General features: G+C 38.7%; 1 protein-coding gene and 2 long non-coding RNA genes across 3 annotated transcripts; 1 reads left to right on the forward strand and 2 right to left on the reverse strand.

Moving 5' to 3' along the window:
* Positions 1 to 19,538: 19,538 nt before the first annotated feature.
* LOC126596181 (uncharacterized) lies at positions 19,539 to 31,506 on the forward strand. The gene is made up of 2 exons (XR_007613894.1): positions 19,539 to 19,626; positions 31,318 to 31,506. It is a non-coding gene; the product is annotated as an uncharacterized LOC126596181 (long non-coding RNA).
* On the reverse strand, positions 30,434 to 31,185 carry LOC126596180 (uncharacterized). The gene is made up of 3 exons (XR_007613893.1): positions 31,038 to 31,185; positions 30,800 to 30,861; positions 30,434 to 30,737 (listed from the first exon to the last, which is right to left on the reverse strand). It is a non-coding gene; the product is annotated as an uncharacterized LOC126596180 (long non-coding RNA).
* Positions 31,507 to 38,029: 6,523 nt separating the features above from the next.
* LOC126596179 (uncharacterized) lies at positions 38,030 to 45,261 on the reverse strand. Its single transcript, XM_050262697.1, has 15 exons — positions 44,940 to 45,261; positions 44,104 to 44,183; positions 43,780 to 43,897; positions 43,456 to 43,634; positions 43,065 to 43,147; positions 42,789 to 42,973; positions 41,721 to 41,782; positions 41,397 to 41,505; positions 41,184 to 41,303; positions 40,981 to 41,100; positions 40,748 to 40,868; positions 40,476 to 40,632; positions 39,795 to 39,867; positions 39,253 to 39,380; positions 38,030 to 38,512 (listed from the first exon to the last, which is right to left on the reverse strand). The coding sequence occupies exons 1-15, from the start codon at positions 45,172 to 45,174 to the stop codon at positions 38,390 to 38,392; spliced, it is 1,893 nt and encodes a 630-aa protein (XP_050118654.1). The 5' UTR covers positions 45,175 to 45,261; the 3' UTR covers positions 38,030 to 38,389.
* Between the last annotated feature and the right edge of the window lie 26,828 nt (positions 45,262 to 72,089).

Raw genomic sequence — 72,089 nt, forward strand, 5'->3', positions numbered from 1 at the left:
TGAATGGGTGAAAATCACCTGAAGTTTTGATGGATATCGTCGGAAAACTCCATCGGTTCGAAGCCGGGTTGCTATGGGTGTACGAGTCAGATGTGTTGGGTGCTCCACACCTCCCTCCTTTCCCCTCATTTCCTTCTCTCTGGTTGGTCACCTTCACTCTTTCTCTTCTTTCCCTTTGCCGAAGTTTTCTCATTTCTTCTCTGATTGGGCAGCCAACACCCTTTCTTCTTTTTTCCTTCTCCCTCCGTTTCTTTTTCTCCTTCTCTAATTTCTTTCCAAAGATAATCTTAAAATAATATAATGGTACGCATGAAAATATATAAAATAATAAATGGTAATATCAATAGTCCAATCAGCTTCTGCTTGCGCCTACACGGTCGTATTATCAAGTACTTCAGGAATACGCTAAAGGAATAATTCATACACTTCACTATAGGTTCATCAACGAAAGTCAATACCCTTGCCTATAAGGGCATTTTCATAAAATCACGCTTTTAAAATTTGTAAAAACATAAAATTAGTGACGGGTCGTCACAATCTACCCTCCTTAAAAAAAATTTTGTCCCCGAAATTTGAAATCACTAGTTATACATAAAATGCTCTGAAAGATCGTAATGTACACATAAAGAAGAAATCAAACGAGAGTGCTTGCATAAAAGAGAATGCCATTTTGTCGCGAACGGAGTGCAATGATTCATCTTTTACCTCTAAGCTCAAACTTTCCTTCTTTTTCAGTACCATGCCAAAATATAATATTTTATTAAAACATAGGGTCCAAAAATAGAGGTATAAAACATAACATCAGAATATGCATGTAGTGAAGTAAAGTTAAAATAGTTGCACTAAAATAAAAAACGAGCATAAAATATTTTTCACAAACGAGCTCGTAGCGTAACGTACTTCGAAAATAAGTATGTATTATCTTTGGGTCGAGCCCAAACAAAAGAAATAACTAATTAAATAAGTAAATACAAATACTAACGTAGAATGGCCTACTTGCTTACTTGCTTAATGAATCTAACGAATAAGTTATTGATATTACGGTCTGTAGCCCGCAATAACGACAACTCATTGTTGTCTCGATAAGCAAGTAACAATTCCTGAGGGTGCAATATTACCATCTTGCCCCTCATTGGGAAATACACATACGATTGTGCTCATTCACTACCTTCTTAGGCAACATCGTTAATAACATAAAATTTTCTACATCACAAATTCAATCATTCAAATATTTGTTCGCAATACTCTTCTGTAAATCACAAGCTGCGCATACAATATTTATATTATAGCTCAAATGATATCATACTCTTAATCAGGAATGTAACCGTAGTTACCCATAACTCTAACAAAAGTAAACGTCTACCAAATACACACTATGCATAAGGTCTCTATATGTCAACTCCAATGGTGACATAGCTAACCCAAAATTGTAACCGTGGTTACAAGCAACTAAAATAGAGATAATGGTATGTTGCAACCATGCTAATGGTGGAACAAACAAGATGCAATTCGTCCACTAAGGTTTGAGTAACTTGTTTCAGGCTAATCATTAGTCTAGGGGTAGAAATATGATACTAACAACATCTAATACTCATAATCTTCATAAAGACTTCCAAAGGCTTGGAAGTGAAACATGTAGCATGATGAAATATAAATACACCAAGTTGATAATCTTCTCGGGTTTCTGTTTGCCTAAACTTGTATAGAAGTCTAGAAGTAGCTTTCTCATAATGCCATTATCCTCTGGACGCAATTAGAAAAACTGTAGTTGTCCAGGAAGTTTGAACTCCATATCCTCAAAATCCTCTCAATGTCAAAAGCGAGGTGTATCTAGAATGAGGATTCTCTTCAAACACATCAAAGGAAGCCTCGATTTCATTCCTTTCTTACCTCTACATTTGATCATGTCACAACGAGAACTTCTTGATCATATCACATGGAGAAGTTAACAGCGTCCCACTTCTATCTTAGTTGTCTTCACAAGTGTTTTGTTGTTGAAATTCCAATGCCTATTTTCAGGAATGAAATCATCGCCAATACTTAAAGCCTTGAAGCTGGAAGAATACGGCTTCCCACTTAAATAAAGATACCACCAATTGAAACACTACATAAGCATAACCTTGGTTCGGCATCAAGATTATTGACTTTCATATTCACTACCCGTACAAAATACCTCGTACTGAGAGCGTATAATGATACTTCCCAACTCCAGTCATATACAAAAGTGATTTTCCATTCGAACTATTCTTGATGAGTTAAAAGTAACTCCATAACGATACTCGAATTCTCTAACTACAATAGGATAGGACAAGATGAAAATGATCAAGGATAGCTATGTCCTTTTACTGCCGCCATGAAAACTTAACTCATTCCAAGAGTAAATGTATTTAGGAAATTCTAAGGTTGATAAGGATTTTAGACCCGTTCTCCATAGAGAAATGTCATTTGATTTAAAGGCAAAGATGGTAAATGTCGACTCTAAGTCATAAATGAGATGGCTCATTCTAAACAATTCTACACATTGGAAATATAGATGATAATCCGTTATGCTGCTTCTGCACAACTGAAACATCATCATGAATCTCCCAGAAGATCAACATCATCGAAGAATGTAAAGCAATGGTGAACTGAGACAATAATTTGATTACCAGAAACTTTATTCATATCCAACTTTTCAAAACAAGCTAACTTTTCTCAGCCGAAAAGTGAAGAAGGATATTGTAGTCGAGAATTCACTGACAAATTGTCGATAAAATTGACAAGACCAAGAATATCTCGAATTCACAACCCTTTTGTGAGAATGTCAACTTTCTTCCGTTACAAGCTTTTTGGAGAAAAATAATCTCATCCTTTGAGATCGCATATCTCAAGAAGAGTATCAATTTAATCCAAGTTTAAAATCGAGGAATCTGGTATATAGCTAATTAACAAAGTTTAAAGAATTTGGCCTCGCTATCGATGTAGATAAGAAAATCACCGATAATATCACTACGAATTCGTCAGACCATGGAGGCAAACTCGGATTTATAAAGGTCAGTCAACTAGACCATCAGTTTGAAGTAGGGTTTAAATGGGTTCTAATCGCCACCCGATCAAGTTGCCAAAGTCTAGGCACAATCCTAGGTTTCAGTCTTTCACCTTAGCAAAAGGTTTGAAGTTCCCTAAGTAAATGTTTGTTTGGTAATTCCCTACTCGATACGCTTTAGTAACTAAATTCTTCCAAATGGTAGAAATTACTCGAAATGACGCAAGGAGACTGGTGAATATGAGAAAGTAGATTGATGATAATATCTCAGGTAAGGCTTTGGAATATGACGCCTGAATGTACATCCTCAAAACGTACCATAATATTTTCTTTCACCACGCCACGTGCTAAAAGGTCTTTACAGCTTTCTCAATACTCAGATCACTTCAACAGTGAGAAATTAACTCGTACTTCGATTCTTCTATGTACCCGTGGAAGTGATCCAGAAGGTGGCTAGCCGAAGAGATTTTGTTTACCTAGATAGGTGATAAGGTAGAAACAACTATGAGTTTACTGTCCTAATACAAAGCTTGCTCCAAATTTTCCAAAATTTTGCTTCTTCGGCTTCAACAGTCGCTGTTAATCAACCTATTAGTCGTGCCGCTAATTGACGCATATATGATAATTTTAATATTGTTCGCTACCCTAAAACTGTAAATCGGCGTTCTGGCACAAGGGTATCACTTCTAGATACTAGCATGTCTCTGGTATCAAAAATCATACCGCCTGAATACTGGTTGACAGTTCATGGATATCGGACAATATTGTCAATTAGTAGCGCCACTATAGGCTAATTACAGACTAAAGCCTGCTCGAGTGATGGTTTTTGGACAACTAATAAGGAATTGGTCATCTGATAGGGTTCCATAATTCTAGGGGGAAAAATACTCACTATCTCAAAAATTTTGCACCACTCATCAGTCTAACAAGTCACACTTTGGTGCCTATACTCATCGAAATGACGAGTACATCACCAAAAGAAATTCGAAAACTAGTATTGGTTAGGATTCCCAAAGCCAGAAAGAAGAATTTACTAATAATTTACTTTAGAACGGCTTAAACGGAAGTCGATCTTTCTCTTGAAAATCTGAAATAATAACTAGTGCGATTAGGAAGGCTAGTACTATAAGGAATCAAAAGTGATTGTTTCCCAGATGTTTCTTTTGTCGAGTGCCACCACTTTAGCACCAAGTTCTCTCTTAGGACAATTTTGGAATCTTGACTAAGTAAGCTTCGTAGAAATCCTACTAAATCGTATACTAATGGGTACTGCCAAGGAATCAAAATCAGTTATGGTTTCCATTCTCAAAAAGATTGATAATGATGGCTAAAAAATAATGATGGAATTGATTTATAACTCCCTGGTTATACACTGACATCGATAAATTAACCATGCTTTAAGACCATTAACTAGTCTCAAATCTCCATCTTCCTTGGTAGGAAAGTTATTCGCTTTAAGTCTAAAAATGTTCGCCAGAGTGACCTTCTAAAATATCGACAAGACGGCAAAACAGCCTAAAACTTAGGAAAAACTAACACATTTTTTGTAATCGACGAGGTGGCAAGTTTCGAAGATTAGAATCAAGAACATAAAATGATTTCATCATGCGTATGATGGATGCAATATTGTCCAACTTATGCTTTGATACCAAATTGCCACATTCCGACCTAGACCCTTACCACAACCAGGGCTCGACTCCGCCGTAGCATGATATTGTCCGCTTTGGGCCTCGACCACACCCTCACGGTTTTGTTTCTGGGAACTCACATGAGAACTTCCCAGTGGGTCACCCATCCTGGGAATCCTCTCTCGCGAACTCGCTTAACTTCGGAGTTCCGATGGAACCTGAAGCTAGTAAGTTCCCAAAAGGCCTCGTGCTAAGTAGAGATAGGAATATACATATAAGGCTTAGAGGACCCACTCCCCTGGGCGATGTGGGATGTTACAATCCACCCTCCTTAGAGGCCCGATGTCCTCGTCAGCACACTTCTAGCCAGGGATTGGCTCTCATACCAAACTGACATACCCCGACCCGGAATATCCACTAGGACTCCAAATCAAGCTGTGTTGGCCGACACATGGAATGTGACAAAGCCATAAAGTGTGATGAGGTGGAAAAATGTGAATAAATTTGAACCTAAGACTGCCTAAATACCAGAATGTGCTGGTGAGCAAGAATGAACCCACTTCACATGTGACGTTAGAGCATAAGTAAGTACAGTGGAATGGATAAGGATTATACACTCAGAAGTAACCACATATCCTGAGATTTGCCAAGAATCCTTGTCGATATGAACTTTTAGCAAATTAAACCTAGAGGGGCGCAAAACAGAAAGTGTGAGTGGGCAAAAACAAAGCTTTTCAAAAACCATTTCAATTATTAAATGTAGTAACCCATCGCCGTAAAACCTGTATAATTTCCCAGAAAATAGAATATATACATATATCGAAACCATACTCGAATTAGCAAAATCCACATATATGCCATGTCAAATATCTCAGCATCAATGAAGGTAATATGTCGGCCGGATCCATCTATTGTGGCCTGTACGGCTGAATCCATAGCTCATAAAGTATACTTGCACATGAGTCAGAACCACCTATAGTGGTTTGTACGATAAAACTGGGTGTAAATAAATACGCTCAAGTCTTACGATCACGTGAAGACTGTGCGAATAATCGCGGGTCACCTATGAGTCGGAACCACCTATAGTGGTATGTACGACAGGCTTGTGCACCTAACTTAGATCCAAGGTGAGCGTGCGATGCGGAGGTTAACATCACGTGAAGGCCTGTGCCCTGGCCACGGGGGGAGCACTAACACCGAGGTGTAGGTTTATGAGCTTTCAATGCATCTCAACATACTCATCAACTCACATTAACAATCTATAACTCACCTGGTACTTACCTGAGCATCCATAGCGTCATATCACAATATGCATACTATACTAACTCATAATCTAAGTATAAATCATAAGGCATGGCATTTCAAAACATAATTCCATTTAAACGCATTTTCTGGGAAAAATACCAAGCATACATATATATACTGAAAACAAAAGCCCACTCACCTGGAGTTCAAGCTACAACTCCCTAGCACAACCATCGAGACATCACGAACAATCGGCGACTAGAACAATTATCAAATCATGTCTCAGAAATCTTATCGATAGAATATGTAACTTAAATAACACACATCACTATGTAGTTCGATTTGGAAGATCCGCATAACGGATTTCTGATCCCTTACTTCCAAAGATTCACATTATACTTCTAGAACAACATCCTAAAGTTCCATTACGATCCAACGGTCGGATCTCCGCCAACTGCCAAAACCAAGTGGCGGTTAACATTTTATTTTGTGAACTTACAAATCCAATTTGAGAAGATCCATATCGGATTCCTGATCTGTAAGTACCTATGCTCCTTAAATATTATGTACTATAATGTATTAAAGTTTGGTGACGATCCAACGGTCGGATCGTCGATTCACATCTTTACCAAGTAACGTATCTTAATGAATTTAGGTCCAAACGATCAACCTACGTTATACAATTACCAAAACTGAACTCAAGACATCTAATTTAGCCTAAGAATAACATCGTTGGTCCCCTAGTCACATGCCACCACACGCTCTGCCGTGTGTGGAGGTCGGCCGTCCCGACTCTCCAGAAAATCCAACTATTTCCAAAAATTACCAAAATTTACAGGAATGAAACCTTCATACCTATGACCATGGCCAAATAGGCCGGGAAGAGCTTCAATTTCATTAAAAGTTGCTCCGACGCCTCCACCACTGCCTGGGCTTTGTTCCTGGGTTCTAGGGGAGTGCTCTAGTGGTGGTAATTGGAGGAGATGGTTTCACAATTGATAAATCATGAGCAAGGTTCCCCGCGGCACCCACGGGTGTTCTTCATGAAATCTCCACCATTTCGGGTCAATTTTGGCTAGAATTGGATGTTAAGACATGGTGATGAGGTTTAGTGGTGGTGAATGGGTGAAAATCACCTTAAAATTTGATGGATATCGTTGGAAAACTCCACCGGTTCGAAACCGGGTTGCTGTGGGTGTATGGGTCAAATGGGTTGGGTGCTCCATGCCTCCCTCATTTCCCCTCCTTTCCTTCTCTCTGGTTGGTCACCTTCACTCTCTCTTTTTCTTCCCCTGGCCGAAGCTCTCTCCTTTCTTCTCTGATTGGGCAGCCAACACCTTTCTTCTTTTTCCCTTCTCCCTCAGTTTGTTCTTCTCCTTCTCTCATTTCTTACCAAAGATAATCTTAAAATAATATAATGGTACTTATGAAAATATATAAAATAATAAATGGTAATATCAATACTCCAATCTGCTTTTGCTTGTGCCTACATGACCGTATTATCGATTACTTTTGGAATACACTAAAGGAATCATTCATACATCTCACTATACGTTGATCAACGAAAGTCAATACCCTCGCCTCTAAGACCATTTTCGTAAAATCACGTTTTTAAAATTTGTAAAAACAAAAAATTAGGGACGGGTCGTCACATTGGAGAAAAAATTGAATTTTTGGTGAATTATTTAGTGTCAGGTATGTACTGCATAATTTTTGCCATTTTTGCAGCACATCCCATTTCTAATTTTCTTTTAATACACTTGTAAAATCTCAAAAATTATGAAATTTTGGGAAATAACAGCTTTGTATGTTTACTTTTATGGAAATTTTCATGCATATCTGATTGACATAGAATATTTAGTAATTTTTTAATCTCAGGGAGGTACTGGAGAGTTTGTACAGTTTCTGCAGCACATCTCTTTTCGAATTCGTTTTTTACTCACATGTAGAAATTATAAAAATCATGAATTTTTTTGAAACAGTAGTCATATATGTCTAGTGCATACCTAAAAATTTTCATGACAATCTAAAGAGAATTTAGTTTTTTAGTGAATTTGCAAACTAAAGAATACTGCTGAATTTTGGTACTTCAAAACTAGTTTTGTATGTAATATTGTTTCACTAATTTGTGCACATCCAATGGTATCAATTGTTTGACATGTTTATTTGCTCCAATATGTCCTGATGTCTATGCAAATTCTCAATTCTAATAACTTTTATTAGTCAACACTGATTAAATTTTGGTTGAAAAAGTATATTGGTTTAATTTGCTCAAACTAATGTTTTGTTTGGTCATCAATTCTGATTACGATGATCATTATCATTTAAGACAAAAATTGGAAAGCGATATCAGTTTACTAATTGATCATTTTAGTCCCTATCTAATAATTCAATAATCATGTTTTCTCTTTTAAGAACTGTATTGTTCAATGTTAATAACAACATACTCTTGTATTTGATTTAATCTTTTGAGAATCATTAAATATCTAACAAAACGGATTATTTACTACTGTTCTAAATGATTATTTTTGAAAAATCAGAATTTTGATTTATACGATGACCAAGGATTAAAATATCGGCCATGCAGATAATATCGGGCCTCCAATTTACTGATATTTCGGGGGATATATCGTTATCGTTTTAGGTATCGGGAAAAAATCAACAAAAATGACAGATATAGGCATTGAGACACATAATTTTGGTCTAAAACTTTCATAGATGTTATGTACATTATCAATGAATGTATTGAACAAATAAAACTCAAAATTTACTAATAATAAGATATACATATGATGAAATATAAATGGTATGTAATGTGCGTTAACGAAAAGTTTTCTAATAAAATGTTTATTAGAATGAATAAACCATGCATAAATCCATAGTTTATTTAAACATTAGATTACAATTTAGATAAGTGTCCAACTACATAAATGAAGAGCTCCTATGAGGTTCAAACAATGAGGAACAACCATCTAGATTCATACAATAGTCATACCAAGTCATGTAACCCGAGCAGTTTGTAAGCCATGTTTGAACATGTTGCACATATGTCTCTCTTGAGCTCCCTATTGTCCTCCCATACATGGGATAGTTAGGATTAACCCAACTAGTAGGTCCATAGTCTGTTTCATCATCTTGAGCTCCATAACTAGTTCCACTATAATCAAACATGACATACCCATAGCCGTCATAAGATTCATTTGAGTTAGTACTAGGTATAGTTCCTATGCTCATAGATCCAAAACTGATCACCATGTCATCTTCAGATGGATTGATTGGTTGGCTTCTTTTCCCTGAGTATTGCTTCCCAATTACGCCAATGCCTAGTCCAGCTTCTCTTCATCCATGATCCTCATCTTGGGTGGCATGAGTAAAATCAGCCTCGATAGTAAATGGGCTATATTGTCTTCACACATATCTAATCACTGCCCACATACCGAATCACACATATTTAATTACTGCCCACATACCTCCAAAAAAATCTTTTGGGTTTCAATTTGCTTCAAAACTTTTGAATTTTTTTGGGTTTTGTTATAGGCATCGGGAAATATCGAGAATATCGGCAAAATATTGAAGATATCGCACTTATCGGGGATATATCATCGATATAGGGGAAGATATGGCCTTACCCCCCAGTATCGGTATCGACAGTTGAAAATATCGATATATCGGTGTATCGACCGATATTTCAATCCTTGACGGTGACTACTTTTGTCCCAAAGGGAATTTCAGGAAATCATTCACCAGCTATAAATTAGTATTATCGCAAATCATAAAGTACTTGCAACATATTTTCATCTAGCCAAAGTTGTTGAAACTACATGTATTTTGTGTATTTTATGGTTAGCAATGCAAGTATTTTCTTCACATGATTTATTTCTGCCCAAAGGTGTAACAATCATGCAATTTACAATTGGTTCGACCTTCCACAACTTGATTACATCCATGGTGTATTTTGCAGAATCAAGAACAAAATAGGTAAATGTGCCTATCTTTTGCCTTAATGTTCTCTGGATTCTAAATTGATTAAGTTATTATTGAAAAAATGATATTATTGAGATATCTAAATTAAGTGTTATTTTAATCGACTTTGTTTTATAATTAAAATAAAAAATTGATTTTGGATTCTCTTATAGGGTTTCAATTTAATTTGTGACCTAATTTGTCACATCCTGACCTGGGCTCCACCACATCTCGGGCTCGACTTTGTCGTAGCACGATATTGTCCGCTTTGGGCCACGACCACGTCATCACGGTTTTGTTTACGGGAACTCACGTGAGCAGAACTTCCAGTGGGTCACCCATCTTGGGAATGCTCTGGCCCATTTCTCGCTTAACTTCGGAGTTCCTACGAAACCCAAAGCCAAAAGGCCTCATGCTATATGGAGGTGGGCATGTACATATAAGGCATAGAGGATCCACTCCCCCAGGCGATGTGGGATCAAACAATCCACCCCTTAGGGGCCCAACGTCCTGGTCGGCACACTTCTAGCCAGGGATTGGCTCTGATACCAAATTGTCACATCCCGACCCGGGCTCGACTCCGCCGTAGCACGATATTATCCGCTTTGGGCCCCGACCATGCCCTTATGGTTTTGTTTCTGGGAACTCACGCGAGTAGAACTTCCCCGTGGGTCACCCATCCTAGGAATGCTCTGGCCCCTTTCTTGCATTCCTACAAAACCCGAAACTAGTGAGCTCCCAAAAGGCCTCGTGCTATATGGAGGTGGGCATATACATACAAGGCATAGAGGATCCACTCCCCTGGGCGATGTGGGATCTAACATAATTTTTTTTTTAATATTCACATATGTGTGTGACAACCCGTCACGAATGTATATATTATTTTATCCTCAAAAGCATTGAAGTTGCTATTTTGCCCTTGGACGTTGAGTTATGTTGTGTGAAGTGAACTTAGGTTGTGGTCCAATTTATTTTCTTCCTTAGCTTTTGGAACCAATTAGAACTTAGGCTTTATTTTTTTTTTTCTTTTGTTTGGTTGGTAGCCAAATCTGGACCACACACACACTCACCCTCCCGTTGACTCTCTCTCTCTTCCCTCTCGGATTCTCTTCCATTTTCCGTACAATTGTGCGGTCACTCTTTCAAACCAGCTTTCCATTCATGGATCGAGTTTGTGGATACCATTATCACATTCCTAGTAACCTTACGAACTCTACTATACCTTGGGTTGGAATTGAGAACCTCAAAAACTCTAGAACCAGAGAGCTCCGATGAAGTGCATTGTTCATCCATCGTGATCGCGGACTTTTCGTTGAGTTTTAGGGTGCTAGGGAGCTTTAGAACTTCTTCACAAAGCTTAGAGAGGAGTTTTGGAAGGTTTTAGACGTCAGAACACTTGAGTTCGTCGAGTTGCAGAGGTGCCCAAACTATCGAGATTTTTCAGGCGAGATTCCATTGGTTTTAGGTCCAAAAAGTGGTAAGATGTGTTATTTTCGTCCTAAACTTCAAATTGGTACAAATTTTATGAATTTTGGCTGAGAAATGGATGAGTTATTAAGTTTTGAAATTTTCCAGAATCCGGCGATAGCAGTGGTGGATGGCGCCAGACTCGGACAAGCCAGAGAAGAAGGAGAAGAATATTCCATCAATTTTGACGGAATATGGTAACGGTGTCAGGTAAAAATAATGGTATATTCTAATATTTAATAGAATATTCCCTAACGCCGTTAAGGAATCCATCAGTGTGCCAGGCACGTGCCTGCACGTGGGCGGTGCTTGTGGCCGTGCCTTAGCTGGCGCGTGAGGGTGCGTGGGACATTGAAAAATTATTCTAAAAATAAAGGGATGTTTGTGGGGTTGTGTAGGTCACGTTGGTATATTCAAACACCCCAATTGAGCAATGTATGAGAAGTTATTACCTAGTTTTGGTTATGTGCTTAAAAATAATATTAATATAGTTGTTTCGCATATAGGTGAGACCTATCCTGAGGACAAGCGCAGTCAAGCAAGGCTCGGGGGTTACGACCCTTCCACATATCAGTGAGTGGGCTTTTGGTTTTCAGTATATATATATATACACACACACACACGCACACACACACACTTGGTATTTTTCCCAGAAAACTTAATTAAATGGTTTGATATTTTAAAATGCCATGTCAAATGCTCTCTATGTTTAATTGTGCATTAGTATGGTTATATATATTATTGCTCGATGCTGCGGACGCTCAGGTAAGTTTCAGGTGAGTGTATTGATGGTAGTGATGGTAGTGAGCATAATAGTGCTGAGATATATTTCAAGCTTATTATCCTGCACCCCGGTGTTAGTGCTCCGCCCTAGGACAGGGCCTAGCCTTCATGTGATCGTTCAGCTCCTGCACCACACGCTTACCTTGGATCCAAGGCAAGTGCCAGCCTGTTGTACAAACCACTTTAGGTGGTTTTGACTCGTAGGTGACTTGCAATACTTAACACAACCTTTATGTGACTGTAGCACTTGAGCGTATTTATTTACACCCAGCCTATCGTACAGACCACTTTAAGTGGTTCCGATTTGTGTGCAGAGAACTAGTTGATGAGTTATAGATCCAACCGTACAGGTCATGTTAGGTGACTCCGGCTGGCATACCATTTCATATTGGTTTATTTCACCTAGCTTACTTATTTCTTGCTGAGATTTGACATGGTATATTTGTGGAATTGATATTTCGAATTTGGTTTTGAGATATAAACATGTATGCTATTTTCTGGGAATTATACAGGTTTTACGGCGAGAGGTTACTACTTTGATAAGTGAAATGGTTTTGAAAAGCTTTGTTTTTGCCCACTCACACTTTCTATTTTGCGCCCCTCCAGGTTTTAGGTAGGAGTGCTCGTTGGTGGCTCATGAGAAATTGACGGTGGTTCTGACAGATCATCACAAATGTAGGACCATCTTTGGTATTGTATAGTTAACATTTTTCCTACTGGACTACATCTAGGATACCTACGCTCTGGTTATGTGAAGTCACACTTATTCTCGTCTTTCTTCTTATCTTATCTAGTGTTTTAGTCAGTTGGGTTTACTAATTCGCATTTCTTTATATCATTATTCTTCCGTACTGCGCACATGGTTACGTCATGTGTGTCATAGCGAATACTAAATAAAATTAAAAAAAAAATCGTGATCATTATTTTATTTTATTTTATTTATGAAACTTTTATTGTGAACCTTGAAGTTTTGAGGAGTGTTTCCCAAGTGGGAGAAATAATATATTATGGGCTTCACACTCATTAATTTTGCATATATTATGGGCTTCACATTCATTAATTTTGCATCCATTTAAAGTCATGTTGAGGGAAGATAAGATGTAAATCATCATACTTGTTTATATTTTATTTGTTATATGCAACTAACCTTGCAGGAAATTTTAGTTTAAATCACAATCGTTATTTATCAATATTGAACTGATAAATACAATACGACCATATTCATATTCATGAATACATTCTACTCAAAAGTGCTCTACTTATTAATTCTTGCTTGTTGTTCAAGAAATTGAACTTGTGATTTAAATGTTATGATGGATAATTAATCTGCTAAAAATGTTTTCTTATTCAGTACAACTATAAATCAATGTATAGTGAAACATGAAATTGATAAGATTACATATACTTCATCTGCTCAAAAGTGTTGAAGCTATATACGTTTGCCCTTGTATTTTATGTTTGGCTATGCAAACTTAATATAATTAGTTTCTGTCCAAAGATGATTATGGAATTATATGCGTTTGATGCAATAAGAAAATATTCAGTTAAAGTTTTCTATTTCTATCAATTGTTAGATGAACAAAACTGACCAAGTAATTTTGTATAGTTTTTCAGTCACAAGAATCACTTCCTTACAGATATCTAGAATAAAGATGTTGAGCTCATAAATTTTATGTCTAGATCCCATGACTAATGTTTTGCTAGTGGGAGTAATAATTTGTTTATATATTTTATCTCTGCTAATCAGTGGGAATAAGAGATTACCTTTTGTGTTAAAACTTGAAGTGTTAGTGCCTGATATTTTAAGAGTAAATTTTGTTTAAGTTTTGTTCATAAGTTTTAGGGGTTTGCTATCTACACACCCCAAATTACTTCTCACACACCCTTTGTTAATTTCTATCCGTTGATCTTCTTCAATTCATCCGATCTGACGGCCGAAAATTAGAAAGGTGTGTGAGAAGTAAAATGGGGTGTGTGGATATCACACCCCCAAGTTTTAATCAGAGGTCCTGATTTTGTAAATAGTATGTCGTATTTTACTTGTTCTCTTATTATATTCTAAATTGACAGAAAAGTTGGATGTTGTTACCAATGTTGTTGAGTTCTTTTGTGAACTACATTTGTACTGAAATATATCTTCATATTTTCAGTTCAACTATTGTGAGCTAATGTTTTGACTATTAGCTCTTAATATCATGACTTTGTTAGTAACATAGTGCTTTTAGTTAAGTGTGCATGTAATCATGGAGTGCAAAGAATTGTCCAATAAGTGCCTTCTTTTTTGTGGTTCTGCACTTGATTCAAAAGTGACAAGTTACTAGGAAAGATTGATTGCAAACTCATGAAGACTCAGTGATCACCACGAGTTCTTATCAAGACATAACATTGACATTCAAGTGGGAGAATGTAAAGTTCTGTGAATGGCAATGTGTGACAATTGGTTTACTTGAGGAACAAATCACTTGATTATTCTGTGATGTTCAATTTGAGTAAATTAAGAGTCCTAGTTAGGTAAGAATTGTGGAGTTTTAAATCATTGCAGCTAATCTAGGAGAATCATCTAGAGGTTCAAATACAATGATATTCCATCATGATAGGACTCAATCAAGGTGATAGGGTTAACCTTCTTAGCTATTAATAGGCCGGCTAATAAGGAACTCCAATGGTATATAAATACTAGGTTAAGTCCCTATTTCCATTATTGAATTCCTCATAATACTAAAACCTAGTCATATAGTAGAAGGATATTTTGGAGTATTGGAAGGAGAAGACAACCTATAGTTCATCAATGGCTTCATCTTCATAACCATGTCTTCCGAATTCTATAGATAAGTTCAATATAATTAGTTCATAACTTCGTATCTACTTTATATTGATTTGATTTATTTGTGATCCTAATGTCTTGTTGTTGTGTTTTCAGAATATGTATTATAGGTGCAACATAACCAAGTGTACCAAGAGTTCTGGTTTGTGTTGCATCCTTATTTCCTGCTAAAATCGTAGCAAGACCGAAGTCTCCCACATGTGCAACTATGTCCTTGTCAAGAAAGATATTCATAGGCTCCAAATCACAGTGCACTACAGGCTCTGATTGACCTTGATGGATATATCCCCAAGCTGATGCAATGTCGACCAACACGCTAACTCTTTGAAAAAGATTGAGACAATAACTGTGAGAGTAGAACCACTCCTAAAGACTACCATTAGACATGTATTGCAGCACCGAAACTAATACCTCCAGACCCGAGCACATAATTATCACCTTGAGAAGATTTCAATGTCGAATTGCCCGCCATTCTTTTCATTCTACAATGAAACTTTTCGAGGCACCTTCTATTTGCATACTTTGAACTTTGATAGTAATGGTTGTCCCATGGGAAAGATTCCCCTTGTACACAGAGCCAAAACTTGCGACTCACAGAAAGCTGCTTTCCCAACGGAGTTCATGATACGATACCATTCTATGTCCTGTAGCCAATTACAATTCTTCTAAACTTTGAAGACTTGCATTGATGAGTTCAATTACCAAATTTTTGTGGAAATGGATCCTATGAACAAGTTGTTTGACAAATTTAGAGAGTTTATGCTCTGAAAAGATCCTATGATGCTCGGAATGTCTCCAGAAATTCAGTTCCAAAACAAATTGACTAGTATTGGTGAGTTCAATTTGTTGGAATTTAGGAAAACTCTTTGAAGGTGTCTGATGTTTCCTATGCAACTTGGCATCAATCCACCAACTGTACATTGTTTGCCAGTGATATCACATAGCTCATCTGGAATGAAACCTTCAATGCAGTTGTTATCGAGTTGCTATTGAATAACCGACTCTTCATTCCAGCTGGTTGTCTTGAAGTGCAAGCATCCTCGAGGGATTGAGTTTAGGGGGCAAGAATTAGACCCGGCAATTTCTGACACGACACGAAAACGACATGAAAATAACGGGTTTCGGGTCAACACGATAACTAATCAGGTCATTATCGGGTGACCCATTAAGAATCCATTATTAACGGGTATACACGCGGGTAACACGTGGGTAACCCGTTTTAACCCATTAAGAAAAAAATTATTTTGATAATTTTAAAGTTTAATTACTAAAAGATTTATTATAAAATACAATAGCCATATTAATATATACAATATATTCTATATTAAATATATAGTTTTGTATTATTATTCTACATAAGTTAAAAAAAAAAAAAAAGTTTTAGCCATTATTTATTTTTATTTTGAGAGTTCCTTATTATCATTACTAGGATAAATTTTATTTAACATGTTGTTGTCCAAAATTAAAATAAACTAGTATAATATTTGTATAGGCAAGAGCTAAGAAGACATACATATAAGTATGGAAAATGTGCAAGAATATATAAACACTTGTGATTCATCATTATTCCTCCACGAGTAGATAATTGTTACACTTGTTGCAGTCATATTTAGAATAGGAATGTGATTGTGTAAATCTTAGGGAATCTGGGAATGTATCTTATATTCCTATTAGGATTAGATTACCTATTAAATGTTGTAATCCTAAAGGAAAAGGTTTTACCCTTCCTACTACTATAAATAAAGGCACAATGGGATGAATCAAACACACCTCACAATTAAATCAATCTCTCTTCTCTCTAATAGTGGCTAGCTCTCTCTCTCTAAACCCTAGATCATTCAATCAAATAAGCCTACATCACCCTGATGCCCTTGGACGCAGCCCTTGTAGGGCTTGCTGCTCCATAACCACGGGCCTGCAACCTTAGTTTTTGGTCCACATCCCATAAGCCTAGTTTGCTGGGCCCCCTGTGTCACGGCTTGCATCATCAGCAGCTAGCCTATGGGCTGGGCTTAGCTTCCCGTGCCCACGACCCAAGTCCCAGCCTTCACTAGGCCTTGTCGCGTGCTCGCCCACAAGTCAGCTTCTGCTGGGCTTGTTTCCATGCCCCCCTCAGGGTCTAATTTTGAAGCCCAGCTTGCGACTGGGGTTTCCTCCCTTCACCATGGCCTGCAGACCACCCCAAGGTTTTTCTTGGGCCTCGCCTTATGCTTAAGGCACCCGCACCCGTGCCCTTACCCACGACACCAAGCCCAAAATTATTTTAGGGCTATGTTTTTCGATCCAATAATATTATTTTAATATTATTTAGCTTCTACAATCGACTCCGTATGGCCCGATTTATTAAATTAATTAAAAGTGACCTGCAGTCAATTAATCTAATAATGAATCCAAAATTATTGACCTGAAGATCACTTTTGGACATTAACGATTCAATAATTTATTTTTATACTTTAAACCGTCACATACTTTCGTAGTAACAAAGCTCTCACACTTGAGTTCCCGAAAAACCTCAAATCCACTACACTTAGTTAGTATATTGCATTATGTATTTCTTGCAGAAACCTCTCATTATGAACTAATTGTTCAGAAAACTAAATTGAACTTGTAGTTTCAAATTTAGTGCCTTTGAAACCCAAAGTTTTCATTCAAAACATACCATATGAAACCCGTAGTTTTCATGCATAAATTAAACCAATACATGTCTATAGAACCTATATGTTTTACGATATATGTCTATGGCTTACCATATGACTAATCACATTTTCTCCCTCTGCTTTAGGGACATGTCGAACTTGAACAAGCTCGATTTCTCCACTCTAGAAGTCTCTGGAAGAAACTATCTGAAGTGGGTTTAAGACGTGAAGCTCCATCTCACTGCAAAGGGTATTAGAGCCACCGTCGAGGCACCTATCGCCGACAAACCTATTGACGAAGCTTAGAAGGCTACTGCAATGATCTTCATCCAAAGACACATTCATGATGCACTACAGACTGAGTATCTCGCTGAGGAGGACCCACGCACCCTCTGGCTTGCTCTGGCCGACTGTTTCGATCACCAAAACGACATATACTTGCCTGAAGCAAGACACGACTGGTAGCATCTTCGCTTCCAGGACTTTAAGTCCATGAATGAATACAACTCTGAAGTTTGTAAAATCCATTCTCTGTTGAAATTCTACAAAGTGGAACTAACCGAATCAGATCTTCTAGAGAAGACCTATTCGACCTTCGATGCCACCAATATTTTCCTGCAGCAACAATATAGGGCACAGAAATTCACCAAGTTTTCGGATTTGATCTCTGTTTTACTTCTCGCTAAGAAGCAGAACCAGCTTTTGATGAAGAATCATCAAGCTTAACCCACTAGCTCAAAAGCCGCGCCTGAAGCGCATGCGACTTATTCTAGCAGCCATAAACGACGAAAGACCCGTCGTGGCCATGGCAATGGGTTGCAAGCCCAAAAACGGGCCCAAGGTCAACAGAGTGCCGTACCTAAGGGAAGAAATGTGACCCAGCAGCGTCTACCACTCGCCCCTAAGGTCCCCAACTTCAAGAACAAGGGCAAAGCTCTCGTTCAGGCTGCTTCTACTCAACTGGAAATGTGTTATCGTTGTGGCTCAAGGGATCATTGGTCACGCGTATGCCGAGCTTCCCCTGAGGTTATAGCCAAGTATCATTCTCGTCGTGAGTCTAACTTTGCACATATGGATCATCTGAAAGATGCAACTACATCAATGGAGATATCGGATTTTCAAGAGGCGTCAATGATAGGAGCATATTTATGCGACTGAGTTAGCTTGTTCTCATGCATTTATGTTGTTATTCCTTAGTAGTTTTAGTGTTTAAAGTCATTTTTGTGCAATTTCAGGTTCTAAGGACAAAGTATGCAAAAATGTGCATTTTGGAGCCTTTTGGAGGAATTTTGGGCTTGGAATAAATATCACATGCTTGGAACTAAAGGAATGGACGAAATTGAAGATCTAAAGATGAGGATTCCTACTTGAAGTAGGAAAGTTAAGCCAAGGTTTCCTATTTTGGTGTGATCTTTCCTAAATCCTAAATGTCCCTAAGTTCGAGCAACATTGAAGGTTTCCTATGCATTTTAGGACACAAATTAAGGGTTCCTTGTACCATAACAAACCTTTGCCGTGCACTCCATCCATGTTTAATTCTTGCATCAATCATCACTTCACTTTCACCTTTGAATCATTTCAACACCACTCCATTTTACACATGCTTTGCATCATTACTTCACTTTCACCTTTGAATCATTTCAACACCGCTCCATTTTACCCATGCTTTGCATCATTACTTCACTTTCACCTTTGAATCATTTCACTTTCACCTTTGAATCATTTCAACACCACTCCATTGTACCCATCCTTTGCATCATTACTTCACTTTCACCTTTGAATCATTTCAACACACACTCCATTTTACCCATGCTTTGCCTTGCACTTCCTCTATAAAAGGAAGTGTGTGTAACATAAATTGAGTTCATACTTGGTTAGATCATTCACTCTCATTTCAACACAGCCTTTATCCAAACACATCCATTCATCTTCACATCCATTCCTCCATACAAACAAACCTTTAAACACTCACCAACACCTTGTGCCGTAGCAAAGGAAGGGAAGGAAAGTGCTTGGACGTGCTTGCTGTCCAACTTGGATCGTTGGAGCGTTTAGGTGTTTTCTTTCTTTTGTTTCTAATGTTTAAATTCATTTCCTTTCATTTTGTTGTAAATATGAGTGGCTAAAGCCTTCTTGGCTAGGGGTGATTTAAAAGCCATGATTATGTGTGCAATATAATATGATAAATTCCAGTTATGAACTCTTGAATCATGAATGCAATTGGCTTAACTATTTGATTGATAACTTATTTGTATTTGTTAATTAAGGGTCGACACTTAATTGGCATGTATAAATCCGTTGCTAGAATAGAAGGAAGTTTCACATAATTGTTACAAACTTATATTCACATGTAGTGAAGGTATCTTATAAATGATCGCGTTAAGTTCAATTCTTAGTATGAGTGACATGATGTCATAGTTGCAAGTGCTTTGTCAATGCTTATGATTTTCATTAAACGTAATGATCTTTGATTGTATCTCTATTATGATGTCATGTAGGGAACCTTAGAAGAATGTTTTGGGTTGTCGAATGATGTCATCCAATCCAATAAAACAAGGAAAATCTGAGAGTTAACTAGTGATGTCACGGTTAATTTGGAGCATTATCGTTCATAATTCAATGAAGTAGTAACTGGAAATCGAGTTATTTGCATACATGTCATGTGTGGAGAAAAAGCCTCTAGCTATCCCATCCATCATCTTATTTCTCACATTCGTTTTACAATCTGTCTAGTTTTTCATACTTGTTTGTTTGTTTCAACTTCATCCAAATCAAAACCCCCCCCCCTTTTTAGTTTCTTGTTTCAAAGTGTTTCAAATCTGTTTTAGTTTGTGTTTTTAAGTGTTTTGATTTAAGTAAAAGTCAATTTTCGTCCAAAGTCATTCCTAGTGTCTAGTTTAAGTTTATTTGGTTGTTTTAAGCTATTTTGAGTATTTTAAGTTGGCTTTGAGTCTTGTGAGTCTTGTTAAGTGTTTTTAAGTTTAGTTTTATGTTTTTGAGTCAGTTTAGAGGTTATTAGCAAGCCCTCCTAATCCCCGGTCCAGAACGATCCCTACTTATACTTGTACTACAATTGTCAAAAGAGGGTTAAATTTGTGTGTTAAGATAATTTTCGCACCAAATTTTTGGCGCCGTTGCCGGGGATTAGCAACTTTGCTAATCCCTTATTATTTCTTTTTGTTTATTTTCATGTATTTTTGTTCCTAGTTGCTGATTTTACTTGTTTTTGTTGTTTTAGGTGGTTTATGACTCAAAGTTCTCAACCTGTTCATAAGCACATCTTTGAATTTGACGACGATTTTGAACGAACTTTGTGATGAGCAAGGAATCAACTACATCCCCAACCATCTCAACCTGCACCAGATATTGAAGAAGACAAAGTAGAAGAGCAAGAGAAGGCCACGGCAAGGATTTTTGAAGAAGTCCAAGATATGGTAGTGGACAATCGAACAATCAATGAGCTTTCCACTTCGGGATTAGACAATGCTTTGCCTTTATGCATTCAATATCCAAGGGTAGCCCAAAACAAGACCGACGAGTTCGAATTAAAGTTCAGTTTATTGCATCATATTCCTAAGTTCCATGGGTTATCCATGGAAGATCCTAATAAACATTTGAAGGAGTTCGAGGTTGTTTGTTCGAGCATGACCCCTGTGAATGTTGATGGGAGCATTCTGAAAATGAAGGCTTTTCCCTTTTCTCTCTTGGAAAAGGATAAAGATTGGTTGTATGAGCTAGCCCCCGGAACTGTCACATCATGGGAGAGTATGAAACGGGCATTTTTGGAGAAGTTTTTCTCAACTTCTCGAGTCATTCTATACACAAAAAGATTAGTGGCATTCAGCAAAACCAAGGTGAATCATTTCCCACTTACTATGAGTGTTTTAAAACCCTTGTTGCTTCATGTCCACAGCACCAGATGAAGAAGGAGCTTTTTCTTCAATATTTCTACGAAAGGCTTTTATCAATTGAACGCCAAATGTTAGACGCCTCAGCGGGAGGAGCTTTGGTAGACAAAACACCCATGGCTGCCAAGACCTTAATTGCTAATCGAGCATTGAATGCTCAACAATATGAAGGCGTTGGTCAAAGAGACAACCCACGGCAGCAACAAGTTAATGAGGTAAGTGATATTTCCGAACTTCAAAATCAAATGGCTAATCTTACTACTCTTCTTTCACAGGTGGTTGAAAAACCAAAAGAACAAAGTATAACTGCTTGTGGCATGTGCTCAATGAATGGACATCTCACGAATAAGTGCCCTCAATTGATCGAGAACGGAGGGTAGGAATCTGCCAATGCAATAGGTTTTGGGAGTCAAAACCAACCAAGGAATGATCCGTTCTCGAATACATACAATCCAGGTTGGAGAGATCATCCAAATTTCAAATGAAGGGAGCCCCAACAAACCCAACAACAAAGTTCATTCAGACAACAACCTCCAGGATTCTATCAAAAGCCGTATGCACCCTTACAACCCCAAACACAACCTGCCCAAAATAACTCAGGCTCGTCTTTTGATAATGCTCAAGTTATTCAGTTACTAACTACGTTGGCGAAGGGTCAGGAAAATCAACCCAAAGATATGTACAATTACGCCAAGGAAGTGCAAAATCAAGCTCGAGAGGTGACTGAATTGAAGAGACAGATGGGACAAATGGTTGTGTTCATAGGGCAATTTAGTAGAGAGCCAGGTAAGTTACCTAGTTCGACGGATGTGAATCTAAAGGGAGGCTTCGAATCTGCCAAAGCCATCACCTTGCGAAGTGGACAAGAAGTTGGATCTGATCCCAGCCCATCTAAATCCAATCAAAAGAAGGACGAAAAGATGCAATCTGAGGAGAAAGAACAAGGCATGCCCTCAGAAAAGATTGAACAATCGTTGCCGCAGCCACCTACACACCCTAATTCGACCACCAAAGGTAAGTTGGGTTCAAATTCCATGACTTCTAATTCCATTCCAACCAATGCACTCTTTCCTCATAGGTTTATGCAATCAAAGAAGGATGAGAGTGACAAAGGATCCTTGACACATTTAGAAAGGTACAAGTCAACAGTCCACTTCTAGATGCAATTAAACAAGTCCCCAAGTATGATAAGTTCCTGAAGGAGCTGTGCACTACAAGGAAAAGGGCTTTAAACAAAGAGGTGGTAAGGGTAAATGAGAATGTCTCAGCTGTGTTGCAACGAAAACTACCTCCTAAGTGCAAAGATCCAGGTAGTTTTACAATTCCTTGTGTTATAGGAAATACTCGCTTTGAATCTGCCATGTTAGATCTAGGTGCATCAATAAATGTGATGCCTTATTCAATATATGCATCTATGAACTTGGGAGAATTAAAAAATGATGGAGTGATCATTCAACTGGCCAATAGATCTAATGCGTATCCAAAAGGTGTTTTGGAGGATGTTTTAGTGCAGGTGAATCACCTAGTCTTTCCGGCGGACTTCTATGTGCTTGCAATGGAAGACTCGAACCATTCCTCTTAATTACCAATATTACTTGGCCGACCATTCATGAAGACTGCCCGTACAAAGATAGATGTATTCAAGGGAACATTGACCATGGAATTTGATGGGGAAGTTATTGATTTCAATATTTCTGATGCTATAAGATATCCTCATGATGGTCACTCTTGTTTCTCTATTGATGTGATTGACTCTTAGGCGCAGGAATTCCTTGATGATTTGAATGAGGATGCACTTGAAAAGACTCTCACGCAAAGCATTGGACTAAAAAATGAAGGGTTAGCACTTAGGCATGCACACTGCAACAACAAGGAACATCTTGCCGTGCCTATTCAAGAAGAATTGGTGGAGATGGTTGCTGCCCTAGAGTCATATCCAAGGCATATTGGTAAGTCTCCTAACCTAATTTCAATTCCCATTTCGACTAACAAGTTCCTTCCTTCTGTAATCCAGCCCCCTTCCCTAGAGCTTAAACCATTGCCTAGCCATTTGAAATATGTGTTTTTGTGAGAGCAAGAGATGCTACCTATCATAATCTCTTCTTCACTCACTGCACAAGAGGCGGACAAGTTGGTGAGGGTGCTTCGGGAATACAGAACTGCCATTGGGTGGACATTGGCCGATATCAAGGGAATTAGCCCTACCACTTGTATGCATCGAATACTCTTGGAAGAAGGAGCCAAACCATCTAGAGAAGCACAACGCCAGCTCAATCCACCCATGATAGACGTTGTGAAGAAGGAAATCATCAAGCTACTAGATTGTGGAGTGATTTACCCAATTTCTAATAGCCATTGGGTCTCGCCGGTCCAAGTTGTTCCTAAGAAGTCCGAAGTCACTGTGGTAAAAAATGAAGATAATGAGCTTGTGCCCACCCGAATCCAAACCGGATGGAGAGTTTGTATTGACTATCGGAATCTCAACGCTACGACAAGAAAAGATCATTTCCCACTGCCCTTTATTGATCAAATGCTGGAAAGGTTAGCCGGTCATTCATTTTATTGTTTTCTTGATGGCTATTCGGATTATAATCAGATTGTGATAGCTCCCGATGACCAGGAAAAGACTAACTTCACATGTCCCTTTGGTACCTTTGCTTACCGACGCATGCCATTTGGGCTATGCAACGCACCAGCCACATTCCAAAGGTGTATGGTAAGTATTTCTCAGAATGTGGAAAAGATCATTGAAGTGTTTATGGATGACTTTAGTGTCTTTGGTGACTCATTTGATGCATGCTTGAATAATCTTACTCTGATCTTACAACGATGCATCGAAACTAATCTTGTCTTGAATTGGGAAAAGTGTCATTTTATGGTAAAACAAGGTATAGTTTTGGGGCATATCATATCAGAAAAAGGGATTAAGGTTGATAAATCTAAAATAGATCTTGTACGTCACTTACCCTCTCCCACTTCGGTGAGGGAGGTTCGTTCTTTTCTTGGCCATGCAGGATTTTATAGGAGATTCATCAAGGATTTCTCAAAAATCGCCCAACCCCTTTGCCGTTTACTCCAAAAGGAAGTAGCCTTCGAGTTCAACAAGGAGTGTGAGACCGCTTTCAAAACCCTCAAGGACATGTTGACGTCGGCCCCCATCATCATGCCACCAGATTGGAGCCTTCCATTTGAGCTAATGTGTGATGCATCTGATTATGCCATTGGTGCTGTTTTAGGCCAAAGGAGGAACAAACATCCCCACGTCATCCACTACGCTTCCCGGACACTAAATGATGCTCAATTAAATTATTCTACCACTGAGAAAAAACTTCTTGCAGTTGTATTTGCTTTAGATAAATTTCGTTCATACTTACTTAGCACTAAAGTGATTGTATATTCTGACCATGCAGCGTTGAAGTACCTCATCACCAAGAAGGAGGCCAAACTAAAGCTGATTCGTTGGATGCTCCTACTTCAAGAGTTCAACATTGAAATAAGAGACAAAAAGGGGAGTGAAAACATGGTGGCTGACCACCTCAGCCGTTTGGTGCACGAGGATGACTCTTTACCCATTCTAGAGACCTTCCCTGACGAGCAATTGCTATCCCTAGAGGTAAGTGAGCCCTGGTATGCTGATTTAGTCAATTATTTGGTCACAAAACAAGTTCGTAGCACTCTAGATAAATACAAGCATGATAAACTCATAAATGATGCACGATTTTATGTGTGGGATGATCCATATTTGTGGAAGTATTGTCCTGACCAGATTATTCGTAGATGTGTGCACAATTCCGAGTTTAATTCAATTCTTGCATTTTGCCATAGTTGTGCATGTGGGGGTCATTTTGGCACCCAAAGGACAGCCCTTAAGGTTTTAGAAAGTGGTTTCTATTGGCCTACTTTGTTTAAGGATGCCGCAAACCCCCATCTTTAATGTGGAGATCTTTGATGTATGGGGTATGGATTTCATGAGACCCTTTCCGCCCTCATATGGTTTTACTTATATTTTGCTAGCCGTTGATTATGCGTCGAAATGGGTGGAAGCCAAAGCCACCCATACTAACGATTCTAGAGTGGTGGCAGATTTTATCAAGGCTAACATCTTTTCCAGATTTGGCATGCTGAGGGTGTTCATAAGCAATGGAGGCTCCCACTTTTGCAATCGCACCATTGAGGCGCTGTTTAAAAAGTACAATGTGAAGCATCGGGTTTCCACACCATACCACCCTCAAACAAGTGGCCAAGCTGAAGTCTCGAATAGAGAAATCAAGCAAATCTTGGAGAAGACTATTGGGCCAAACCGGAAGGATTAGAGCTTGCGTTTAGATGATGCACTGTGGGCATATCGCACTGCCTACAAAACACCTCTAGGGATGTCTCCATTTTGACTAATCTACGGCAAGCCGTGTCACCTACCTATGGAACTAGAGCACAAAGCACACTGGGTTGTGAAAACATTCAATTTGGACTTAGATGCTGCTGGAATGAATATGAAGCTCTAACTGAATGAACTTGAGGAGATACGGAATGAAGCCTATGAGAATGCACAAATTTACAAGGAGAAAACAAAGGCATTTCATGACAAAATGATTCGGGGAAAAACATTCTCAATTGGACAGAAAGTGCGCTACTATTCAATTCATGTCTACAATTGTTCCCTGGTAAGTTACGGTTTAAGTGGATTGGGACATTTGTTGTCACTAATGTTTTTCCCCATGGTGCAGTCCAAGTTAAAAGCTTAAGGAACGGCGACGAATTCAAAGTGAACGGGCATTGCCTGAAGCTATACTATGAGAGTGATGTGGGGCAGATTGTGGAAGAAATCCCACTCAGTGTCGTGGGCCCTATCCAAGCATAGAAGGAAGTTTCGTCGGGCTGCAAGACATTAAAGCAAGTGCTTCTTGGGAGGCAACCCATGTTTTGTGTTCCTAAAAACCTTCCCTTTTCTGCAATTTTATTTTGCCATGATTGTCATTTTTTGTTTGTTGCTTGTTTAATTGTTTTTGTTGTGGGTTTATTTTTGAAACATTGACAGATATGCAAGGGATTTTACATTAAAATTTGTTGAAAATGAACAAGAGGCAGAAAAATACAAGAGGGAGCCTTCACAAAGGCTGCTTAGGAGAAGTCTTAGTAGTCGGCGGAGCATTATCACTCGGCGGAGCAGAAAGAGGAGGTATTGGAGGTTGATCATTTAGAGCTTCACTACGTGGTACAGCCTCAGAAGACGAAGGCAAATGTTGTTGGAACAAACCCATAAACCTCTGATGATCAAGTAAAATCTGACCATCAGATTCCTGCATCTGGTCAATCTTCCTCTTCATGTTTGTAGCATAGTTATGTGCAAGCTTGTGCAACTGTTTATTCTCATGCTTGAGCCCTCTAATCTCCTGTTTGAGACTCATCACTTCAGCCGCCAATGATTCAACTTGACGGGTTCGAGCAAATAGACGTTGGGCTATATTAGACACAGAACCCGCACACTGCACACTGAAAGCCAGAGAATCCTTAATAGCCAACTCATCAAAGTAGTCTGCTATCTTTGGGAGTGACAAGGTTCTGGGCCACCACCGCAGCGGTCATATCATTCTTCATCACCGAATCCCTAACGGTAAGAGGACCAGTAGGGGATATGAAAGATGGGCGCCATATGTTGTCTGGATAAGGCATGGATGCCTCTTCAACAAGGTTCAAATCAAAACGACGATCGGAGGGGCCAGACATTTTCAAAGGTGTTGAAGAAAAAAAAGGTCGGACAAATCGAGATCTCAGAAGTGCAATGAAGGGAGTTTCTATGGGCAGAAATTCAAGTGTGCTTAGAAACGAACTGCTTATGCTCTATAAAAATCAACACTTGACGGGATTTCAGAGATCGAATAGGCGAGCTCAGAAATCGAAGAGGCCAATTCAAAAATCGAAGAGGCGCTAACTTTCTCAAAAGCTGGGCTTGCTCAGAAACCACGGGCCATCCTCTATTCCATATTTGTCCGCACTTGTCACATACAACCTCTGCACTTGACGGAGCTCAGAAATCGAAGAGGCAAGCTCAGAAATCGGAGAGGCATTTGCTTTTCCAAACATGTCAGCATCTGTCACATGCACACTCAGCTTGCGGAAATCATGGGCATTTTGTCGAAGCGTCGATTTCAGATATCGAAGAGGCATTTGCTTTTCCAGACGTGTTAGCATCTGTCACATGCACACTCAGCCTTGCGAAAATTACGGGCAATTTGTCGAAGATTTCTGGTGACGTAGAAAGCACGTGAAGATTACTATTCAATCATCCAACGGTTGCAGACAAGAGTGAAAGAATAGTACCGGTTATTAATTCATATAAATGTCGACCTTCACCCCCCATTGCAAGGCAGACATACATAACCCTTCTTCATCTCCGAGAATGCCTTCCCAACAAAGCCTCTCGAGTCACTCAGTGTTCCTTATTCCCTGGGATACCTCTGCAAACAACCCATCAAAAGCAAAAGTATTTCATATCATAAAGGTTGAAAGCAAGAGTATCTTATATCATGTTTTCTCCCTGTCTTTCTCCTTGTCGTTTTTTTCATTTGCGGGATAAGGAGAAAGAGAGCAATCAGCCAGCACTTGGTATCAATCTTCCGATCTAGAACCGACTGCCTGGAACCCCTTCCTGATTGCTTACCTAGCTTTGCTCTCGAGTACTCATCTTCAACATCTTATGCTTCCTCTTCGTCTACCACTTCTGCCTGGGGAACAGATAAGGGAAGTGAAAATGATACCTCGAAGCATGTGGAGACAATGTGCTAATTTATCCTCAACTAGGGACAAGGAGAAAGAAAGCAAATGGTCGGCACTTGGAAAGATTGAAGAAAGAAATAGACCCATCACCTCTACCTCGTGCCTGCTTGTCGTGCAGAAGAAACAAGCAGAGAAGAATGCATATTGCACAACCAAGGAACTCTGATATTCCTCACTCAGAATTCCAAACCAGTTCAAGATCAAAGATGTGGAAAGTCAACAAGATCATCTATCTCCAAAACCAGATTTGCGTTCTTAAACTCTACTTTGTCTAGTTTTTACTTTGCTATACTTGTCATGTTTATTCTTTGTTTGTTTGTTTGCTTGTTTTTGTGTGAGTTTATGCTTGAAACATTGAGGACAATGTTTGATTTAAGTGTGGGGGGGTAACCAAATTGATTTGCATGAAATTCATAGGAGTTTATCACCCATTACTTCAAGTGTTGTTCCTTGCTGTTTTTAAGTGTTTTTAAGTTGTTTTGGAGTGTTTTAGTGTGTTTTGACATAAAAATCCAAAAATCTCATAAAAATTTGAAAAATTGTTTTGAAAAACCCAAAAAGAGTTGTTTTTGTGTGTTTATTTGTGTCTTAGGGTACCTTCCAACACAATGATGAGGATTTGGTTTTTAATTACATGACTGTTAAAGAGAGTTATAAACATGGATGAAAATTTGATTTACTCTTTGGTGTATGCTTGGTTGTGGTTATAATTTATGAATTCACATGCAATCATAAAGGAAAAATCAGTTTTTGTAACATGCTAGAAGGAAGGAACTCAAATGAACGCTACAACCTTGTGAGACTTGAGCCTAAACGTTTATTTGGAGAGTTAATAATCTGTGCATCATTGTTTTCCAAAGTCGTTGCATGATCTCATTATTCTTTGCTTGGTTGCTACTTAGAAGGCGTTTCATCATTTAGTTCCAAATGCTAGAACTCATGCCTATTTCATTCAAAGCATGCTATTGATTTGCATAACACATATTCAAGATGAAGTTGTGTAGTGACCACCAAAGCCAAATTGACGTGCCCCTATTTCATTATGTGTTTAAGTTTAACCTCGTTGAGCCTCGTTGAGCCTTGTTAAGCCTATGTTCTTTGTTAATCCACACTATCCTTACCTAGCCTAGTTTTAGGACCATCCATACCCTTGTTCTTGAAGCATAGTAAAGCATAACTTAAAATGAACTCCTTTTTTATCAATGTATTACAGAAAGCAAGTGTGGGGGAAGTGATTCTTGTGTGTGTGTGTGTGTACCAAAGTCCTTAATAAGGCATGGGTAGAAAAGAAAAAAAAACGAGTGAAAAGAAAAAAGTTTGTTAAAAAAGGGTCTAAAACATTGAATTCGGCCCTAAGTGTTGCATGAATCTTCCCTTTGTATTTAAAAGTTGATTCTGCATTCTAAAGTAAATTCCAAGTGTCTATTTCATTGCTTTGCTTGCTATCGCTTTAAGAACGTTTGTTATTGCTATCCTTTCTTTATTAGCCATTACCCCCAAACCCTGTTACAACCCTTGACTTCAATCTTGAGTGTTGTGTGTTTCAATTTGTGGAGTTCGAAATTGGTATGAGCATATGGTGTCACTGGTTCTTGCATCTAAGTAGTAGCATTTCATTCATGAGAACATATCTAAACATGCTTATTAACTCCAGAAATTGCTTTCTTTGTTATAACATATGTGAGTACTAGTCTTCCATGTTTACATCAATCTGCTTACATATAACTAGTGTAGGGTGTGTAGTCAGAAAACGTGTGTGAAAATAGAGAGTATCTTGTAAGGAATGGAGCAAATTCTCTAAGGCATGTTACTACATTCAAAATATCGTTTTAATTGGTTAATTGCGAACTAGTAAGTGGTAACTGTAATTAAGTATGTGCTCAAGTATGAAGATGACTAAAAGTTGTGGGAATGATGATTTTTAACATGTCAAGTGCATTGGAAATACCTGAGGCAAATGTTGGAAGGTTAAGTTGTGTTCTGTTTGTTTTGATTCGTTTGTTTCTTTTGTTTTGCTCGAGGACTAGCAAAAGCTAAGTGTGGGGGAATTTGATAGGAGCATATTTATGCGACTGAGTTAGCTTGTTCTCATGCATTTATGTTGTTATTCCTTAGTAGTTTTAGTGTTTAAAGTCATTTTTGTGCAATTTCAGGTTCTAAGGACAAAGTATGCAAAAATGTGCATTTTGGAGCCTTTTGGAGCAATTTTGGGCTTGGAATAAATATCACATGCTTGGAACTAAAGGAATGGATGAAATTGAAGACCTAAAGATGAGGATTCCTACTTGAAGTAGGAAAGTTAAGCCAAGGTTTCCTATTTTGGTTTGATCTTTCCTAAATCCTAAATGTCCCTAAGTTCCAGCAACATTGAAGGTTTCCTATGCATTTTAGGACACAAATTAAGGGTTCCTTGTACCATAACAAACATTTGCCGTGCACTCCATCCATGTTTAATTCTTGCATCAATCATCACTTCACTTTCACCTTTGAATCATTTCATCACCACTCCATTTTACACATGCTTTGCATCATTACTTCACTTTCACCTTTAAATCATTTCAACACCACTCCATTTTACCCATGCTTTGCATCATTACTTCACTTTCACCTTTGAATCATTTCACTTTCACCTTTGAATCATTTCAACACCACTCCATTTTACCCATGCTTTGCATCATTACTTCACTTTTACCCATGCTTTGCATCTTTACTTCACTTTCACCTTTGAATCATTTCAACACCACTCCATTTTACCCATGCTTTGCACCATTACTTCACTTTCACCTTTGAATCATTTCAACACCACTCCATTTTACCCATGCTTTGCCTTGCACTTCCTCTATAAAAGGAAGTGTGTGTAACATAAATTGAGTTCATACTTGGTTAGATCATTCACTCCCATTTCAACACAACCTTCATCCAAACACATCCATTCATCTTCACATCCATTCCTCCATACAAACAAACCTTCAAACACTCACCAACACCTTGTGCCGTAGCAAAGGAAGGGAAGGAAAGTGCTTGGACGTGCTTGTTGTCCAACTTGGATCGTTTGAGCGTTTAGGTGTTTTCTTTCTTTTGTTTCTAATGTTTAAATTCATTTCCTTTCGTTTTGTTGTAAATATGAGTGGCTAAACCCCTCTTGGCTAGGGGTGATTTCAAAGCCATGATTATGTGTGCAATATAATTTGATAAATTCCAGTTATGAACTCTTGAATCGTGAATGCAATTGGCTTAACTATTTGATTGATAACTTATTTGTATTTGTTAATTAAGGGTCGACACTTAATTGGCATGCATAAATTTGTTGCTAGAATATAAGGAAGTTTCACATAATCATTACAAACTTATATTCACATGTAGTGAAGGTCGCTTATAAATGATCGCGTTAAGTTCAATTCCTAGCATGAGTGACATGATGTCATAGTTGCAAGTGCTTTGTCAATGCTTATGATTTTCATTAAACGTAATGATCTTTGATTGTATCTCTATTATGATGTCATGTAAGGAACTTTAGAAGAATGTTTTGGGTTGTCGAATGATGTCATCCAATCCAATAAAACAAGGAAAATCTGAGAGTTAACTAGTGATGTCACGGTTAATTTGGAGCATTGTCGTTCATAATTCAATGAAGTAGTAACTGGAAATCGAGTTATTTGCATACATGTCATGTGTGGAGAAAAAGCCTCTAGCTATCCCATCCATCATCTTGTTTCTCACATTCATTTTACAATCCGTCTAGTTTTTCATACTTGTTTGTTTGTTTCAACTTCATCCAAATCAAACCCCCCCCCCCATTTTAGTTTCTTGTTTCAAAGTGTTTCAAATCTGTTTTAGTTTGTGTTTTTAAGTGTTTTGACTTAAATAAAAGTCAATTTTCGTCCAAAGTCATTCCTAGTGTCTAGTTTAAGTTTATTTGGCTGTTTTAAGCTGTTTTGAGTATTTTAAGTTGGCTTTAAGTCTTGTGATCTTGTTAAGTGTTTTTAAGTTTAGTTTTATGTTTTTGAGTCAGTTTAGAGGTTTTTAGCAAGCCCTCCTAATCCTCGGTCCAGAACGATCCCTACTTATACTTGTACTACAATTGTCAAAAGAGGGCTAAATTTGTGTGTTAAGATAATTTTCGCACCTGTCAGCACCTATGGATGAATAAATTAGACATGTATTTAGGGTGTTTACCCCTAGTGGCTTAACCCACTGGGAGTGGCCGGCCCAACCCCCCCTCTATTTTGCTAGGTTTATGGTTTAATTTTGAACAATTTTTCTAATTATTTGGAATAATTTGTTTGGTTTTGGTTTGTTTTGAATTATGGATTGTTATTTGAATAGATATTATTTTCTCGAATTGCTTAATTGAATGAATGGACTTATATATTATACATATGACCAATTCAATCAATTTATTTCTAAGTATGTCTAGTGGGAAAGTTATTTGTCTGGCAGATAGTGCAACCACGCACACCATCTTGCGTGAACAACACTATTTTACTAACTTCATACCCAAGAAAGCTCCTTTAACAACTCTCTCAGGCTCATCCAACCTGATTGAAGGATACGAAAAGGCACGTATCATGTTGTCTAATGGTACAATTTTGACCATTAAGGAGGCCCTCTATTCTCCACGTTCTGGAAGAACGTTGCTGAGTTTTAGAGATATTCGAGATAATAAATATCATCTTGAAACCACTGAAGATCATGGTTCTGAATTTCTTTGTATCACTTCGTATGAAAATGGCCAGAAGCATATTCACGAAAAGTTGGAATGCTTGCCGAGTGGGTTGTACATCACAACCATTCGCGGCATAAAAGCCCATAGTGTGGCCGGACCTATGCCTGAGTTCCCGGACACTTTGTTGCTTTGGCATGATTGTTTGGGACATCCTGGACGTGACATGATGCGCCGTATCCTCAAATCTTCACACGGGCACAAGTTACATCCTTATATTAGACTCCCACCATGCAAAGCATGTTCTTTAAGGAAGTTGAATACTCAACCCTCATATACAAAGATTATTCACGAGACCCCTTAAATTTCTTCAGAGGATTTAAGGGGACATTTGTGGACTTATCCAACCAACCTACGGACCATTCAGATACTTTATGGTGTTAGTTGATGCATCGACAAGATGGTCACATGTTTGCTTGTGGTCCACACGCAACACCGCGTTTGCTAAACTTTTAGCTCAAATCATTAAGCTAAGGGCTCACCACCCTGATTATCCGATCAATTCCATTTGACTGGATAACGTTGAAGAGTTTACGTCACTGACTTTTGACGATTATTGCATGTCAGTAGGGATAAATGTGGAACATTATGTACCCTATGTTCACACCCAAAACGGCCTGGCAGAATCTTTCATAAAGCGTCTTCAATTGATAGCTTGAACTTTGGTTATGAGAACCAAACTGCCAGTATCTGCCTAGGGCTATGCAATATTGCATGCAGCTATGTTGGTCCGCCTGAGGCCTACCGCTACCCAACCACATTCACCGTTATAGTTGGTCACTGGATACAAGCCTGACGTTTCGCATTTACGGATGTTTGGGTGAGCCATTTATGTGCCAATAGCGTCACCGCTACGTACCAAAATGGGTCCTCAGAGAAAAATGAGAATCTATGTCGGTTATGATTCGCCATCAATTGTTCACTACATAAAACCTTTGACAAGAGATCTTTTTACCACATGTTTTGCAGATTTTCACTTTGATGAGACAGTCTTCCCATCGTTAGGGGGAGATAAGCATGCTAACGTTCCTGTAGAATGCCGCAAATTGTTGTGGTATGCTCCCCCTATGTCTCATTTAGATCCCCGTACTGCCCAGTCTGAAACTGAGGTGCGTCGAATTATAGATCTTCAGAGCATTGTTCAAAGCATGTCGGATGCTTTTAATGATCTAGCAAAGGTGACAAGATCACACATACCCGCTGCAAACACATTTGCAAGGATAAATGTACCCCGCGTATGTTAACAATCTACCTGGGAAGGCTAGATCGTCCCCGAAGATGGGGAGGCCGCACCCTCCACGCGGCAAGGTACATTGGCGGCTAGCCAATCATCTGCTCCTACCCTGAAGATGGATTGCTTATTTCCAGTTTGACCATATTTCATCGATGAATGCCGACGTAGAACCGATTGGTCAAACTGGAAATAAGCAATCTGGGTCGAACTCGATTCGCTCGTGAAACGTAAGGTATTTGGACCTATCGTTCCTACACCACCATGCGTGAAGCCCGTTGGCTACAAGTGGGTTTTCATGAGGAAGCGTAATGAGAAGAATGAAATAGTGCCATACAAAGCATGCCTCGTAGCGCAAGGTTTCTTTTAGCACCCAGGAATTGATTACGAGGAGACATATTCCCCCGTAATGGACGTTATAACGTTCCGCTACCTAATCAATTTGGTAGTTTCCAAAAAACTGAATATGCAACTTATGGACGTGGTAACCGCGTATCTCTATGGGGATCTAGATACGGAAATTTATATGAAAAATCCAGAAAGACTTCCATTGACTGGCTCAAATAGTTCTAGACCACGGAACACTCTCTCAATTAGGTTGAGAAGGTCACTCTACGAATTAAAACAATTTGGGCGGATGTGGTATAACCGTCTGAGTGAATATTTGACAAGTCAGGGTTATGTGAACAATGAACTATGCCCATGCGTGTTCATAAAGAAGTCACATTCCGGATTTCTAATTGTTACAGTTTATGTCGACGACATGAACTTCATTGGGACTCCTACAGAGCTTGAGGAAATTGCTACACATTTGAAATCGAAATTTGAGATGAAGGATCTACGGAAAACTCGATACTGTCTATGCCTAGAAATCGAGCATTGTTCGGATGGAATCCTAGTACATCAATCGAACTGCACCCAAAAGGTGTTGCGACATTTTAATGAAGATAAAGCAAAGCTTTCGAGTACATCCATGGTCGTTCGAACTCTAGATGCTAAACGAGATCCCTTCCGTCCAAATGAGGATGAGGAAGAGATTTTAGAACCCGAAGCTCCTTACCTAAGTGCAATTAGGGCTTTATTGTACTTGGCTCAGTGCACTAGACCCGACATCTCCTTCGCTGTGAATCTATTGGCTAGATACAGCAATGCGCCCACATGCAGGCACTGGAATGGTGTTAAAGATATTTTTCGCTACCTCAAAGGTACTACGGATTTGGGTTTGCTCTATACCCGTAAATCTCCAAGTGTTGCCGCCCCCTATGGTCCTCGGATTGATTCTCTCCTTGTTGGTTATGCAGATGCTGGATATCTGTCTGACCCACGTAGAGCACGTTCTCAAACGAGTTATGTCTTTACCATTGGAGACACCGCTATATCTTGGAGGTCTACCAAGCAAACGCTAGTTGCGACTTCGTCTAACCATGCTGAGATTTTCGCCCTACATGAAGCTTTGCATGAGTGCTTTTGGCTAAGAGAAGTTATGGAACATATTCGAAGCACTAGTGGTCTTACATCAGTCGTTGACCTTCTTATGACGATCTTTGAAGACAATGCAGCATGTATCGAGCAGTTGAAGAAAGGATACATCAAGGGAGACAACACCAAACACATAACGCCGAAGTTCTTTTACTCACACCAGCAGCAACAACATCAGAATATTGAAGTCAAGCAAATCTGTTCCCAGGACAACCTGGCCGATCTCTTTACCAAGTCATTGCCCAAGTCTACATTTCAGAAGCTCGTCCAAGGAATCGGCATGAGTAAATTATCTAAGTTGAATCGCTTGTAGTTCTCTTATTTAGAAGTTATGTCTAACTCAGGGGGAGTATCTAGAAGCATACTCATATGATCTTAATGTACTCTTTTTCCTACGATTAGGAGCATTTTTCTAACTGGGTTTTTGCTACCTAACGAGGTTTTAATGAGGCACCCATCCTGGGATGATCATACTATGATGAGTTCACCACCTTCGTCCAGTTTGACGAGTGTTTTAGACATTATGCATATTTTCTTACTTTTCTCCTTAGTCTATGGGTTTTTGCCTATCTTGAGTTTTACCATAGCAAGGTTTTTGTGAGTTTTTGCAAATGCATACTTCAAAGTAAATTTGAGACTCGCGATCACCCGTTGTACCGATGACTTCATCAACTATTCTACCTTATCTGCTGAAGATATGATGCGATGGTTTGTTGAGTATATACACACTCAAGGGGGAGTGTTGCAGTCATATTTAGAATAAGAATGTAATTGTGTAAATCCTAGGGAATCTGGGAATGTATCTTATATTCCTATTAGGATTAGATTACCTATTAAATGTTGTAATCCTAAAGGAAAAGGTTTTACCCTTCCTACTACCATAAATAAAGGCACAATGGGGTGAATCAAACACACCTTACAATTAAATCAATCTCTCTTCTCTCTAACAGTGGCCGGCCCCTTCTCTCTCTCTAAACCCTAGATCGTTCAATCAAATAGGCCTACAACAACACTTACATTATCGTTTAGATTTTTAAAATCCTCCAAACCCTCATAAATAATGTTTTTATTTGAGGGAAAAATTAATAAAATTAATAATAATTATTGTAGAAGTGTAAAAAATGTAAAAAAATTAATAAAATACAATCACTCATAGTGACAAGCTTTACAACTTTCATGAAGGGGTTAGCTTCGAAATCCAACACTATAATCCATAAACCTTAAATTTATATTTAACCGTCGATTGTCATTTACGCTTTATTTTTCTTACTGAATTTTATTTTTTTAATTTTATTTTTTGAAAACATGATCATCTGGCAGATGTAAGAAGATGAACGGTTCAGATCTTTGATATCACGTTTCGATATTTACGGTTAACTGAAATATGAGTCAATGTCATATAGTTTGTAGAAACTTTATAAACATCAAGCAATATTTTCACTAACCGTAAAACTCTGAATATAATATCAACGATCCAAACCGTTCATCTTCTTGCATCCTCTAATAAATCATGTTTTCAAAAAAGAAAATTTGAAAAAACAAAATTTGATGAGAACAATGAAGCGTAAATGTAAAAAACAATCAACAGTTAAATTTTGATCTATGATTTATATGATTATAGTGGCGAATTTTGAAGTTAAACTCTTTATGAAAGTTGTAAAGCTTGTCATTACGAGCGTTTATATTTTTTTCTATATTTTTTACACTTCTACATTAATTAAAAACTATTAAAGACTTTACTTAAGTAACAGTCATAAGATAAATGAGAGTAAATATGTACCGTTGGATTCTATTTCACTTATATTATTAGAACTTTTTTGGAAGAAAAAACCCCTTCTCTATTCCAATTTTACCATATGATCAATTTAGGTAAGCGAAAATATACTTATAATAAAAACGCGTTTTTATGTTTTGGATGTGATAGAATGGTATGTATATATTTATTTAGTATTATGTTTTTCATTTGATTATTTATTGGTTTAAAATATATTTTCCTTAACGGGTGACGGATCGGATCATACCTGTTAATATTATAGGGTTGATTTCAGGTCGGATCATTTTACCCGTTTATTTTAACGGATGTTACCCGATACGACTCGTTAAGATATCGAGTATGACATGAAAACGACACGAATGCCAGGTCTAGCAAGAATCCAAATACGATCTTGTTTCAGTCCGACCCAAAATGAAGAGGAACTCGTTACAAGAAAAAACGAAGAAATCAAATTGGCTTTTCAAAATCCGCTAACTTAGTCGATCAACTGGGAAGACAAATATGCAAGAAAAAAGGACTACACGGACGAAAGTGAACACCCGAGTAAATTACAGCCAGCATTACTGAAATTTGACACTGAAAATATATGGTTGTTGACATTCATAATTTCGTTTGCAATCTTTGATGATGTTGGTAGAAATATCTCCTGCTACCAACAATTGATAATGCCAAAAGTAATTCGGCAAAAAGCACTTACGGAAACGCGCTTAGCCAGTGCCGATACATATTTGGCTGTGCTGAATTTCTTTGGCAATCCTTTCCCTGTATAGTTTGGCCTTTTGAAGAATTCCTTACGAGTTGCCAAAGTCAAGGCTTTTACATGATTAAGAAGGGAAAAAAAAAATCTTCGGTTAAATCTCATAACATCACAAAGGCCGTGCATTTTTCTCTTCCAATATAACAAGCGCCATGCGTCACGAATGAATCAATTAAGCCAAGGCTTGAGCCATCAGAGAACGATGAGATAGCTGCTGCTCATAAAGCTCGCGAAAAATGCGGTACTTGGCATCATGGTACTTCTTCACCCTAGGATCTTTGGATGGATGGATGACCTGCCAAATGAGGAAGATGGTATCTGAAACTTGTAAACAAAATATGGGAAACCAGTCTGCGGGTAAAAGTATAATATAAAGTTCACCACAATTACACACTCGTAAACAAATTTCATTCACTTTTTTTGCGCCCTAAAAAAGATATATATAAACCGTAATATGGCAAACACCAAGAGGTTGGAATTTCCAATAGCAGTCCACCTTGCATTGTAGAACCCTACCCGTGACTCAAAAGTCATACACATATACATCTTTGACCTCAAAATCATACTATTTTAGTTAATTATTTTGCAATATAAACCTGAAATGCTAAATCATGAAATGTCATTGTGGACGCAAGTACAGTATCGACACAAGAAGTATAAACGAGGATACTTTTTGTGTTTACCCTCGTAAATATTCCTAATAATGCACTCATCTCGCGATTTTTTTACCTCTATTATAGGCTTGGAAATTTGAGGAGAAAGAAGAAAACATTCAAATACAACCCTATGTCCTAAAGTAGGTTACAAAACAATTAAATGCCCGCTCTGCCTGAAAACTGCTGGGAGGTTTCACTTCAGACCTAAATATTCTCCCTCAGAAAGGTACAAAAAATTACTACCCTCCTAAACTGCTAAGAAAGAAAAGAAAACTGCTGGGACATTTCGCTTCAGAGTTCAGACCTAAATATTCTCCATCAGAAAGGAATAAAATATTTGTTTTGAAAAATGAAATCTAAAAAAATCCACCATTATTACCTGGCCCGCTGCATTCAGAGCCTTCATGGCCTCATGCAGACTAGAATATTTCCTTGCAGCAACAGCACCAAGAATGGCAGCACCCAAGAGCACAGGTTCACTTTCTCGTGGAAGAATTATAGGGCAACCTGAATAAATCACAGACAAGGGGTCCAAGGGGCAAGGGTTATGTAAATGCATAAACAAAAGACTTTGACTTGTGTACTCTAAAGCATCATTAATTATCCCGAAGTTTTCTTTCGCCAATCCAGTCCCACAGTAGATCCAACATTTTAGGAAGAATCTTCAGCATACAAAAACAGTTCAGTCATTGAACAAATTACATTACTAATTTGAGAATCCAAACGATCGATGCAACAAAACAAACATAGGTTCTGCAATAAACTTCAATAACAGAGAAGAACAATCAGACAAATCTAAAATGACAATAATAGTTCATTTTGAAGGAGGACAGCAGAAGTCAGATGACTGAACATTAGACAGATGAAAACACAAAGGAGATGGGGGCATTTAATGTTTATGAGAGAGAGAGAGAGAGAGACCTATTATATCTGCATGTTCTTGAATGAATAGTGCATTCTTAGCAAGGCCTCCACATGCTAGTATTGTGTCAATCTGCAAAGAATGAAACAGATACTCAAAGAAGGTTACATTTTTTAGGTTCCGATTACTCTAGAGACCAAAGTGTAACAATGATAGTTCTCCTCAAAAGTGGAGGAAATGAGGTCCAGTAGCCATGTTGAGTCTGATTCCTAAATAGAATCACAAACCTTTGTTCCAAGCAGGAGTTAACCATGGAACCATGTTATAAATTCTCTCCTAGTTGTATTCTTACCAATTCAAATAACCTAAGGAGGAAAGGTTAAAACACAAAGTAGAAGAAAACATTTCCTAAACAGATACAACTTCCACCAAAGAATCATGTACTATGACCTACAAATACATGAGCACTTTGCCCTTAATACTATGATCTACAAATATTGCATGCCGTATAAAAAGTTCAAAATCAAAATTATATGGTTTTAGAAATCGTATGCATGTGGCTTAATTACTTTAAATACTTCAAGACATTTTTGGAGTTAAATTAGTACTTCTGAATAAGGGAAAACAATTGAAAGAAACTAAAGAATATTATAAGTTTCATAAGGTTGGTCATTCTTTGAAATTGTCTGTTTACAACTGATGCATACAGAATAAGAGAACTGAGAAGTATGCATTCTTACTTTGTGACCATTGGCGTTGCAGTGCTCTACAATGTGACGTGTGCCATATGCAATACCTTGTACTGTGGCAAGATACTGAAGAGCCAACTGATTCTGACTTGTATCAAGTGTTAAGCCACATACCATACCTTTTGCCTTTGGGTCTGCATTGGGAGACCTACGCCATCACAAATTCAGTAGCTTAATGAAAAGATTTTTTTTTTTTGTGGGGGGGGGGGGGGGGGGGGGGGCACTATGACAAGTGAAATTAAGCTCAATGCATAAGGATAAACCTGTTCCCATGAAAATCTGGAAGAACATGCATGTCTTCAGTCAAAGAAGCAACAAATGGACGCTTCAGATCATGCATCATTATGTTCAGTAACTTCTTTAGTAGTTCAAACAAAGAAATGCCTAGAGAGAGATGCAGAGATCAAATTAAGTTGCCCATGAATGGCATTCAAGATTTAAACCATCTATCCTAGTACAGCAATTAGCATAAAATAAGTTGATCAATGACTCTCACACTGAGAAGCAGCACGATTTGCAAGGTAAGGAGCCGCAAGATGGCTTTCAATTATGTGATCCAATAATGCACCTGTAGCACTCTGTCCACCTTCTGTGAGCCAATATTCGGGCACCATAGCTGAAAATTTAAAGAGGAAAAAGAGTAGGTAAAGTATGTTGACAATGATAACAATACTACAGCTGGAAAGCTTGTTCCCATACCTGACCAGTATGGGCCCCAGACCCCTGGAATGAAAAGTTTGTCCCGAGATACAACCATATGGCATGTAGAAGTTCCACAGACTAACACCATACGATGGCAGAGAGGTTCACCATCAGACTCTGAACACATAACAGTTGTTTAGAAGAATACATCACTTTAGCTAAAAAATTAATTAGAATAACTAAAAGCGAAAATGGATAGGACTTAGCAACCTTTAGGCTCAGAATATGTCACAGGCACACTTTCCATTACCCCCACACCACCGGCATGAGCATCAATTAGGGAAGTTCCAACAGGGATTCCTGCTACAAGATCTAATTCCTGGAAATTCAAATTACTTTGAATAATAAAAGACTAACCACAGCAAGAGTCAAAAAAAAAAAAATTCATGTGAAATCACCCTCCAAACTTCCAAAGCCACCCAAAAAGGATGTGCTCATACTCTAGCAGCAAATAAAATGTGTATGCATAGTTAATGGACCTCAAGGGAGCGCCACTTGAAATCAAAGTGAAATCTTCAGTACAAAATATCTTGCCTTCGCAGCAGTTGGTGTGAGACCAGAACCCAGAGGATGGCCAGGGAAGGCTACACTTCGTCCTGTTTCAATCTCAAGTTATAACCAAAGCCAAAAGTACCCAATGGTAGCACAAAGCATTTGAAAGACTTGGCGCAATAACCAAGACATAAATAATAGTTGCGAATACACTCAAGTTGACCTGTGAACTATTTTCAGATAAAGACATAGTTGATTAACGCAGAGTTGAAGTAAACCGAAGTGTATATACAGAAGATCAGGAATCAATAACTAATAGTCATTCAGAAACCCCAGAACCAAATGGGAGAAGGATACAAGACAAGACTTTTGGATTGTTTCATCGTTAAATTATAGCACAACCTTTTCTCTTCAACAGAGAATCCTATTCCCTAGCACTTCTCTAAAGATTCATTAACATTGACAAAACAATGAATATTCAAATGCAAGTATCTGATAACGTGACAGTCCATTTGCGGTAGAGCAATAATTTTAAATAAGACAAAAGCAGGGATATGCATATGCAATGCATAATTCCACTGTTCCAATATAAAGATAGTCATACTAGGATAAAGATCTTGGCAAGATAAAATGACTGAGAAATATTTATCACCACATATACGAATTCTAATAAGACCATTATGTACCCCTCTCCGAAAACAAAGTTGAAAAGTTACTACCAAACTATCAGTCAGTCAACACTGAAACTTATACCATATCCAGAAATCATTTAAGGGGGGGAAATGCATCACAAGAAACCTCTTAGAAGTTAAGGGGCATCTGAAAAGGAATAAGTCGATGTATACTCGATACTAAATTTCTTACCATATTCGAACGATGCAGGTGAATCTTATCTAATTGAACATAAATGGTGTGCTCTTCTTCATCTTAAGAAATCTACCAATCATTAATATATCTACTAATAATAAATGAAGAAATCACTAGATTTTTAAGATCTTGTTAAATTCTCAATCATCAGCATGTCAAAGCACCATTCGTTAGAAAACTACAGGATTTTACATTTCCTCCATAAAGAAGACATATAGAGAACTTGTATCTACAAGTCCTTACCTATCTTAGCATGATGACCATCTACAAGATCACCCAATCCAATCTCCTCCAAGAAATCATCATCCCACCCACAAGCTTCCATATCTCGAGAATCTTTCTCATTGTTTAGCTGCATATGTGCATGACCAAGATATGTCCACTTGCACACTGTCGTACAGAGACTCCGAGTATCATCTCCTGTGGCCCTAACGATATGCAAATACATCAGTTTGTTCAACAAATTCAAGTCAAACTTGACTAGGACAAAAGGATCACATATCGAATGGATTCAAGTACCTGTATGATAACCAATCACTCAGGTCCATCCACCTGAAGACCATTGACCAAGACTCAGGAAGATTTTCTTTCACCCATAGAAGCTGCATAAAGATGGTCTTTATCTTTTAAAAAGAAATGTAAAGCAAAAAAAAGGAACCAATGGATAATTTTATACATATATATAAGGAAAGAAAATATCCTAGCACACCATATCAGTAACTAGTCTGTGATGTACATCTACATCCCTCCTATACAACCTTTTGATACACGTGTAGATCATTGAGACGCCTAGATGTAAGATAGACGCAATGAACATGGAATATGTTTAAACTTATAAATAAATAATTCATAATTCATGCAGGAATGTAATAACTTAGTATGGATGGACCATGCTATGATGTGTACGTACCTTTGGAGGCTGCATCTCAGGGGAAAGAGCTCCACCACAGTACTGCAATACGGTTGAGTTACGTGAATTAATCCTTTCAGCTTGTTCAACAGCTCTATGGTCCATCCATACTATTATGTTTCTTCTTGAATCACCACTCCAAGAAACCGTAACAGGAGAGCCGTCAGCATCCACTGCAACTGCAAAGAGAAACCATCTGCTACTGATTAATGCTAGCAAGCAGTTTTCATACTTTCTGTTGTGCATAATATATACTAAGAATATTACATAACCAATTTTCTTCATTAGAACAGTGTGGTAAAACACAAACAGAAAGTTACGCACCAAGTGAACAAGTAGCCGCAAATCCCATACCCTTCACTTCTTCCTTGGAAACTTTTGCAAGGGAGCACGCTGCTTTCACAGCCGCACTTATTGCATGCCAAATATCTGTGGACGATTGCTAATTTTGCACAAAAAAATAAAAAGTAAAAGTTACAAGGAATCATTCAAATGCCACATTCGTCCTCTACATACTGCAGCAACTACCAGTTGTGCAACTCACCACCGTAAGTCTACTTAACACCGCATTCGTTAGCTACTACAAGTACTAATGAATTCGTTAGCTACTACAAGTACTGATGAAATTCACTTCTTAATTATTATTACCTCAACAGAATCGCCATCTTTCCAAATCTGAATCGAACTGCTCGAAGAACCTAGAAGTTTCCCGTCCTCGTCAAACAGACCTGCATCCAGCACCAATTACAATGCACTAAACAACAATTGCAATTCACTGATTCTTAACAACCTAACATTTAATATCGATGATATCGGAAATATCGGTAGTCCAAAAACACATAAATTTCGATTGAAATATCAAGATATTATCGATATCGATAAAAATTAAATAAAAACCACGGAAATTGTAAGAAAACTTGGAAATTTTTATTGAAACTTTGCAGGATGTTTATTTAGTCAATTATCTACTAGTTTATCACAAAAAATTAGAATGAAATGCATTGCATGATAGATATAACTAATTTAAGTTGATTATATAGCGAGCTGACAAATATTGTGAGCGTAGAAAATATGTAGTAATTAATTAAAGAAGTTTAAACACACCATAATCATTTATATATAATGAATTAGTACAATATTTTACACTTTATACATTGCATGGTAAGATACATGAGTGACTTAGCAAAGTCTAAAATATCGATGATATCGGAAATATCGGTAGTCTAAAAAAAGTCAGTAGTAAAAAAATACGGAAATTTCGATGAAAATATCGGGCTATTATGGATATTTTAGACATGCACCACACGCGCAGGAAATTCGCGGTAAATCGATACCAATTTAATTAAATGTCAATAATTTCTGATCATCTGATATGATTCACCTTAAACTAACCAATAAAACAAGCATGCGAATATTCAATCCTATACATCGACGATTTTATTATTTTCTCCGTTATATAAAACACAGAGAGAGAGGGAGGGGACCTGCGCGGGCGCTACCGGTGCCAACATCTATGCCGAGGAAGACGGAGCGGGCGGTGGCGGTTGGGACGGCGGAGGAGGTCATCTCGAGAGAGACTGAGGAGTGAGAATTTGAAGAGGAGCGACCCTGAAACTGACGGAGATTATGCTGTTGTTGCTGGTGCTGCTTCTGTGATTGGGATTGTTGGTGGGCAAGTAGTGGTGCTGAATCAGACCAACCCCTTCCTTTACCAGACATTTCTCTCTTTCTTTTTCTGCCGTTCTTTCATTTCAGTTTTCTGATAATCTGATCACGATTAATAGATTATCATTAGAGACCTTTATTTTGTCACGGACCCTATACGCCCAAAATATAAAATCACATACGTCATTCTATATGGCCTTTTTCTTTAGCCTGTAGTATCGTTAGTATCGTGCTGCATGTCCTAATCTAGGGGTTGGCAGGGTCTGGTCCGGCTCAGTTCTACTCTTGAATCGAATCTTGAACTTGAAAACATTAATGGTGTGGTTCGGTGCGATTGCACTTAAATTTATTATTAAAGTTGTACGGTTTAATTTACGTCGATTCCGATTCTATTTTTGCCGGTTCACAATTCTAACCTTAGAACCGTAAACCGGATTAATATATACATATATGTATATATTAATCTTCTACTTCCAATACCAAACTCATATTTTAATCACAAATTCAAGCAAATTTGAGTTCCCAATACTAGATCTACAAGATTTGTAACCAAATGATAGAAAGTTTATATATACATAAAAATAAAAAGATAGAAAGTCTTAGATCAAGACCAAAGTGTACATCCTAAAATCAAAATTAAAGTGTACATAAGGCATATAGATAAATGAGGAAAAGAAGAGATGAGAGAGAGGGATGAAAATTGTACACTTTAATTTCATTTTAGGTGTACATAATACATATAAATAAATGGAATTATGATTACTTACTTGAAAGAGGTCTTCCCTGATTAGGAAAGTATTTATGTTAAGAATAAGAGATTATTCTAACATAAATACCCTTAACTGTTCCTACAGGTAAGGGTGCCTTGAGTAGTCGTTGATCACTACCTGCTCTACCTCAATTGCGAATGGTGAACGAGACTACTTCCTGCTCATTTAATAGGGGCATTCTTGTCATTCTTATGAAATAATCCTCGTGTCAACTCCATGATTTTTAGAATTATTTTTGGCTCCACAAATGCCCACACAGCTACTGGGCTACTACGAGGCAGGAGGTGTAGGAATCCAAAGTTGCAATGGAGTTTGTGTCCTAATTTGATGTAGATTCCCTCTTTGAATTGGAATTTAAATTCTTCGAGGAAATGGAATGTAATTGCACCAAAACCTATTTAAGTTTGTGTCAAGCAGGGGGTTAAATAAGTTTGGAATGCAATTAAAACCCCGCAAGAAACAGAGAAAGCCAAAGGATATTTGTTCCTTATCCCCTAGCAATCTTCTTCTTTTCCAAGGTAAGAAAAAATTAATCTTCTCTTTCTTCTTGATTTTTCGAAGCCTCGGGGCTTGAATTTTGGCTCGATGAGGGTCGAGGAAGTGGCAAAAAGTGTAGTCGTTGAGTTGCTATGCTGCTGCAGTGGTAGCTAGGTTGCTACAGGTAGGCTCGGCATGGGCTGAGGGCTGGCAGCTGGACCAACTCGGCTCGAGCGCTGGGCTCAGGCCTGTGCGCGTGGACCTTAGCGCTGGGGCGCCAGTCTTGGGTTGCTAGGCTTGGGCCTATGCAGCGTTGAGAGATATGGGAGATAAAGGGAGGCCCAAGGGCGTTAGCCCCCCTCCAATTGGTTTGGGCCACAACGTCGTTGGGTTACGATGGAAAAAAAGGGGAAGGTAGCACTAGGGCGCCAACCCCATGCCTTGAAATGTGGGTTGCTGTGCCCTTTAGGCCGAGAGAAGAAGACCAGGCTGTAAGCCTAGCGTGGTTGCTGGGCTTATTCGGTCTTGGTCTTATTTTGTTTTGTTTCTTCTTCAAGCAGCATTCTAATCATTTTTCCTTACGCCATTGCAGGATTTTCAAACATATTTTCCTCGAGCCACAAGAATGATGAATTTATTCCACCGTTATATAGTCAAGGCGGATCTGCAAGTAAGCTAGGCTACTTTAGGGCTGCTCATGTCAAGGTAGGTTCCAATGAGCAGTTCTAAGACTTCCTTGAGATGTTTAAGCATGCAATTCCATCTAGGGTTCACTTGAAACGGGCCAATGATGATAGCAGCTGTGAACCGTGTGGGTCTAGGAAAGCTATCAAGTTTCACCCCTACTACTTCGTGTTGGAGTTCACCTTTCCCATGCCTCGATTCTTCCAATAAGCGATCTACTCCATGAAATGTGCTCCCGCTTAATGCTTTCCAAAACTTAAGCAGGTTCTTTGACATGGACCTAACTGCTAGCGAGTTTGGTACTTCTTTGACATAGGTCTCATCGATGGTGTTGGGTAGCTGAAGACCCGCCATAGGCTTTTCGATCACTCGAGCAAAAAGGATCATAACTGGGCCAGGGAGACCCTAAAGATCAGCGGAGAATGGGAATTAGACTCCTTGCTTGGGCTGTGCGTTTCGATTGTGTTCATCGATGGTAAGTGGGCTTTTTTTTTACTTTTATGGAGCTGCCTTCTAATTTGTCCTTCTCTGTTTATGTAGATTTGGAATTCGGCTCAAAGACTTCTCCAGACATGAAGAAGGCACACATCGCTTTGGGGATCCTTGTTGAATATCGCGAATGGCGTTGGCTGCTCAGTCCTCTTTGTAGGGAAAAAGGTAGGCTGCTTCTAAATGAAGAGATTAGGAAGATCAAGAGTGAGGCGTTTGCTCGTCTGATCGTCATCGTGGAACCTGTTGCTAGTGGAGGTGGAAGAAAGAGATCTTTGTCGCCTACTTGAGAGCCATCAGTGAAGAAAAAGTCGAAGACTTCCTCTATTGCTTGCGAGGGTTCGTCTATTGCTGGGAGGCTCGTGGTTGACTTGACTTCTTCCAAGTGGAAGAAAGATGCTGCTGGAAATGAGCTTATGAAGCTTGCTGCTCTAAGGGTTGCTAGAACAGTTGCTAACAGGATTGCGCAGTGGAGAAGTTCTATCGTGCCCTCTGCGCCTAGGTTTATTCCGAGACAACCTTTTATGCCTAAGTCTAATTCGATTCTAGAGGTGTATGTAGTGGTGAAGAGCGAGGATGTTGGTTCTACTGCCAAGGTGGTGCCAAGGCTAGCCCATTCTATGAAGAATGAAGCACATGCCCACATAAGCAACCGTGAACAGCATGCCAAACTAGCCTTATGGGAGTTTTCTGAGATCCATGCACTGTTAAAGCCTGATCTGCTTGAGGAAATGGAAGCATGTGCCAAGTTTGTTGATGGCATAAGTAAGGTTGTTGACTCCAGTTTCTACGCAAGGCGTGAAGCTCACTCACAGAGGGGTTTCCTACTCACTATGATGCAAGAATCTTGTGATCTTGGCTGCCGAGTACACGCACATGAAGCAGGATGACGCCAATGCTGCTATAGAGAAGCGGTAACAATGGTAGCAGAAGCTTGCTCGGCTGCTGAAAAAAATTAAAAAGTTGGAGTTTGAACTTGCATTTTTTAAGGGATCTGATGTCTTTGCCTCCAGTGCTCAACACCTTGAGACAGCTCGCCAAAAGATCAATGACTTGAAGGCTCAACTTGATGCGATCTAGGGGAAGTATGGCATTGCAGAGAAAGAGATTGAAGTCTAAGCATTGCTAGTGTAGGACCTTGAGCGTGCCATTTTAGAATTTAAGTATGCACGTGATGCCAATGATGTAGAGCTACTCGCCATGCATAATGACGTTGTTTGACTCAAGAAAGCCGTCAATAGACTTGAGTAGGCAGGGGCTTTAGGTTCCTAGGGATCTTCCAAAAACCGTAGGCTGCTCGTTGAATTGGCAGCAGTTTTAGGTTCCCAAGTATCTTCTAGAAATCGTAGGCTGGTCGTTGAATAGGCAACGGCTTTAGGTTTCCAAGGATACACATAGATCGCTAGCTGGTCACATACAAGATGCTCAGCTACTTTCGCTAACTGGTCACATTAAGGATGCTCAACCATGTGAACCTTGTGTGTGTAGCCCAGTGTTCTACAAATCGGTCTAGGTGGTGCCTAAGCGCCAGGCAGTGGAGCTTCAACTCGATTTAGGACAAAACGGTCAGGTAAAGCGGGGAGGATTTAGGCAACCGCTTAGGCGCTCTAGGTGGTCTGGGAGGTTCTAAGCAGTAGTCTAGGCGGCTCTACAATTCTCACATAAGATCTGCAACTCCGAATCTCGAATCGTATCAGCCTCGAGAAAATTTCTGAACTCACTGTTTATGCATAGAAAAAGGAAGAGAGAATGCGATGAGAGAGAGAGAGAGCGTAACTTTTAACATATCAGTCCATGGCAGCAGGATTTGGATTTGAGATCCAATTCGATGTTTTGATTCCTAAAGGAAAAAGAAGAAATGAAAAATCACAAATTGAAGAGTTTTTCATTTTCCAAGGAGTCAAAATGTGATAATGATATAAGCTCGACTGTTCAGAAATCTTGGGTGAAGTAAAAGAGTGGGATTGGATGGGTCAAAATTAGATGGGTTATTGAATGCTTTGGTTTTTAATTCTTTAAATTACCACCCACTACCACTACGTGGGGGATTTTTGTCATTTTAAAAAGCTTGGATATATATACATATATCTGTAGTCTATACATATATATTATAAAGTCTAGCTTTAAATGTTTGGCTTTCCTTGTCAAATATTGTAATTGAACCATTACACATACTCAATCTAGCTTTAGAATGTACTCAAATTATAGGTTGTTGCTGCTGGCGTAAATGTTCAAAAAGTGGCACATTTCAACTCAAATGTCTGTTCATGCATAAGCACTTCATATCTTTATTTATGTTACATTCTGTCTAGTTTGATTGTCTAGCCAGTTTAGGGCGCTGACTTCCAGCTGTCTAGGCACACAGATTAAGATAGCATACATGGGCTGACTGACACATTTCTGATGGTAGTCAGTTTCTGGCCATTGATCTAGCTAGATCTCTTTTGCAGCCGACAAGTGTCCTTGAGACAAGTTGGCTGATGGAAATTCTGATCTCCTTGGGGTATATTTGCTTCTAGGGTTTCAGTTTGTTCTTTGGGGGTTTAGAACTTAGTTTTAGAGAAAGAGAAAGAGTTGCTTTAAGGCTTTGAAGCTTGCATCTTCTCCATTTATGAACCCTAATTGCCAAACCTTCCTCATGCATTAAACACCCAATCATTGTCTATTAGGGTTGCATTGTTTTTAAGGTTTTGCATTTATGTCTTGGTCTAGTTTTAAACTTTAAATTCATTTTTAGACCAAGCTTTTGGATTCAAGTTAGATTCTTTCTTCAACAGTTTGACTGGAGAATATGACTAGTCATTTGAATCCATATTCATGTGTACATCATAAAATCATATCATATCATAGATCGTGTTAATCTCGATGCCATAAGGTGATGAGCTCAAGAGGAGCTGCTACTTCATGAAGACCGAAGGAGTCCGTCTCGTGTAAAGCCAGGTTACACAAAGGTAAAGCTACTCCTTAGATAGGGTTCTAAAAATTGAGCATTGTGTGGATCTTTGTATGAACCTTTGCTTACATTAGTGGATTGGACTCAGTGGAGAGTCCCTGGTTTTTTAATCTAGAGGTGGGTTTTTTCGGCCAAAAATATCTTATGTTCAAGTTATGTTTATTGTGTCACACATCCTACATACACATACATGGTGCATATATTTGTTGAACATTTAAATGGTATGTGCTCACTGTCATGCTCACTTGGCACATTAATAACTTGCAACGAACTACAACCTTGCTGACTATGATAGCTTTTGGGTACTGAAATTGGTTTTTGAATCTCAGATTTATTGACTAACAAATCTATCTTAGTTGACTAGCGGGCTTGACTAGTCAGTCTAGTGAATTATAATTTTTATATACAGGTTATTCCATTAGTACCAATTTCATATATGTTATATATATTTATATAAATTATTTAGATAATGTTTTGTTACTTCTTAACTTAAAAGGATCACACATGTATTTACTTTTTAATTACTCAACGTTTATTATATATTATATGGAAAATTTAACTAATTTATATTATATATTACTTAAATCCGCCTAGTCCGCCTAGGCACTAGGCTCTTGCCTGTCGCCCGACTAGTGCATAGCATTTTTAAGAACCATGGTGTAGCCGGAGCTAGAATTCCATATCCTCGCAAAGATCACCTATGTATTGCTCCAGGGATGCTCAGCTGCGAATGTTAGTTGGTCACATCGCAGATGCTCAAAAGGGATGTTCCTCTAATGGGTAGAGGGAATATTATTCCAAAACACGAAGATTCCTAGTTGGTCATATATAGGATGCTCAGCTGGGGGTTGCTAGCAGCTGGTCACAATAAGAATGCTCAACTACGGTCCATCTTCGTGTACAGCCCGTTTAAAGGGCGAGCTGCGTAGCGGGCTTCCTCCGTCTCTGAGGCTCGGGTCCCCGCAGATCAAGCCAAAGGCCTAAAATCCTTCAATCTAGCTAAGCCTTGAAAAAAAACCATTGTGGCTACTTCTAGGGATGTTGGCATTCTTTAGTTACACTAGGGTAGTCCGACCCATCCACGTCTAGATATTCGGAGTACGTAGTTTATCCTATCCCAAAGAGAGAACAAGGTTGGTCCTTGGGGAGGCACAATTCCTGCGATGGGTCCCTGATTGGGCTCGATCTTCAATGAGAGTAGTAGACAGTTATCCTAGATACACAACCGAGCCAAGTGATGAATAACTTTAAAAATCATCATTGAAAAATGAGAAGAAGGATATCGAACTTAGCTGAAAGGTAGAAATTGCGTAACAACTAGATAGTCCTCGGCTTGCAAGGTAGTGTTCGTTGAGCTGCTTGAGTCTTCGAGCTTTATTTCATCCAAGCAGAGCTAAAGGAGAAGTGAGAGGTCATGCGTAGTACTTCCGTAGGTTGTAGGCATTCTATTGTTTGTTGATCTCTTTATCGCTCATGGTGGTGAGGGTGTAACTACCCTTGTCGCCTTCTCTGCTAACTTTGTACGGACTTTCCCAGATAAGATTCATCTTCTTAGAGTCTTTTCTTCGGTAGTGATGAATGATTTTCTTATGACTAGATCTTCAAGCTGAAACTGCCTGATCTTTGCCCTTTTGTTGTAGCTAGAGATGAGCTGCTGGTGGTAGGTTACAATGCGAGTGATAACCTTCTCGTGTCCCTCCTTTGTCAGATCTAAATTTATGACCATCTCCTTTCTGTTATGCTCCAAAGTTGGCAGTATGGTGCTAATGCTCGGCATGATAACATTGGGAGTGATGATTGCTTCTGAATTGAATGCCAAGGAGAAAAGAGTTTCACAAGTTGCTCATCTTTTGGTTGTGCGATACGCTTATAGGACACCGAGAAGTTCGTCTGGCCACTTTCCCTACTTGTATGTGAGGGATTTCTTGAGGTAGTCCAGGATTGTCTTGTTGGATGCCTCTGCCTGCCTGTTGCCTTAGGGATATCTAGGTATAGACATGTGCTACTTGATGCCATATTTCTGGAATAACTTCGCCAAGTCTTTGCCCACGAATTACAGGTTGTTATTGGTGACAATAGATTGAGGGATGTCGAACCGGCATATGATGTTCCTCCATATGAAGTGCTCTATGTTTGGTTGAGTAGTGGTGGTCATGGGCTCAACTTCTACCCACTTGGTGAAGTAGTCGATAGCCACGATCGATCATCATGCCACTGCCTCAATAGCGGGTGGTAAGAGCCCTGCCAGGTCGATTGCCCACTACATGAATGATTGTGGGCTTATTTATGGGTGGAGCTCATTGGCAAAAAGTGCAGGTACATGCTTAAAGCGTTGGTAGTTGTCACACTTTTGAACAAATTTTTGTGTCTTGATGCATGGTGGGCCAGTAGTAACTGGTGTTGAAGACTTTATGTGCTAATGATCGACCTCTTGAGTGGTTTCCACAAATGCCTTCGTGGATCAAGCTCAGAACTTTCAAGTCGTTGGAAAGCGTTAGGCAGCGAAGATATGGGCCTAAAAATAATCTTCGGACGAGAATGTTGTTCCACATATAGTAGCATGTCACCTTTATTTGGAGCTTCCTAACTTCCAATCTTTTTGTAGGGAGTGTTTTATTGACTAGGTAGTCAATGATGGGATCTTACTAGCTTGGGGTTGTATTGACTTGTAACACCTCGACTATTAGTTCTTTTTTTATGCTCGAGTTTCCAAAATACTCGATCGGGATGAAGTGTCTGAACTGGTAGTCCAAATTGGAGCTAAGGCTGCCAGGGCGTCTGCGTGAATGTTATCTGCCCATGGCACTTGTGTGAGGGTGTAAGTCTGAAATGCCTCAAGCTACTTTCGTACCTTTTCAAGGTATAATGCCATCCTTAGATGCTTTGCCACATACTCCCCGATAGTCTGGCTAGTGATGAGCTGAGAATTGGAATGGATTGTGAGCTTCTTGATTGCCAGATCTTATGCCATTTGGAAGCCTACCAATAAGGCCTCGTACTTTACTTCGTTGTTTGATGCTTTGAAGCCTATAATGATTGCTTTCTCAAGCATCGAGCCATCTGAGGTGATGAGATCCAAGCCTGCTACATAACCTTTGTAGTTGGATGAACCATCGACGTGCAGGTGCCAAAAGTCTTTGTTAGAAAAGGTTGGTGTTGCCAGGGTGTGCTCTGCTGCTTCAAGGGTCCCTTTGGGTTGTGTTATTGCATTATAGGCCAGGAATGAACTCCGCTATAAAGTCTGCCAAGGCCTGAGCTCTTATCGCCATGCCAAGGCCTCATGTATCTTGTTTTGGCATCGATGAGAGCTTTAAAAGTGTAGAATACTTACAGTTGTGCCTCTAACTCTTCCCGTATAAGGGCAAAGCTTACTGCTATATCTGAGATTGCCAAGTAGATGTATAATTACTTGACTGCTTCGGCCTTGGATAAAGTGGAGAGGATGTCAAATATCTCTTCAAGTCTTGAAATGCTTTATCGCACTTGTCGTCCCACTTGTCTCTTTGCGCCTTCTTGATGTCCTTGAAGAAGGGCTTGCATCAATCAGTTGAGCGCAAAAGGAAATGGTTGAGTGCAGTTGGGTTTAGTCGTGAGCCGATTCTAACCGTCTTCTTTGACTACTCAAGATCAAGAATGATGTATTCGACGTCCTCTTCTAGCTTCCATCATGTTTCTTCTGTTGGGGTGTCCTTATGACCACCACCATCTTAATCAGCATGCTGTGGTTACTATTTGGTAGCAGGTTTGTCCTTCTCAACTTCAGTAGCTTTTATGGGGGTGAAAGACTTCTTCTTTGATTACTTCAGCATTTGCATCGTCGGGATACGCCCTGATCAGACTTGATCTCTCCGACTCTTCCTCCTAGGATGCGAAATCAAATTTTCCAGTACTCAACAGAGGTTACGACGCCCAGTTCCATTAGCCAGGGCCTTCCTGGAATCTCTTTATAGGGAGACAGGTCGCTGACTATAATAAATGTCTGCTTTGAGATTACTAGTGGTGTTCTTATGCTCCAATAACAGTTGAGGTGTTTCTGTTAAATGACGGATAACTGAAGTAGATTTCCAGGCCCATCTTCTGAATGATGGATAACTGAAGTAGATTTACTGAACTGCTGTTGTCCACTATCACTATGTCAACTATGACATGTCTTAGTTGAATGGACACTACCAAAGCATCATCGTATGGGAAGTCAACTCCCTCAGCATCCTGCTTGGTGAAACCAACGACGGGCCTGTGTTTGGCGTCGGCTGCCTAAACCTAGGAGATTGCTATAGCCTGTTAGATTTTCCTCTTTTTAGAGTTATTTGTTGCCCTAAAGTATATAGACTCGACAAAGATGCCGTTGATCTTGATGGTATTGGCATGCGGCTCCTCATCTGCATCTGCATTCTTCCTAGGCTATGCAGCTGGCTTGTCTAGTTATTTGTCGCATTTACCCTCATTCCCCAGCTTTTCTAGGTAGTCCCTCCAGGTATAGCAGATGTCGGTCGTGTGACCAGAACCTCGGTAGAACACGCAATACTTGGTGTGATCTAGTTTGGAAGTGTCTTTTTTGGGTAGTCTTAGCAGCTTAAACCAAGGTTCATTCTTGAGGTCACGGAGGATCTAGTTGATTATGATCGAGAACTTGGTATGGTTCTGGGTAGCCTAACCTCCTCTTGCCAGGGACCAATCTCTGCGCTTAGCCCCTTGCCTACTTCAGTCGTTGGACTTCGTTTTTTCTACCTCATTCTGAGCTGTCTTGGACTCTTTTTGATGTTGTTCAAGTGCCTTGTTCACTCATTGGGCCTCATCCCAAAGCGCATGATTTTCTGCTAGAGCGAATGAGTTTGCTAGAGTTAGGTCTTCTTTCATGATCAATTCTCTGAATAGAAGATGATCTATCGAGAGTCTCTTTTAAAAGGCTGCACTAGTGATCGAGTGATTGCAACTAACTATCTTTGCCTTCTCCGCCTTGAACCTCTTCACATACTCGCAGAGCGACTCTTTCAGATTTTTCTTGATGTTGAAGAGATTATCAGACTTCTTCTTGATCAAGTGGTGGGATGAGCATTCCTTAGTGAAAACTATGAAAAGCTTGTCGAAACTCGGATTGTGGAGGTAAGGTATGGAACCAATCCTGGGCCTCGCCTTGCAAAGTCATGGGGAATATCTTGCTCATTAAAGTGTCATCAACCATGTAGAGGATCATCGCAATATGGTAATGCTTCAAGTTCCTTTCCAGGTCTCCGTCTCCTTTGAATAAGGCAAAATATGGCATATTGAACTTACGTGGGGGCTCTATTTGCTTGACCTCATCCGTAAAAGGTAATATGCCCATGTGTGCCACGTCTCTACAAATGTCCTTATATGTGGTCTTGATGCACTGGAATCTGCGCAACCGCTTAGTCTAGGGCCTTTCTACTTCTTCTTGAATTTGCCTCTGTTAGGGCAGTAAAGCTTCTGGCTACCCCTGGTCATGACCCGCTGGCCTCCGCTACTCTTTTCTATACTCAGGTCGTCTATGTTACAGCTACAATACAAATGGTACGTTCCTGGTAAGTGAGTGAATTACTCGTAGGCTGCTAGTTGAACTTGAGCCTGATTAAGCCCTGGTTTGGTACTGAGGTGATTCTGAAAAAAGCTGGCATAAAAAAAAGCTGGGAGCTGCAAAACCCAGCTTTGAAAAACCGGTTTTTTTCACATCTGTTTTACATAAAAGTTTACCAAACACTATAATACTGCTATTTTTTTTTTCAAAAGCATTTTTACAAAAAAGTTTACCAAACACTCTGCTGCTTTATTTCACAGCTGCTTATTCTCACAGCACAGCAGAAACAGTTTTTTTTCAAAGCACAGCAATACCAAACCAGCCCTAAGTGACTGTTTCTCTCTGTCCGTCTTGATGCCCACTCCAATATAAGGTGGATGATGCTCCTTGCGGGCCTAGTCGCAAATGAACACTTCATCTGGAAGGTTGTCCATGTTGATTATTAGAATGTGGCCCCAACCTTTAAAGTATGCTCATTTGTGGGCTTGACCGAGAGTGCATGCTCATCTGCGTGCTAAGACGAGAGTATACACTATCTCGGAGGCCCAGGCAGGAGTGTATACTACCATAACACTCAGTTCGTGGCTGGTCGAGGAGCTGCTTGCCAGGACGATACTGGAGAAAAATGTCATCACCTACCGTTGTCCTACTTCGGAACACCTCGTCTGGGGCACTCTATATCTCGATGCACTGTAAGAGCTTATTCACCAAGGTAGTCTTCTATGTAAGGGTGCTTGTCAGTTCAGCGACCTATCGGGATAGGTGTTATTCATCATTTGGAGTGGAAGAGTTGGGACGGTAGACGTTGTTTGAGTAATGGAAGTGTAATGGACTATAGGTGCAAAGTTTGTGTAAGGATAGGTCAGATCTATAGTAAGGTGCGGTTAAAATACCTTTGGTTCAACCGTCGGCCTCAGAATCTAGATCTGGGTTGGTTGAACTAGTCTAGGACCATGCTAGACCGTTGTAGAAGCAGGTCGAGGGCATGGGCACTAGGCCGTCTTAGTTTGTCCTCCTTAGCCTCAAGCTGGAGATGCGTTGGGCTGCAGTTTGTGTCACGGTTGGCCCAGCTTTGGCTGCTTCGATCTGGGCAGCTCGCATCCAAGTGAGGGTAGTTGGTGCCAAGGGCTGCTGGTTGAGCTTGCGTATGCTGGCTGCTTGCGCCATGGGCCTCATTGCCCAATGGTTTCCTCGCATTGAATGGAGGTTGTCTCGTGGGCCACGGTACCTCATGGTGGCAAAGGTACAGTCTTTGCCATGGTAAGCGTCAAGGATTGACGGCGTGGAGCCACGTTGGGATCTCTATCAGGTGGTCCATGTCCTTTAACATAGAGGGTCCCGTTGGTTGTAGTTTCTGAGTTTCCTGCCATCGTAGTCGTGGATCTATGAACGAAGGAAGTTGAAAATGAGAGTCTTCAAATTAGAGCTTTCAATGAAAGCATCAATTTGTGGATGTAAATTTCCGTCTTCCTTTGATTGATGAATCTACACCTGCAAAATAATAACACCTAAGATTAAGGCCAAAAGCCTCACACACCCATGATGAATGGGGGGCTTTGGCCAAAGAATCTCTGATACCAAAGTTAGAATTTTAGAAAGATTGTGTTTGAGTATTTGTGAATAGCAAAAAGCCTCATGAATTTTGGAGATAAATGGAGTATTTATAGGAGAAAATGAGGAAGTGGGCCGACCCTTTAGGGTTTAGGGGTGGCTGGCCTAAGGTGGAATTTGGGTGAGAATATTTCAAGATATTTGTGTAAATAAATATCTTGGAGTAATTAGGTAAATATCCTAAATAAATGGGATTATGATTATTTACTTGAAAAATGTCTTCTCGAATTAGGAATGTATTTATGATCAGAATAAAGAATTATTCTATCATAAATACCTTTGACTTTTCCTACGGGCAAAGGTGCCTTGAGTAGTCGTTGATCTTTACCTACTCTACCTCAACTACATGTGGTGAATGAGACTGCTCCCTGCTCATTTAATAGGGGCAGTCTTGTCTTCCATGAGGAATAATCCATGTGTCAACTCCATGATTTTTGGGATTATTTTTTGCTCCACATATGAGGTGACGTAATTACCAAGGGTTTGGCTTTTAGGTTTGAGAATTTTTTTATATAGATTTTTATTTTAGCTTAGTATTTATATAAAACAAGGAATTAGATTTAAAAAAAAATTAATATAAATGGTCTGGTGCGGTTCCTACAGTTCTTGAGAATTAGAAACCGGAATCGTTTTAAACTAGTTTGGTTCGAATCCAGTCCAAGTTTGAACGGTTTTGGTCAACCTATTTTTTTTTACGATTTTTTTCATCCAATTCCGTTCGGTTTATAGTCCCCAATTTTTACGCCCACCCCTACCCCAAACATCTTTTTTATATATATATCTAAACTACTTATTAAAAAACTCTATTTGTCAACCAAATGATGGTAACACAATCTCTATAGTTCATATCTGGTAACGTAAGCTCTACACACTTATTCTCTTGCAGCTGCTTGAGTCATAATATTGCTTACTAACTTGACCGTCGGAGAGCCTTTGATCGGCACACCCCTCTATTGGTCTTTACTTACTCACGGTTGTGTGTTCTTTTATAGGTAAATGATTTTAAGCATCTTTACCTCTTATGGAGGTTTGCAAATATCGCTCTAACAATCGGGTAATATCTGTAATGTCCCCCAGCTCTTTTGGGTCTTCTTTTGGATTAGCTTGATTATTAGCCTTCTTAAGTTTGTTCATTCATTTTCCTTCCTAGTTCGAATTGCATGCCTGTCCTTAGAGAATCTTTGGCAAAAGTTCGTTAAAGACTTGGTCGCTTACATGTGGGGGTCAACGCCTTTAGAATCTTTTTGTCAGACCTTATGCGTTGGACCTGAGCGTTTCTGATTAGACTACACTTAGTTGACTTGGCCAAGGCATTTCAGAGTATTAGAGCACCATGAGAATAAAATTCCTCTCGAGGATTTCCTAGTCTGGATGCCTCATTCGGACCTGCTTAAACACACAGTGTCGTAAAATGTACTTGACTTAGCACGCTGGTCTAGGATGGAAGTAATCATACTCGAGGTTAAGATTCAGAGCCACATCTCGAATGATTCTCAAATCGCCCTTTTAACCATTCCCTTGAATAGCACAGAACCTCGGTTTGAATGTTATAACTCATAACCATTAGGTTGCATAAACTTTTTGGAAGCCGAATGGTGCATTGGATTTCTAGATTATGGGGCTATGTTCCTATGACCATAGCCCGCTTATTGTAACCACGCTTAATACGGCTCGAGCCTCCTAAGCTGCTAACCAAACATTACAGAGTGGGCTAAAAGAGACTCGAACCATATTGGGGATCATTTTTGTCGAGTAGCACATGGTAGGGTGATAAGGAGTTGAGTTATCCAGGGACTTGTCTTCACGTAGACTATGGCGTTTAAGCGTAATAACACCTAAGCTTGGCAATATTCCATCTTTTGGTGATCAAATTTCCATTCATATGATCTAGATTATAGGTTCATTTGCCCCTTACTCCGACTACCTTGTAAGGTCCTTTCCAACTTGCTTTGAGCTTGCCTTCTACTGGCACCTTCGTTTTTAGAAGATTTCCTCAGGACCTTACCTCTACTTGAAGGCTTAAAGGCTTAACACCTTTATTGTAGTATGATTACATTTGTTGTTAGTAAGCCACAAGTTGGACTTGAGCGTATTCTCGGCGTTATTCGGCAAAGTCAACGTCAGACTTCAGGAATTTAGCATTCTCCAGGGTGGTCTGTTCCTCTGGAGTGCAAGTTTGACATTATAATGACTCGGACCACGATGACAGCTTCTATTCTGTAAGCCATGGAGAACAGAGTTTTTCTAGTTTCTCTAAGCAGTTCTTCAGATCACTTTATCTTCTTCTCTAGTCTATTATTCAAGCATTTAGGATGGTTTTGTTTGACGCTTCTCCCTCCCCATTTCCTTATGGGTAACTTAAAGTACATGTGAAATGATGAATGCCAAGCTTTTTGTACCATTATGTGACGTTAAAGTTAGTAAATTGCAGTTTGTTATTTGTAAGTATGGTATGGGGATATCAAAACGAAAGATGATGTTCTTCTAGACGACAAACTGTAATGCTGGCCATGTGATCCTAGACAAGGGCTCTGCTTCGATCCACTTGGAGAAGTAATCAGTAGCCATTATTAAGTACTCTTTATTTCCTTGAGTTTTTTCAGTGGTCCGACAAGATCGATGCCCCAATTGCATAAAAGGCCTTGCCCCTGTTAGAGTGCTAAGTTCCATCGTCGGATGATAGGTAGCGTAGTCATCTTTGACTTAATTAACTTGTAATTCCACCTCGATCCTTAGTTTGGCGAGCAGCATTTTGTATTTTGTTTCATTTTTGATGGCCTTGAATCTAAGCTTCTAAGCTTGCTCAAGTATAGATCCATCTAGCGTCATCAAGACCATCCATGCTCTACTCCATTTATGTTTGACGATCTGTCCATGTAGAGTTTCCATAGACGGGGATTCTTGGGTGTTTTCTTCTGATTTACGAAGGAATGGATATCTTGATTCACCGAGGTGAATTCCGCCACAAAGTTCGCGAGCACTTGCGCCTTAATCAACGTTTTAAGACGATAAATGATTTTGTATTGTCCCAGCTTAATAGCCCATTTAGTAATCCTAGATAATGCATATGGGCTGTATAGGATGGATCAGATGGGCAATTCATCATGTACACCACTTGGAATGACTGGAAGTACGAACAGAGTTTTCTAGCTGTTGTTACCAATGTTAGGATAAGCTTTTCGATCTTCAGGTATCGGGTTTCTGGTTTGAAAAAAGCTTTAGACACGTAATATAAGGGTTCTGCTTCCTCGAGTCTTCTCGAATCAGAGTTGAATGAGTACTAGATATAAATACAAAGTCCTTATCCACTGGTTTGGATAGTAGCGGTGGGTTAGACAAGTACTCCTTTAACTTCAAGAAACCATCTTCACACTCGTCCGTCCAGAGTAAATCCTTGCTCATCTTCTCTATGTCCGGCCTTGATCTGGTTATAGCCGAAGTAGGTGTCCATGCTCAGTAGCTTATGTGATGTATATTTAAACTAACCTAAATAATAGATTAATTTAAACCAAATTAAACTCGCAAGCACACGAATCAATTGTAAGAATATATGCAAATATGAGGTCGATCCCACAGGGATTGCTTTAACACCAATTTAACCAACTAATTACGCGAAACTTAACTTAGAAAATGAATGATTGTTTGATTGTGAAAAGTAACTAAAACTTCAACTTATAATAAAACCAAAAAGATGGATAATGAAAACACACAATGAATGAAAGTTTAAACAAGTTAAAGTGATGAAAGCCTAAGGTCATGAATCCACCAATAACAATCTTATTCCCTTTCTTCAAGCCAATTACTATCCAATTACCATGCCAATATTTAAGGTTGTTCTTTCTGAGATATGAACTAATCCGTGGTCAAGCATCAACTCGTGCGTCTATATGTGACAACTATATCCTATTGGTTAAGGCATACAATTAAACACATAAAAACACATCAACCACTGAAGAATCATGTCAACCAAATAGGACTAGTTTGATATTGGTCATCCTCACTAGTTTTTCTACTCTTCTTAATCTTAGTTACAATAAATCTAATTGATTGGTCATCCTTTTAGATTTAATTAATTATGTAGAAACAAGTTCGCAATGATGGCCAGTCACAAGAACATTCGAAACTAGAATAAATTGCACACAAAGATTAAGAATTAAGCATGGCATGTAATCAGATAATATTAAAAAAAAATACTTCAAAAATAATCATGTCATGGTTTCATCATAAACCTTAGAAAAGTAGTTTACTTACACAGTCATAATAAGTATCATAAAAGGAGTCATGGAAGAAGATAAAACCTGGAAAAGAATGATAAAACGCACGCTAAGCTTCCCGCCTTCACTTTTGACGAATTTTGTGTATTAGGTGGTCTTAAGTGAGCCTAGGGTATTATATTTAGTCTAGGAAAACCCTAAAAGTCTAGTAGAAACTCTCCTAAAACAAAATAAATTCCTAAATAATTAATAAACAAACTAGGAAAGAATCCTTCTTGGCTTGGGAAACACATCATCTAACTTGCACACCAAATTTATGGTCGATTTATCTTCTAGAAAAATCTAAAAAAAAATAGTGGGAAACATAGCTTTATCTCTCATATTTCCAAGCAGATATTGCACACCACTAGGAAAAATCAATCATCATTCTCTCATAGCTATGCAACACTAATGTGATTGCAACTTCTGCGGGATTAACTTGCAAAACTAGAATATTTGACTTCATGGAAAGTTATGAAATTTGGACAAAACGGTCTTCAACCTCTTAGCTTCCTTTTCCAATTGGCCTTGCATCAAAATTCCTTCGGAAAGTTGAATTATCACAAAAAAAACATCCTGAGTGTGCATATTGGCTGTAATAGAAAAAAAAAACATACTAAGGTTCTTTTAAGACCAATTCATTAACAAAGCATAGGGATAAATGACAATAATAAAAAAATAATGCACTTATCATTATGCACCCTATAGAATCCACCAACAAATCGATTTGCGAGAGTAGGTACGGATTCTTGGGGCAGGCTTTGGTTACGTCCGTGATGTCATGCCCCAATCCCGAGATATGCGAGAATCAACATGTGCCAGTAGAACAGTAGCAGTACAACATAGAATCACTGAGACTCATACATAAAATCTACGTTAGAACTTCAGTAGAAATAATTTAACAATAAAAGGTGCCAATAACCTATTCTCAAGTGTACTACCCACACAACTACTCCACTTGAATTTTTCTTTTTTAACAGCTACTCGCTACTCTGCAAAATAACCCAACGTCGTGGAAATAGAGCACTGGGCAAAGAAAAACCAAGATTAGATGCAAAGCTCATGTGAGTGACAGTAATACCATATATAGGAATATAAGTAAAATCAAATGATCAGAATATAGAATACTAATTGCTTCCATACACGAATTCCCTTTGAATACTTTCTCAATATTTCGATCTAACTACCATCATTATCATTCTATCATTTTATTGGGGTTGTGATTCACCACTCGCCTTTCATCATTTTCCTAATGATTACAAATATCCAATTACCACAGTTTACATAATTTAACCATCATACGCCTCAGTAATACATATAAAAACAGTTCTTAATGTCAAACCTCACCATACGTCTTTCGAGATAACAATCAGTCATCAGACAATTGGCTATTGTGCAGGAATGACACACCATCAATACTACAACCACGTGTAAGAATGAGATTGGTATTTCTTTCATCATTGCATCTCTTTTAGGCTTCCAATCTTTTCTTTCATATATGTAACAACATACTAGGGCTATAGAAAGACACAGTTTGGCTTAAACCTACAATAGGTAACCGAATAGGATGTGGTTTCCCAATGCAGACTAACCAAGAAGACCACTCCTGAGAACAAGCAACCATGTAGGTAGTAACCCATCAATGCGGATTAACTAAGCAGAATCACTCCTATGAACATTGTTTGGGGGTGATCACCCACTACGGATTAACCAAACATGATCAGCCCTAAACTACTTATGGCCATACCTAGGTAACCAAGATCGCCCAATGCGGATTAACCGGGCACAACTCTTAAACAGTACGGTCCCCTAATGCAGATTAACCAGGTGGGACCATCCGTGTACCACTGCTAAATGGTGCAAATTGGATGCCACATCACCTTATGTACTAGGTTAGCGGTCCTCTACTAGCCCTCATATTTAACAATCATTTGAAATATAGCATAAGAATATTTTTTTTATAACACTATCAAGTATACATAATATAGTAACACACACTTCCATAAAATCAATTGTAAATATGTGTTATATCCACATAGTGTATAACAAGAAAGTTTAATGAGTAATAACCATATCACATAATATTAAATCACTCACATAAATCCTCCGCATTTCCAGATGCACCAACACTACTCCAATGAACCTAATACAATACACAATTCCCCTCTTAGGAAACTTAGTAAGGCCGACACCTGAAATGAGACCACGTGCCCCTAGCATGTAAATCGAGATACGTGTCAGTCAAAAATGACAAGTCATCATGATAAGTCAACTAAGCTCTATCAAGTCTCAACAACATTCTAAAAATAAACAACACTAGAATAATTCGGTTCGGTTTCACGGTCCCCAGTTTTTATGCCCACCCCTATCCTAAACATATTTTTTTACATATCTAAACTACTTATTAAAAAACTCTCTTTGTCAACCAAATGTTGGTAAAACAATCTCTAGGGTTCATATCTGGTAACGCAATCTTTACACACTTATCCTCTTGCCCATTGCTTGAGTCTTAATATTGCTTACTAACTTGACCGTCGGAGAGCCTTTGACTGGCACACTCCCTCCACTGGTCTTTACTTACTCAGGGTTGTGTGTTCTTTTACAGGTAAATGATTTTGAACATCTCCACCTCTTATGACAGTGTGCAAATATGGTTCTAACAGTTGAATAATACCTGCAATGTCCTCCAGCTCTTTTGGGTCTTCTTTTAAATTAGCTCGATTATTGGCCTTTGTAAGTTTGTTCGTTCACTTTGTTCCATTCCTAGTCTAAGGATTTTAAAGATTGCAACGTGTAAAAAGTGGCTTCCCTCATAGTTCGATTTGCATGTCTGTTCTTAGTGAATTTTTGACAAAAGTTCATTAAGGACTGGGTCACTTGCATGTCGGTTTTAGAATCCTTTTGTCAGACCTTATGCATTGGACTTGAGCATTTCCGATTGGACTACACCTAGCTAAATTGGCCAAGGCATTTTCAAGTATTGGAACACCTTTAGAATAAAATTCCTCTTGAGGATTTCCTAGTCTGGATGCCTCATTCGGGCCTACTTAAACACATGGTGTCGCAAAATGTACTTGCTAAGCTAGTCTAGGATGGAAGTAATCATACTCGAGGTCAGAACTCAGAGCCACCCCTCAGATGATTCTAGAATTTCCCATTCAACCATTCCTTTGAATGTTGTAGAACCTAGGTTTGAATGTTATAACCCACAACCATTAAGTTGTATAAACTTTCTAGAAGCTGGATGGTGCATTGGACTTCTAGGTCAGCGGGCTATGTCCCTATGACCGTAGCCCACCTATCAGAACTACGCTAAATATGACTTGAGCCTCCCAAGATGTTAACCGAACACTACAGATTGGGCTAAAGGAGACTCAAACCTTATTGGGGATCATTTTTGTTGAGTAGCCCATGGTGAGGTGGTAAAGATATGAGTTCTCCAGGGACTTGTATTTGCAGTCTACAACGTTTAAGTGTAATAACACCAAAGCTTGGTGATATTCCATATTTTAGTGATCAGATTTCCATCCATATGGTCCAGATTATAGGTTCCTTTGCCCCCTTTGTAAGAACCCAAATTTTTGTATTATTAATTAGTTAGTAGTGCAACTATATGATTTAACTCTCTAATTTATATAGTTAGATTAGTATGCAAATTGGTCCATATGTTTGAGATTCGTTATATATAAAATACATATATATTTTTGGCAAAAAGGACAAATATAATATTTAGTTGTTATAAATCTATTGATTTTTTTTTAATATTTGTTTCTTTCTTCCTGGACGATAACTCCAAGAAGGAGTTCACAAACTCCGTTTCTCAAATCTACCGTGGTCTGAAAAGGGGAAAAAAGCCCTAGCTTTTTCTCTCTTCGAATTTCAGAAGCAAGAGATCAATTTTGTCTTTGGGTCTACAATTCCATGCTTATCTAGAGTCAAATTGTAATAGCCAACAAGTAATTTATGAGGTAAGTTTGTTTTTATTTCCTTATGACTGTACAATTGAGCTTGTGATTTCCATACCTCTCTCTCTTACCACCACGTAAGAATTTAAAATCAGGAGGTGTATGATTTTCATTTGCTACGACTTTTCAACTCAATCTAGTTACCATGTAGGAGTTAGGTGAATCCTCCTCTTACTGTTAGAAAGCAAGAGGTGTCCAATTTATGTGGCTCAGTGACTTGTGTCACCTAAGGAAGCATGAGGTGGAGGTCTAAGAAGTAGGTGGTCAAGAGTCTAGAGTTAGGCCTCATGATTGTTAGGATTTATTTGAGTTTTTAGCCAGTTAAAAAGAAGCAAGAACCTGTATAAATAGGGAGTCAGTTCTCTTGAGAATCAACGATAATAGAAATGTCAAACAAAAAGCATTATAGTTTCAGAAGGCTAGTGAAGGAGAAAGAATGCTAAGAGTTGATGTAATCTTTTATTTGGTTAAACTTCTCATTCCTTTTATTTGATTCATCTTTTCAATAATTTTGGTGGGGTTTCAAGATGTTGGTTAATCAATGGTCAATCTTTTTCAGCCAAAACCCTATAATTTCATATTATAAAAATGTTCAGTTTCCTCTTTGATTTCAAAATATACTTATGTTCTGTTATGTATAGTTTAAATACAGGGAGCTTCCACAAACTAAAAAAGAAAGAGTCTTTTATGTCGAGGTTTTGGTTATGGATTGCTAGGAAGGAAGGGATTTCAAGGTGAAATTTTGAAACGTGAAACTTTTGAACTAGTCATCTAAGTCAATAAACAAATTTTGGCTTTGGAAACAAGTTTTGATTGTAATAATATATTTAGATATGATTGGTGGGTTTGTGCTGGTATGCATTATTAATTGTGCATAACAAATTTACACCATACAAAAACTTTTAGTTTTAAAACTATTTTACTAGAGAACTGAAGCATGTTTTGTTTGGGTTCTCATTATACATACTCATCAAAGTATGTATTCTACAAAGTCTGTTTATAATACATGAGTTGTATTTTAAATTGTGTGCTTAAATAGTGATAGTTTATACTTTGAATAGGAACTCACGGGCTGGGCCAAGATACTTGATTAGTGTGGTAGTTACGTGGACATACGTTGTAGCTTTGGAACCAGGTAAGGGGTGCTTGGGAAACTTTATAACAATTTGTCTATATATTCTGATTATTATATGTTGATTTATTGATATTGATCTGCTTGGTTGGATATAAAATGATTGCTTATGACTTATTGGATGTATTGACACATATGATTTCATTCCTTTAGTTTTAGAGTGGCTCTTTTGAAGGTTCGTGAGGGTATCATTCAACCTCCTGAACATCTTCTTAATATGGTCCATGAATGTGGTCGTGGCTTGGGCAAGGGCCTCTTTCTTCGGGATAAGGTCTGAGTAGGGATTCCTGTGGAGGTGGCATTGGCCTCGACAATGGCACGGGTGCCTGAATCGGGTCGGGTTTCTCGTGTTGATCTACCATGTATCTATCTAGGTAGAGCGATTTGCAGGGTAATATGAGTTGAAATCTCAATGAAAGCATCAACTGTTGGAACAATTTTTACACATGTGATTCCTATAGCCAGATGAAGGAAAAATTTTGTCCTAGCTAAGAACATGTAAGAACATTTGAATACATATGCAAACTATTAACACTTTAAAGTAGGCATGCATTCAAAAACGATTCATAAAACCCATGACTTTCAAAGCCTAGTATATGGTGAACCAAAAAGACTCTTTAACAACATTAAAGAGAAGTAAAGATTTAGAGTTTCTTTACCCTTGAAGCTCATCCTTGTTTACACAAGGGATTCACCCAAGTGGAGGGCCTTCAAGTCACCTCCTAGCTCCTTGGATATTGCTTGTGATTTCCTTCTCCTTTTGTGCTCCTTTGGACTTTGTGGATGTAAGGAAAGGATCTCCAAAACACCAAAAGTTTGGTGTCTCTAAGTCTCCACACCAAGGGTTAAGTGTGAAGATGAAATGGATGACTTAGGGAAGAAGAGATTGCTAGATTAATCTCCCTAAGTGGCCGGCCTCTTTGTAGAGAGAAAGAGAGAAAATGTTTCACCTCTTTGCCTCAAAGAAAACCCTAATGAGAAAATAGCTATAAAGTTGCTTTTATAACACTTTTCTTTGGTGAGTGGCAAACTTGCAATTAAGCAAACTTTCACCATCTCCTCACCATGGCCGGCCTATATGTTGTGATTGGGCTTATTGCCCATTTTGTTTTAGTTGTCATACAACTTAAACATAATGGGCCTTATGGACCAAAACACTCTTGGGCCCCGAAACCCAAAACCAACTTAAAAGCCCAATACGAACCTTTCGTATAATTAATTAACTAATTAATTAATCTTGACCATTCTTCAATTAAACCATTTAATTGCATATCCATTTCATTTAATTTCTTCACTATCGCCCTTACTCGGTGTACGATCCATTAGGTTCCAATTAGCTAGGTAGTGGGCGATTGTTACTCTTAACGATCGATTGTGAATTGAAACCACATTTCAATTCTCCCTTTATGATTAGTGTTTGCTAGTCATTAGGGCTTCCACAAACCATGAGTGACACCTAGCAGTATGTCATGGTTACCCAAGCTAAGTAGAATTGGTTGGAGAACCTATCCAGTTACAACTACAATGCAATACGGTCCTTCTCTAATACAACACTCTTAATCACATTGTTTAAGTGATAGTTTGTTTCATGTCTACTATCCAATGTGATACTTTTCTATATGATTCATTTGAATATGAATTGGAACAAACTTCCTAAGTCATATTCATTTGCTTTGGCCAAAGACTTACGAATCATATCTTAGAGTATTCTCCTTCCACCATGGAAGGTTAGAGATCCCTTGTTGTGCATTCATATGCCTACATGACTAGATAGCTTGACCCCAACAATGCCGTGGACACTCCGATGGAATGCCATTGACATGATCAAAGATCAAGGACCTAACCATTAGACATCTATGATGCCTCAGGTCAAAGGACTACTTTGCATATTGCAACTTTCGAGTTCTTACATGACATGTATGTTCGAACTCTCTTTCGATCGTTGTTCAGTGTACTCGATTACTCTTTCGAGCACCTATGTGTTTGTCTTAGTGTCCAACACCTATGTGTTTGTATTAGTGTCCAACACCAAATGACTTGAGACTAGTCATACTCAAGCTTGAGTCGACATAACACATACTAACCTTAGCGGATTGTCAATACCCAATTGGCAATCCTATGGCTAGGAACGTTTTAGGAATGAACATAAGAGAATGGTCTCGATAATCTAACTCACTTAGATCACTTGTCTCTTAGATCAAATACATCCCTTGGATTCCCTTATTACTTAAACACATGATACAATAAATAGTGATCAACAATAAGCTTTGCCCTTCATTAAACATATAAAAGTTTAATACATTAAGTATTCCAAAAAGCTATTACATCAAATGAGTGACTTTGTGGGCATACTTCTAACACCAGATTGAGTCTACAAGAACAAAGACAAAAAAATGGTTGTGAAACCAGGCATCCAGGGGAGGGGCGGGTAGGTTCTCTAATGATCAAGTTAGTATCTGAGAGAGAATATGAGCATAATGCTTTCAATGGGAAATAAGCGTCTCTTACATTGTGAGGAGTCGAGGTGCCTATTTATAGGCATTCACAATATATCTCTAGAACACTCTGCCAACTGTCTGAAGTGTCAGAGTAGTTAGAATCAGATCTATGGCTTAGAGAAGTCAGACCATGTGCATTATGGCCTGATGCTACAGTCCCCCATTAGATAAGTAGTTAGGGTTGGCAGTTGAGACTTAACTGGACCTCATGACACATGAGTGGATAGTGGTTGAACATAACATGGAGAACTTACGTTGAATGGCAAACTGGAACCTCATCCATCAAAAGTCTGATGTATATTTGTCGTATTCATAACAACCTCGACCGCGTCAATTCCCTACGCAACTGTCCAACATCTCTTCCCTATTCGACTTTCCCAGATAGTGGGGTAGCGGACAACATACTCTCATAAGGGGACAAGGATTGTCTGCCCTCATTTTTTCCATGCTCTTCCATGCTCTCCTGTTTTGTGTGGTCACGGTTAAGCCATGTTAACATTTTATATGAATTTTTTATAAAGATAATAAGACAAAAATGAATAGTAATATAAAATGTTGACGTGGCTTAACCGTGACCACACAAACAGAAGGGCATGGAAGGGCATGGAAAAAGGGAGGGTAGACAATCCTTGTCCTTCACAAGGACTCTGGTTATTGGGTATAGACCCTATGTGGCGGTAGACCACATACTCCCATTAAGACTTCAGTCAATGGGTCTGTTTAGAACCCCTTTCAATAACCACCCTGAGTCGACGGATTCGTGCAATTAGATTGTCGTTATATGGCTCAAGTAGCTCTACTCATTTCGAATGGACGTGGATCTTAATAGGATCTAGATTAAGGTGAAGACCTAACCACCATACGAATCACTGTTGTGGAGAGCTAAAAAATATGATCTCACATTTATATTTACACACACATAGTGTGTGGCTTCATCTATTGTCAAAATAAGAAAATTGATATAATCAAAATAAGAAGATTGATATAAACAAATGCTAGTTAAAAATTAAATGATACAGTCTTTTTGAACAAGCGATATTATCTACATAAAAGGGAGCGGGGAATGTGCTAAGCCTTACAATGAGTTAACAATAATGTGGTTCGAATTCGTCCTTAGCGACTTACAAGTGAAGATGAATACCATTATACCGTAGTACTAAGTGACTTAAATAATATAGTCTTTGCATACTTCAAAATAATAAAATGTGTGTGGACGCAAGCTACACGTGTCACATCCCGACTCGGAGCCCCACTACATCATGGGCTTGACTTCGTCGTAGCATAATATTGTCCGCTTTGGGACCGACCACGCCCTCATTGTTTTGTTTTTGGGAACTCACATAAGAACTTCCTAGTAGGTCACCCATCATGGGATTACTCTCGCGCGAACTCGCTTAACTTCGGAGTTCCAATGGAATCCGAAACTAGTGAGCTCTCAAAAGACCTCGTGGTATATGGAGATGAGCATGTACATATAAGGTATAGAGGATCCACTCCCCTGAACAATGTGGGATGTTACAACATGCAACTTTCAAATCATTGTTGAAGTTACCTACGCGAATTTTTTTACGATTTGATACATATTTTTTGGAAATAAAAAATCTGATATTGAATGATACATATTTTTGGAAATAGAAATAGAAAATATGATATTACATTCAATATAACAACTGTAATTAATTCAAACAGATACAAACACAACTCTACATTTACATTCCAGATGATATTTTTGAATTTTGTGTTTTCTTTAATGAATAAGAGCGTTTACCAGAAAAAAAAAGAAAGAATAAGAGCGGGAAAAATCAAATTTGGAAGAAAAAGAGTTTCACTTTGGGTTTTTTTATTAATACTCCACATTTTGTTGACTTCACCCCACATAAAATTTAATAATAAATAACTCATATATCTTGATATAAAATGACTATTTAAGCCTTAAATAGTACACTCCGTAAGTTCTTTTAACAGCAAAGCCTAATAATAATTCAAGAACATGTTGAGATCGATTTTTCTTGTTTTCGAGCTGTAGTCTAAGAGTTCAAATTTGAAAATAAAAATTCTGCAAATTCCGATATCACTTTTTTAAAGATAATTTTCATAAGCTGGGGGTGTAATCGCAAATGCTACAAGGAACCCATGAGATTTTTCGTAAGGGAAATATATTGATGTTGATACATGCATAATCATTAATTATGAATCAAAAACTGATTCCATTTGGCAGTTAAGAATGTCTGGAAAAGAGAGTTTCATTTCTCATTTTTTCGGTTGAAATGAGAGACTTCAAGAAGAGAAAAGCTAGCTGAAGTTTGAAATCCCAGAGCAAAATAGGATAAAAATGTAAGAGGTCAAACAAAAACAGCTAAATTATACAGATAGCAATACACTAGAAGCTAGGCGCATTTTATTTCCTGGAATTCGACAAACAGAAGCAATTCTTTCTAACACTGGATAAATCTCCCAACAAGGCAGCAACAACCTTTCTTATTTCCTTGTGGGGTGTAAGGGTAGTGTAAGAAATTATGTGGGATGAATTAAGATAATTTTTAATTTAAAAATTAAAAGTAGGGTGTTTTCAGTACTTGGGGTGTGGTCAACAAAATATGCGGT

This window comes from Malus sylvestris, chromosome 13 (assembly GCF_916048215.2).
Source record: "Malus sylvestris chromosome 13, drMalSylv7.2, whole genome shotgun sequence".
Taxonomy (NCBI): domain Eukaryota; kingdom Viridiplantae; phylum Streptophyta; class Magnoliopsida; order Rosales; family Rosaceae; genus Malus; species Malus sylvestris.

Bases quoted from the DNA above. Each gene is read 5' to 3' on its own strand.
- LOC126596179 (XM_050262697.1), bottom strand. From the start codon at position 45,174: ATGTCTGGTAAAGGAAGGGGTTGGTCTGATTCAGCACCACTACTTGCC. The intron at 43,635-43,779 runs GTGCGTAACTTT...TTCTCTTTGCAG, and splicing joins TGCGGCTACTTGTTCACTTG to TTGCAGTGGATGCTGACGGC. The intron at 39,381-39,794 runs GTCTCTCTCTCT...TGATTTATTCAG, and splicing joins AGAACATGCAGATATAATAG to GTTGCCCTATAATTCTTCCA.